The sequence below is a fragment of the Aulonocara sp. 'chitande type north' Nkhata Bay genome, linkage group LG6 (assembly GCF_057382095.1).
Source record: "Aulonocara sp. 'chitande type north' Nkhata Bay isolate Kocher_YH1m ecotype deep benthic linkage group LG6, A_spYH_male_GT1.1, whole genome shotgun sequence".
Lineage (NCBI taxonomy): Eukaryota > Metazoa > Chordata > Actinopteri > Cichliformes > Cichlidae > Aulonocara > Aulonocara sp. 'chitande type north' Nkhata Bay.
The window spans coordinates 11,961,760-12,013,731 of record NC_141349.1 but is presented as its reverse complement, the minus strand read 5'-3'; the positions used below and the strand labels follow the sequence as shown (position 1 = coordinate 12,013,731).

Below are 51,972 nucleotides of genomic sequence, written 5' to 3'. Positions count from 1 at the left end.
ATGATGAACGACTCTCAGTGAGGCGCGACCGCAGTTCTTTCCAGCTAGGAGTTATTTTGCCATCGCGAGCTCAAAAAAACAACAAAAAAAAACCTCTGACTCAAGTTGTCAGTTTTTAAGGAAAGGGTCATGAGTGCCAGAGAAATAGCACAAGATGGTGCGAAAGATGAACACACAGTGTATGAAAAGTGCGCACACAAGATGCAAATAAATATGACACACACCTCGAAGGGAAGCCACTTCCCTGAAAGTTGACATCTGGGGAAGTTCTCGTGGTTTTTCTGTGTAAATTTACACAGTTGTGGCTTTTACAGAGTTGCTAAAAAAAAATCTGAACTGAGATGTGGAGCAGAGGAAATGCGTCAGCACAGGAGAAATGCTAACCTCTCAGTACAAGCTCATCCATTCACGCACTTGCATATGGGGCCTGTGTGTGTAAGGGTGTGTACGACCCTGTATAGTTAGGGTCATTGTCTTAACAGGCTGACTCTCATCTGGTCAAACAAGTGAATGCTATAAAAGCTGTTATGCAACTTTTTTTAGGTTAAGGCTGTGCTAAGCCACTTTTTTGTTCTGTTTATTTAGAGCATTTTTTAAAAAGATTTGTTTGATTTGGTCAAAGTAAAGATCTATGATAGATTTCAGTGTTAAGCCAAGAAGGCAAACACAAGCAGTAACCTGCTGCCCCAGGCATCTGCACCACACTAATTGATTTAAGACACAAAATCAAATAAACTCAGGTTCAGGCAGGTCTTGCATATTGAATTATCAAGACTTGGAAAGGACATAATGTAAGATCTTAAAAACACTGTCATAAAGAAGAAAGTAAATGTAGTTTTAGAGCTGAAGAGCTGCTCCCTGGCTTATTTTAATGCAATTCAAAGATGACCTAAAGGAATTGAGAATGGACTTGGGAGTGTATTTGACTGATTTTGAAAACCCAGTATAGGGTAAGTGCAGTCTCTTTTTCCATGTGCATTGCATGGATTCATTCACTTAACCCCAATTTGATTTATTTTTCCATATATAGGCGTGTATCAGTCATAGCTTGATTTATTTTTCCATATATAGGCGTGTATCAGTCATAGCTTGATTAACATGCCTTGTCCCGTGCAGGACACTTCCAAAATCCAAATGTGCAAAACTGTTTTCAAAGGTAAAAAAGACTATTGTAATCCTCAATAATTCAACAGGTTAACATGGTTTTCGCTTTCATACAGCCTTACAATAGTTAGAAGTCTTATGGTTCCCAGAAGAGAATCAAAAGTTGGAAGTGGAAGCAGGTGATGTGGATGATGAAAGATGCAGAGGTAGGAAGAAACAGAGATAGAGAAACTAAAGGAGAAAATGACTGTGAGATGAAAGTATCTCCGGTATGCATCTTCACCTAAAGTCTAACCAGACAAAACACACACACACACACACACACACACACACACACACACAACCTAGCTTATTTCTGCAGTATATGATAAGGTAATAGGAGCATTACAGTTTTTTACAGCCGCTAGGACACATGTCTCAATACTTAGGCCACTTTTGCAAAACTCTTCACACAATTCTCCTAACTGACCTTCAGGTTGGCAAAGCAGTTCATTTCACATTCAAAATGCACTACAACTACCAAAACACTTTATTCAGGTCTCAAATAAACTCATTCTTCCAGAACACTAGCAAAGGTTGACAGCCGACAAACACACTTTGTCACCCACAAAACAATGACCTAAAAAACACTAACAACATGTAGCATTACAGTGTTTTCTTGTGTAAAACAAGGAAACATCTCTGTTTATAATTTCAATATATGTTACTGGAATGAATCAGACATCATGCAGAATTCGTTAATATTTGTTTATGTATTTTTTATTTTTTTGCATTAAGTAATCCCAAAATACAAGAATTTGTATACACACCATCCACTGATACACATACAATAGTAATGCTAATCTACTCGGTCTCCTCCATTTGGCTACAGGTTCTCATCCACATCACATCTTATGTCATCTAGGGCAATACACCTAGGAAATAATCTTCTGGCATGCCAGAATTGAAGGAGTTGAAAAACTGAAGGAGTAACACCTGTGTAGATGTTCATCTACAATGAGAATCAGCTGTGGCTGGTTAAACTGCATTTTTAGATTTAAAATATGTTTCAATAAAATATTGCCGTTGGATTTTGCTGTCTTTTTAAGTTTTGCATTATGTTATTGTTTTGGCCATAAGTTTAACAGTTTTGAAAACAGTATGTAAGCACATGCAAAATGTCCTGTACGTACAAAGATTTTTGGCAGTTGTTGTGTCTGAGTGAGAAGATAATCCATGAAATTTGAGAGATGTAGTCATTGAATGCATTTTGTGCCAAAACAATGATAACTGATCCTCAGTTTGGCCCACATAGACTTCTGTTGTGCTCACTGTGTGAGGAGTTTTGCAAATGTGACCTAAGTATTGAGAAATGTGTCCTAACGTCTGTAAAAAACTGTAATATTTGTTTATGTATTTTTATTTTTCTGCACTAAGTAATCCCAAAATACAAGAATTTGTATACACACCATCCACTGATACACATACAATAGTAATGCTAATCTACTCGGTCTTCTCCATTTGGCCACAGGTTCTCATCCACATCACATCTTATGTCATCTAGGGCAATACACCTAGGAAATAATCTTCTGGCATGCCAGAATTGAAGGAGTTGAAAAATTGAAGGAGTAACACCTGTGTAGATGTTCATCTACGATGAGAATCAGCTGTGGCTGGTTAAACTGCATTTTTAGATTTAAAATATGTTTCAATAAAATATTGCTGTTGAATTTTGCTGTCTTTTTAAGTTTTGCATTATGTTATTGTTTTGGCCATAAGTTTAACAGTTTTGAAAACAGTATGTAAGCACATGCAAAATGTCCTGTACGTACAAAGATTTTTGGCAGTTGTTGTGTCTGAGTGAGAAGATAATCCATGAAATTTGAGAGATGTAGTCATTGAATGCATTTTGTGCCAAAACAATGATAACTGATCCTCAGTTTGGCCCACATAGACTTCTGTTGTGCTCACTGTGTGAGGAGTTTTGCAAAAGTGACCTAAGTATTGAGAAATGTGTCCTAACGTCTGTAAAAAACTGTAAAGTAATCTAGAGAATTTATTGTGCAAAGTTCTTTAGACACCCCGCATTTCTTTATATTTTCCTAGGAAAATGGCAAATAGGTGCTGCGACTTAATCAAACACAGGGCAAAAACAGAGCCTGTACAATTCAAACAAGCTTGGAAGGAATATTAGTATGACGCTTTATTCTTCAACACACCCTGAAGCTTTGTTGTTAGTTCTTTATCTATCCAGGTATGTTTTTACCGCTCTGCCAGTGTGTTTGTGAGTTTGTCGTAATTATTGTTGTGCTGAAAAATGCAGCCATTGCAAACCGCACACTTTTGGTGGAATCTGATAGAAACATTTCTGGATTCATATTTCCATCAGTCTTGTCACAATCCCCAACACCACCTCCCCACTGGCTGAAATGCAAGCACAAACCATGACATATCCTCTGCCGTGTTTAACACATAGAGTCACACTCATGGTTGTGCGTGCTTCCTGACCACTTTCATACATATATACAACTGGAACCACTAAATCAGACCTGTTGCCACTGATTTTCAGTCCAATCCCTGTCTCTCTTCCTTAAGAATGTGCTCTATACAACTATATACTATTTGTCTATAATGGTGGTGGAATAGCATCATAAGAAATAGTATGTGAAGAGTTCAAATTTCAGTCAGGTTGTATTTTCAGGCTGGATGTAGTTCTGTGTAAGTGTGTGTTTAAAGTTGGATTGACTTCCACTTCCTCTGTTCCTGTCATATCCACTGCCCTCACTCTTTCCTGTTTACATGAGGCGACTTCCGCCTGAACATCGGTAGAACCTCTCTTCTCTCTTTCTCTTTAGATCCAGATAAGTCCCTTAATAATAATGAAGGTTGATTACAGTAAGAAGGCTATTTTCTGGCTCTTTTGTCCCCCTGAGAGAATTGATCAATGAGCAGGAAGTTGAAAGTTAAAGCAGCTCAAATGGCCAAATTTTCTTTCATCTAGCTTCCTTTCATAATGGTTAAGTGCGTAATGCGCATAAACACACACACACGCTATTATGAGAGCCTTCTAATGTCCTGCCATGCAGGTGTGTGTTAATCTTCTAAATCCAATAATAATGGCAGTCCTGATCTTCATATGAGCCGATAGGGATCAGTGGAGCAGCTGTACAGTATGTGTTTACACATTAATAGGCACACAAAGGTATAAAAACACACACATATAAAGTACTGTAATACAGTACTTTATATGTGTGCGCTCCATCTTAGAAAGAGTATGTTAGAAAGAGAGGTGGGGCCTTTTTTGTCTTCATAATCCGTTAATTGTAAGACAATTTAGCTCCTTTTATACTGGAACATATATATATTACAGGCTTTTTAGTGTTTCATTAAACTGTCTCACATTAACAGAAGACTCCTTTTTTAATAATGTGATAGTATTATACTAATAGCAATAATATCATCAGTTAATGTGCAGTTGTTTATTCTGACTGACCAGTAGAATAAACTAAAGTTTTGTAAAGCTTGAATTAAACTAGAATCCCCTCCCAAGACTGAAGGTCATCTTTAGCTGTATTTTTAGATCTAAAACGCTTCCAGCAGATAACCCACGCTGCTTCACAAGAAACTGGATCATTTTTATGTGAATAATTCTCTATGAAGGTGAGATCTGCAAAAAATACGAACAAGGTGAAATAAAAAACAGCCTCTTACGCCATCAGTATCATTGCTGTTCTATAAAGTCGCAAGCAACACAACAAGGACATTTATGCTGTACACCTATTATGCATATTTCAGAAAACACACACACACACACACACACACACACACACACACACACACACACACACACACACACACACACACACAGGTTTCCATCTGGTGAACTTTTTAATCATCACTTTTGAGGACCACCCTTTCTCTAGAAGCCTTTTGTCCCCATAATGTCATGATTACCAGAACACACACACGCACACACAATTGCAATGGCCCACTGTATGGAAAGGACTATTTGTTCATAATAGATGGGGGGGAATTACAGCACTGAGACAATGGAAGAAAAGGTGAGAATCGGAGGCAGTGACATCACTTGCTAAACCTCATAAATATTTCAACGTGTGAAAGAAAGAGGGAAGATGAAACAAAGAAGAATGATATCATACATCTCAAAGGAAAAATATAATAATACATTTATTATAAAGTGAAAATCATGGAAACTGGGAGGACAGTGATAAGAATATGAGCAAAACAACTGAGTGACATCACAATGTACAGAGTGACAAAATAGTGCTGATTAAACCAGGATAGGACAAGAGAATGGTTAAACAGAAGACAGTAGATGTGATGGAGAGATGATAAAAAGATGAAAAAGAAGTCAGTAAAATCAGTTAAATATTATTTAGCACTAAATCACAACAACAGGTGTGTTATATTACTATATTACTACTATGGTCAAGACCCTACAATTAGAAGAAATAAAGGAAGGTGGAAATTACTAAAGGAAAAGAGAGATCAAAGTGATGATGATAAATGATGCATTAAAATGCATAAAAATAGTGTGTATATCCAGTGTATAGTGTGTAGTGGAAGCAGAACAATGTTTAGCAATCCATCTTTTTACATCTGTGAATCAAACATCATCTCAACCTATTCGAGTACAAGAGCAGCTTTTACAATAACGTGCTGGTCTTCGTGATCTGATCAGCGAACCTTACAGCAGTGCAGTGCCTTGTAGATGTTTGCCAGTGTGGTCATCAACTCAAACTACTCCAGTCTGTTTATCGACATCCTGCCTCTAAGTCTGCTTTCATATTGAATTTATGCTTTGAGAACAATTCTTCACAGGAAATCAGAGTCAGAGAAAAGGTCAGCAGAAACATGCGCACATCTCTTTTTGGGGTTAGAGTTTTTGAAGCTTCTCAACTACTTGACAACTTACAAAAAAGGAGCAACTTAGCAAATTAAGTTCAGCAAAGCATGGATAATTTGTTTTATTACAATGCTATCAACGTTTTTTAATGGATTTCTTAACAATACGAGTTGCATATTCTATCATCATCACCATGTCTCTGTCCTGGTAGTCAGCAGCCAAGTTCTTATATGATTGTTCTGTTCTATATGTCCTGTACATATAATCATTAAGAACACTGTTCTAACATCTAACCAGTGCAGTAGGTTATTATTATCCAAGAATATATGATACATGAGACACTAGGGTTGTGGGAATAAGTGGGAGTGAAACTCTAGTAGTAATTGTCAAGGTAAGCTAGCAAATGGAGCCAAAGGTTGAATTCTAATCACAGTTCAGCACAAAGGATGGGTGCTGAAATGTCACAGCTGAGCTTTGGTTTCCAAATGTTTGAACACACCACCCATTTCTTCTGCTCAGCAGCTCTCAGTGGGCAGAATTCAATGAAGAGATTACTTGCTAGTGATAGAAGGAGGAAGCAATGTACTGGTAATATGTACTGATAAAAACTAATAATGGCCACTCCGTGTGCTGATAACACTTGAAACAGGAGGGTCTACACTCTCTTTACTCTCACCCTCATCTGTCTTGTTATTAAAATCCAACTTAACCATCACCAAATAGTGATGCCAGTCCAAAAGGCACAGTCCCAGTCTACCAGACTGTCAGTCCCTCCATAGTTATGTACAATGACTTCTCTGCAACTCTTAGCAGCCTCCTCTGCATAGCTTTGCAGAGATGTCTCAGCAAGCACAGCTGCTTCTCAAAGTTGGAAAAGTTGGTGAAAGGAAAGAAGAGCAAAGAAAAGAGAGGAAAGGAAGCAGGCCATAAAGGATGTAGGGAGGGAAAAAAGAATCCAATTAAATGGAGGGAGCGAAAAAGTGGGAAAAACAAGCTGCTCATTAACCCTCTCAAGGCAGGCGTTGCAGATTTGCAATAGTTAAAAGCTAAATACTTGATTACCCCACATACAGATTTTATGAGGTTTTTTTACTCAGAAGTACCACTGCAGGTATTCTTTTGTGCATTAGCAACAAAAACTTAATTTGAGCCTGAGAGGGTTAAGTGAAGGCAGAGAAAGTAACACCGCACCTCTTTCAGCAGTGCTTTGGTGTGTGCTTCCGTGTGTAAACGTGTGCATATCTCTGTAGCTGCATGCCTGATGTTACGTGTATTTAGTCACAGCCCGAAGGCATGACTGGGAGAGTGACTAATTGTGCCGTCTGCTTAGCATAACACACATACATGCACACACAACGAGATTATGCAATCGCCATCAGGATAATCTCTGTGGCCTGCTATTTTTTCCCCCCAGAGGATGACTATCGACACGTCTAGATTACTCGCTCGTCTGAAAATCCTTCTCTCTTTTTCCCTAATCCCTGACCTGTACTTACATTACACCATCCATCCGCGTATCCATGCCTTCTCAGTCCATTCCCATGCTCATCCAGCTCAGAATAACTAACCTGACACAAACTATTTGTTCAGCAAGGTGTTAACTCACAGCTGTCATCTTGTAGTGCAATATTCAAAAGAACTTTGATGTAGCCTCTTTTCTTTTGTTTTCTTTTGCAACAGCTTAGTTTCATTATGGGGATCATTAAAGTGTTATCTTACCTCTGATGTCACAAATAAAAGCTTTTTGTAGTTTGCTGACTCCTCTGTTTGATGTGGAGTGAAACTCTGTGGGTGATCGTGGCTCAAGAGTTGGCAGTTTGTCTTGTGATCAGAAGGTTGCCGGCTCCGACCGTCTTGGATGTTGTGTCCTTGGGCAAGACACTTCACCTGTTGCCTACTTTTTGTGGTCAGAGGGCCCGGTGTCGCCAGTGTCCGGCAGCCTCGCCTCTGTCAGTGCGCCCCAGGGCAGCTGTGGCTACAATGTAGCTTGCCATCACCAGTGTGTGAATGTGTGGATGACTGAATGCAGTGTAAAGCACTTTGGGCTCCATAGGGACTAAGTAAAAAGCGCTATACAAATACAGGCCATTCTTTTATCATTAGTCACACAACGCCAAGTTTGGAGGGAGCAATATCTGATTACTATCGATTTCAAGGAAGAGCATGAAACGTAGCAGGAGTGCACATGAACTATATTCCTAAAATAACAAAGATTGGGGGGGTTTTAATCAGGTAAGCCCCTGAAAATATTTCTGAAATGTTGAGTTTGATGTTATGATGTCTGTTTTGATCTTGCATTTTTCACATCAAGGCCATTTCCTACAACACCATCGCCTGCATCTCCTGCCTTCACACTGTTACCTTTCTGTTCCACCTATTTTCTAAGGAAAATTAGCAAAACAGTGATGGTCCTGGTTATGTGACATTGCTGGGGTTAGGGGTTGGAATTAGCTACAGCTGATGATCTAGGGGTTAAGATTTAACATCGACTGAGTTGTTATGCTTAAAGTAGTAATATTTGAAGTTTTCCTCTAATCATTCCTCGGGGTTGAGATACACATAAGTGTCAAATTCAATTTATTTTTATTAAAAAAAACACCTTACTTCTAGAGTGAGCTCAGCGAGCTCAAAGTTAGAGAAGGGGTCACTGCAAGTCGATCTGAATGACCACCATTCTCTTCTGATGAAATGTTCCTTCGGGATGGGAGCGGTCTGATCGAGGATGTCCCCATCCGTAGGGCAAAAAGGGGTCACTGGGTAAATATGCTATCATCTTAACAGTCACAAGATCTCAACCCAACGGAAAACACATGAGAGATTTTGTGCCACATATTAGACAGCGCTTTCTACGAACAAAAGGGTTTAACGTTAGGGTAAGGGTTACTGTGTGAGTGTGCATGTGCTGTCCTTGAGGTGTGAGATAAAAGAGTGTCAGCCACAGTTCAGGTAACACTGAAGAAGAGAGCAACAAGGGAAAATCAAAACACTGGCAGGTGGTCCCACACACAGAGCAGGCAGTTTACTGTGGAACAGTTAGCAAGGACAATTGGAAACTGCAAAGCAGTGCAGATAGATTTGTGGAGGTGACACACTGGACAGGAACAAACAGGAAGTACAAAAAGAGTTCAGTTACTAATTGCACCTATTCGTCTCTCTGCTAGTGCTGTGCGATACTGCAAATGTCAGTATCGATCCTATGCCAAGTAAATACAGGGCCAGTACTGATACTTTTGAACTTACAAAGGCAGCTTATGTAGGGCCGGGCAGAGTGGAATCACTTATGAGATGAGTCATCAGCTTATAAAACCTCTCAGATTTTCATGTATTTTGAAAGTTTTGAACTTTTCTCTAAAGCACTTTGGGTCTACTGATGTTTTTTAAATGTGCTATAAAAAGAGCTGACAGTCAACACACAACGATTTAGACATTTTTATACTTCATGTTTATACTTCAGGTAGATTTCTTTCATTCACAGTAAAATAACTTATTTAGCACAATTCAATGGTCTGAATATGTTATTTGAATGAATATAGCCTATAGGTAATACATCTGCCAAAGTAAACTATGATACTTTATCCTTATCAATAATTAATGTTAAAGTGTGACTGCATGAGAGGGGCTGTGTTTCCACACACTTAAGACTAAGATGACAGAAACAAACTAAAGTATCAATCCTATTATGCTCATATCTGATCCCAATACCAGCATTGGGATCAATACAGCTTTTACTGTCTGCAGCTCAGTCTTTCCCACTTAAGACGGGGGGCGTGAAGGAGTCATGGCAACAGACATTTAACAAAATAAGGCTCGTCTTCTTGTGAGCTGTCATTTTAAAGAGGCAAATTCGGGGGTGGGGCACTGCTACATCATTCTGTTCCAGCTGCTACAGCTGTGCTTTGCGATCTTTGTCAGACGAGCAAAAATAACGTTTATGATCACTAATGTGGATGATAGACCAGCTACGCTAATGTGTTCTGCCTCATTGCTCCTCCAACCAACCTTCTCTGTCCTGTGCTCTAGATTTAAAGTGAGACATCCTTCAACATGTCATGCTGAGATGCACTTCTTCAGATCAGACGTATGAGAGGGAAGACAGGATAATAGCTGACATTTATTTTCTTTTATAAGGAAAACATGTAAGCCATGTTCTACATTCAAGTTAGTGCAATGTGCAATGGGCTTCTCACAGAGTGATTCCTGTAATGAGCAACATGAATGCTTCAGAAAATGCTGACAGTCTAAGGTTTGTGATAATGAATCAAAACACTGAGGGCTGTTTCCATGGCTTTGACTGTGTGGTTTTTATGCCATTTAAAGTTGTAATTTAAAGAGACTAAATGAAGGAACTGTTAAAAGTGGTGTCAAGATAATGAAAGTCAGCCAAATATTTTAAGTAGCAGCAAAACATGTGAACAATGTTTGGAGGTCATTTAAAAAATCAAACTCTCTCTGAGGTCGTGACCCAGGCAAACATGAATGTCTGGCCTTTGCTTCGCACTCCACATCTGGTGGATTTGTTCTTGTAAATCTTTCCCCCTCACATACTCAGACACTCGCGTCCTCTCATAGTCTCCCTCCATCAGTCGTGGCCTTTCATGTATCAATGGCTCCATTGATAGGCTTGCATGAGTCTGTCTGGGTGGATCCTGCTTTTGGGATTTTAGTCCTCTGTTAGACATCCTTACCTAATGTTTCCACACACAGACAGACGCTGTCCCTCTGCTCATCTACCAACGATTCTTCTTTGCAGTCACTGGGTTTAATGCAAGTGCACACTTTTTATGTCCAAAAGATAAAACCAAGTCATAGAACCTGCAGTTCCATAAACGGCCACACGAGGTTTGAGTCCCTTTGGACTCCTTTGATAATGACAAACTCTACAGTAGAAATGAACACATTTCCTGACAAATGTAAATATTAATAGTTATACACAAATATAGCATGAATTGCATGAAATCTTTGCTGCAGTTTGGGAAGTGAAATTGTCGTATTTTGCTTTTACATTATTTTGCACTAATTACTAGCTATCTCTATGTAAATCCACACAGTTTATTAATGTGCTTGGCTAACCAAGTTAGCTAGCATTTACTGATAATTTAATACTCCACCTTCATTCATATATGGTCATTTCTGCCTCCAAAAAACTAAAATGTTAATAGACAAAATACTAAACCTCAGTCCACAAAGCAATGGGTAATGACATCATGGTGGTTACTTTCATCCTTTATAAACAGTTAATAACTGAATTTTTTTGATACAGTTGAGCAGTTAGAAAAACTGCAAACATTGTTACAAGAATCGCAAACAATGAATGCATATGTTTATGATTCTTTACGATGAGTCATTCGATTTATTTTTGTTTTTGTTGCAAATGATCCCTCTAAATACAAACAGTGTTGCTGTTCTATCCCTTTATCGGGCAGGCTGTGGCAGAACTCCAGACATGAGCTCATAAGGAGACTCCCTTTGTTGTGGTGGGGAGGTGAGAGGTGAAGATTTGTGATGTCTGCAGCACCCAGGTGGAGATGCACAGTTTAATAACTTGTATACCATCGTGACGCTCAGAAACACACCCACCGGGGTCTATGCGTGCATACACTTGCACATCTGCATTCATCCATAGACTAGTACTTCATGTGTGCAAAGGTAACTCAAACACAGTGGAAAAGTGGAGGAAAGTTTGGTGACCTGAATGCTGACTGTTGTAAAGGAATGTGTGTCGTGAATAGACAATATTTTCCACTTTCCCAAACACACATTCGGCAAAAGCCCCAAAAACCTGCAGCTGCCCAGTTTCCAACAGCAAGCTTGTGGTGTTCGTAGGTAAATTCCAGGTAGAATCCTATTTATACTCCCTCGAGTCAGTATGGTTAAAAAATAATAATAAATTGTCTCCTTTTAGTCACACACTCTCTCATGCAATCATCAGACATATGTCAAATTTTCCCTGGGTATTGTCTCAACACATTTTACAACCCACTCTTCCCCTTGATGTTTCTAAATTGCCGTCTCTGTGTATGTTTACTGATGCGGTTGTGTCTGTCATTAGGGTACATCTTACTCCAGCTATTCATAGATTAGAAGAGGCTTATTGTGATGCACCCCGTGTTTCTTGTTCACACCCCGTCTTTATTTGCAGTGATTCATGGAGTTGTGCAAGTATGAGTCTGAAGATGACTTTTACCTTCTGTATACAGGAGGTGAGTGACAGGCTTATGCAGCGTGCAGTTTTCTTTTTCCTCTTTTATCTAAAAGTCAATCTTGCAGAAGAAGAGCTGTGAAAGAAACTAATGATACCCCACGAAACAAGAGAAGCAATGCAAACCTATTCCAAATAGGCTGAGGCAGTGAGCCAATAATGGCTTTAACATGGTACATTTTCTCAGTTTACAAACTTGATATTGTGAATAAAATACGGGTTTATGAGTTTTACATGTAACTGTCGTTTCCTGTCACCTTTCTCTGTATTTTCCATTTTTCAGCGTCTTTTTTTGTGAGCAAAACATTGAAAAAAATTCATTAGCTCTAAATGATGATTTACTGTGACATTGATGGTGCAATTACTTAAATGTTTAAGCCATTCTTGACGGGGTAGCTTGCAGATACATACGTGTAGCGACCTGTAAAATAAGTCAAACTGAGAGGAAATGCTTACACCTTCTCCCTCAGTTTAAAAAAAAATGAAGCAAATTATTTTCACAGTCAGTGACTTTGAAATAACACTGAGGTGACCTGTACTTTTCTTCCGGTATACTCATCCTGAGGACAATCTGAGGAAGCGGAGATGGTGTTTCTTAATGGGGGTAGGTCCAAACAAATAACAACACTGATCTCCTTTTAAGGATTCTTTCCTCTTATTGCGTGAAACCCTTTGTGCCGCTTTTCTGTCACGGTCTGTCCACTACCTGTGGTGTCGGTGATAAAGAAAATTCCCCACTGGTGAGATAGCAGGGAGGCTCTGGTTAATAAGTGACAGTATGTGGAAAGGACTTACTGGTCTCCTGTAACACAAAAACACACAAACAGACAGTGTCTCGTTTTTCTCATTCGCTGAAGTCTGTCTTACTTAGACACATGAAATCACACACATAACAGTGAGTAATGTCTTTCCTCATTGCTCATTAGACCTTTTTAAAGCAGTAATAATAATGGGTTGCATTTATATAGCGCTTTTCGAGACCCTCAAAGCACTTTACAATTCCACTATTCATTCACTCTCACATTCATACACTGGTGGAGGCAAGCTACCGTTGTAGCCACAGCTGCCCTGGGGCAGACTGACAGAAGCGAGGCTGCCATATCGCGCCATCGGCCCCTCTGGCCAACACCAGTAGGCAAGTAAAGGTAACATTGACACATTCATAAAGACCATCATAAAGTTGTGTGTCATAGAAGTTTCACTCAGCAGACTGGGGTTAGACTCCATTATGGAACCATTGCTTTTTGTTTTACCTCCTGATTTCAAACATTGTATTTTCACTCTGTATTTACTTCATTTGCTGCTTTTTTTAGGAACTAAAATCACTTAGCTGGGTGAACAGGAAGGTCCTAGTTTGGGCTAGCATAGAGCTTTTCACTATGTTAACCACATTAAAAGCCTACCAGAATTATTGAATCCAACACTGTCTACATCAGCGGTCCCAAAACCTTTTTGCACCATGGACCGCTTTAATGTCAGACAATATTTTCACGGACAAGCCTTTAAGGTGTCGCGGTGTAACTTTATTAGCAACATCCTCCTTCCTCCCCTTAATGCTCTCTGGTTGCTTTGGTAAATATTTCTTTCAAAATAAGACACACAACTACAACATGGGAAAAGACCCAGGGAAACCGAGTTAACGATAAAATCCCTGAAAACCATAAACACACCCGAGCCTCAACTCTCGAGGCCTGGTACCAAATGACTCATGGACCTACCGGTCCATGGCCCGGGGGTTGGGAACTGCTGGTCTACATGTACCATGGTCCTAGGGTTTTATGTTGTTTTTTACCTCTTCTAAGGGACCTTTGTTTTTAATAGCGCTTGCATAGCGATAGCTTGAAAAGTTCAAATCTGGTCAAACTTTGTAGGGGTCATGTTAACAATCCACAGAAATTTGATCAATTGATCAAATAGAAACTATGATTCTTACAAGTGCAGTGTCTTGGGAACATTTAGAAAGAACCGTATGATGATTTAAAATAACACATTTGACCTTTGACCTCTCCTTAGAGGCCATTAGATTGATCTATTAAAGCAGCTATTCGCTATCTGTTTCTTTCTGCCACTGATTGCATTGATAGCACAGAGGTATATATGAAAACTCTAAATATCATGTTAATATCATGTTTTTGACCTTTTTCCTCTTCTTCAAGGTCAAATAAGGCCAAACTTTCATAACATGTCTTTTATATTTAAAACTGTGTTTAAAATTCTACTGTTTTTGTCTTGGCAACATTTAGGAAATGATAGTGTTGTACAGGGATTTTATTAATCTTTGAGCTCACTTTACATTTCTCATCTGCCTGTTTTTCAAGTTGACCCCAAAATGCGTTATATCTTTAAAGAAAGTACAGGCGAGAGAAAGAGCTAGTTAGAAAAAATACAGAAGTACCATAATAAGCTCAACTTATTCATCCCCCCTTATTTACCGCTTTTTCTGTGTTTGCTTTTTTAGGCCTCAGTTTGGTTTTTTAACTCATATTAGGCTTTGTTCTACCCATTGTGTGCTTCTTCTTCTTGTTATTCAGTAGAGCTCCTTGACTTCTCATTTTTGGCTACAGAAATGGCCAAAATTGATTTTTAGATTTCGAATAGTCCGCTAAAGAAAAACTATACAAATAAAGTAAAGATGCTCTGTAAAACCAACTCTGAAGACCTTATTTGATCCAATTTTGATACAAAAGCACAGATTATTTCAGGTCAACCAGAAACAAGAGAACTTGTTAATCCTGTATCATCCATCTGTCCCCAGATGGAAAGTAAGTCCTTTACCTTAACACTGCTCCTCCTCCTCCCTGGCCGTCATTACTCTCAGACTTGTCTGACTCACCTTGATGACATCACCGCAGTGAGGTCAGTGTCCTGCTTGGCTGGGAGCGGATTAAATCGGTGGCCTGTGGCGGTTGTTGCACAGGTCTCAGGGTAGCTTAAGTGTGACTACATGCGGTCACTCTGTGAGGCTCAGCAGATTAAAATGTGTGCCACACTGCTGGTGATGTCATGAATTTGAGCCCTGCACCTGACCCACACCACCTAACATCCTTTTTCTTTACTTTTTGCACAGTTTCCAAAGTCATCTGTTTAAAAAAAAAAGCAACAACAAAAAACTGATTTTTAAGAAAACATCTTAGTTAAAGTCTTCCATATGAAAATAGTTGCAATGTTATTTTGCAGTTTTGCATTACTGTGTGTCCCCATTACATAATGTGCTGTCAACACTTTTAATTTGAACAACTTCAAATGAAAACACCCACTATGTGTAAGGCCGCTATGAAAAGAAAATCCATCCTGTTTTTGCACATTCCAAAAATTCCAAAGGTCATACTTGGTCATTAGGCTGACAGAAAAACAGATCGGGAGATGGAAATGCCCCTTGGTTTTCTCAGGAAAGACCATACAAGGGAAAAAAAAGAAGAAAATAGCAGATGCTAACATGGCAACACTAGTAACAATGCATCGGAATTTTCTTTTTATGTTTCATTGTTTGATCCATCAGGGGAAACTCCACCGATGTTTCATGGTCATCATCGCGGACACAGGAGATGAAGCAGTTTCGGCAAGTCATGGGACAGGACAGGAAAAAATATTGCAATCATGTTAATTTATCATTGTGTTTATTTCTGATAGCATTCCATGCAAGTGCAGTAATCAGCTGCTTTTAATTCCTCTGATAATGAAGTAAACATAACTTCAAAGAGAACATCAGTGTTTGGCTGAATTCTGGATAATCTTTCTAAATTGGGCTTTTTTTATATATATGCTACAAAAAAGGAAAAAAAACAGCCAAAAACGAGTCTGTTGGGATGTTTATATTCTCTTAATCATATGTGTGCAGTCAGTGCTGCAAATTCTTACTCCAGCATTGCAAACGCTGCCACACAGGTGGGGTCCAAATCTAACCATCTAAATTTAAGTGTCTCACCAGACTCTGTGCCATGAAATATTTACTGAATGTGACCCAGAATAAATGGAGCAAAGCCAGTGAGCCAGTTCAGGCAGACAGTGAGCTGCAGACACTCACATGACTGTTCCACTGCAACGTACGTCCAAAGCACATTTTCAGCAAAGGTGTCCTCAATCAGCTGTGCTTAGACACTGCTGGGTACAAGCTGCAGTTCCTCTTCAGTTTGCCTTCAGTTTCAAAATGATGCCCCACTCCCTTACTGCGTATAGGCAGGTTTCTAAATCCTCTTGATTTGTAGGTGTGCTGTACTGTGCCAAACTGCAAATAGGCATCAGAGATTGTTCAGGGTGCTAAGATCCTTCCTATAGGTGCCTCAAGTGAGGTGTTTCAGGTGAGTCCAGCTGGGAAGAGGCCTCAGCGCAGACCTAGGACATGCTGGAGAGTTCATGATTATTTTGGTAAATGCCCCTGAAAGACCAGGAGGAAGTGCAAGGAGAGAGGGAGGTCTGGACATCACTGTATAAGTGCCAGAAGAGATGGATATCAAACGCATTGCAGAAATAGATATTTTGCCCTGGATTGAAGGTATAACAAGTCCACAAACGTGTGTAGTAAATTTCATGTTTTGGTAAAAATAGCAGTTTTCACACGCAACATGTAATCAGCATCATGAGAGTACAGTCTGTGCATCCAATGCCCTGTAATGGATTTAATGCCCGGATCTAGATAAGAAGTTGTGGTGATGACTCAGACTGTGTGTGTGTGTGTGTGTGTGTGTGTGTGTGTGTGTGTGTGTGTGTCACCATCTATAGGTGTGCCCCAAGCAGGGCCGGCCCGTGGCATAGGCCGTATAGGCAAATGCTAAGGGCGCCGTCCATCAGGGGGCGCCACGCCAGTGCCACAAATGTTGAAGAAAAAAAAAAAGTTGGTACTATTATTTCTAAATACAAAAAATAATCCCACGTTAATTAAAATGCAAAGTAAAGCTTATTTAATAGAAATATTATTTGTTACAACATTACGCCCCCCCCCCCCCCCCCCCCCCCGCACGGTGCGCCCCCTCCCTTCCCGTATCATGGTTCCTTTTGGACGTCACCACATCAAAAGATCAACACAAGATGTCAAAACGGCCAAAACTGTCAGGTGCCCAGGGAAGAAAAAAGAGAAAAGAAGAGGAGGAGAAACGAGAAAAAGACAGAGGTAGGTAAGGTTAGCCTACATGAAATTATTTGTCTGAATGTGATAGTAACCTAAATTTTTAGCATTAAGCTAATGTTACATGATTCGCTAATTGCTAATCAATAAATAGCTAGTTAACTGTTTTAACGTCAGTTAATATTGTGGAGGGGGCTAAATTGTTATGTAAAATAATAATGTAACGTTAGGTAATTACAGTACTCCCACCTTTCCCACCATTCCTCATTTGTATTCATCTTTTAAGCAGGTGTTTTTTGTTTACATTGTTATTGCCTTCTGGTTAGCTAACGTTTACCCTGCAGGTAATAGTCACTTTTCCACCCCTGTATATATTATAGTTGTAAGCCTAGTTGTTAAAGTGCACATCATTAATGTTAATTAAGCAATATCACATGAGAGGGAATGCTGTTTTTTTAATATGAGCACTGCTGTGATTCGGTCAAAGATAATCATAACATAACATTCTCATATGATATTATACTGTTACTTTGCATTCTGCTATTCAGCATTTCACTGTAATGATGACAATAAATTGAATCTAATCTAATTTGCATATCAGTTAACATCATACATATATCTCTTTGGTTTTTCATTTATATTATATAATTTCATTTTATTCCTGGAATCATATGTTTTTATTATTAGACTTTAATACTCAGTGGTGTCACATACTCCTCTCTTCAGATGCACTGTTGAAGTTTCTAAATCCCACCCCTGGGCCATCTACCACATCTACCGCTGCTGCCTCCACTTCAGCAGCACAACCCAGCCATGATGCAGCAGCATCAAGCGGTGTTCCTGTTGCCTTATTTATATTGTATTTTTAATTTATTTTATCCAACTTGTTGACACGTTTTATTGTGTTTATGTATGTAAAATTTATTGTATTTCATATATTCATTTTTTATTTTTTGTATTCATTTATTTATTCATATATTTTTTTATCTTGTTAACTATTCTGATAGTGAATTTGCTTTCTTTAATAAAAATAAAAAGGTCAAAGACAAAGCTATTCAGTTTCTTGTGAGTACATACACTACACTCCCGATTTAGGGGTGCGCCACCTAAAATCTTGCCTAGGGCGCCAGATTGGTTAGGGCCGGGCCTGGCCCCAAGTCTGTTTAAAGATTTCACTCTCTCTTTCCCTTTTTGGCTCTGCCCATGTGACACCCCCTCCCAGATCTTCCCTCCATCATGTCCCCCTTTTCTCTCATAGGCATCCCTCTATCACTCTCGTGCTCTCAAAAACAAACCCACCCTACACACACACACACACACACACACACACACACTTCTGGCTGAAGTCACTGAGTTGGAATGCAATCAGAAATAGAGTGAGTGAAATGTGTGTGTGTGTGTGTGCGTGTGTGTGTGCGTGCGTGTGTGTGTGTGTGCCAATGACGTCAGCTGTTTGTTTGCGTACTGTGGTTGTGTCTGGGGCACCAGCTTGGTAGATAAGCAGTGTGTGTGTGTGTGTGTGTGTGTGTGTGTGTGGTAGGGTAGGGTATTGAGGGAAAGAGGGAAATGCCAGACATGAACGTGCGCATAAAAAAGGTTTTGTTTAAAGTCAGTGGGGCTGGCCTCAGGAGTGATGGGCTTGTCAACTTTTATGGACTCTTCATTGTTGAGCGACTGATGATTGAGTGTATTCCAATGTCTCTGTCTCTCCTGCTCTCTCACCCCGGCCAAAGGAAACTGCTGCATAATGAGAACACACTCTGAGACAATGGGTTCAACTGGCATAAATACACGCGCGCGTGCGCACCCATGCAAGACGCGTAAACATGCGCCATAACTGCCAGAGCTCAAGGGTCAGGGGTCGGGCCTGTGCTCCTGATAGTCTTCAGACCTTCTGAAATTATTTATCAAATATGGAACAATCCGGACATACCAGTAGCATTTCAGAGGTTGGTTTTTTTTGGTCACTTTTCCTTAGGTGACTGTTGGAATAAAGAATTATCCCTCTCCCACCTTCCCTCCCCTGCCTGGACCTGGTCTGCCCAGTGATAAGGTCAGATTAGATTTATTTTTGGGCTCCTTGCAGTATTGCAAAGAGTACCAGAGCCCTGAGGGTTTCGCTTAAAAGCATTTTGTTGTGTTTTTTGGGACTTTTTGCCTGTCACGTGTGATGAAGACACTCAGAGGGGGAAAAAAGAAAAAGAAAAATCCAAAAAATGGCCTATTTTTTTGAGTAGTTTGACCTTGATCTGGTTGCATTACCTGTTCCTGGAGCTGCAGTTTTTCTCTCATATTGTCTTTTAGTCTTCTGTGTGTACATTTTAAAAGAAATGAACAAAATAGAAGCTGCATCATTAAATCAAGAGCACTAGTACCAATTAGTGTCACATATCCACTAAGCATTTCTAACTATACCAGCAGCCATTCTAACCTGAATTGGTATAAAGCAGAATGTATTATTCTAACTAAGGCAGGGGAAATAGATGCAGTGATACAAGATTACACATAGGATAATAGATAAGTGTTATCAAATGTTTGAATTGCCCTCACACCTAACCAAAACAAATAAATCGACTGTGATAGGCAATCAAAGAGTTTAGTGTGCTTTTAAATAACCTGTAATAAAACATGAAAGAATATTTTGGAGATTAAAGATTTCACAGAGAGTCATGTGTGCTTATGAGTAGTTTGTCTGACGTTCTCATTTAAGTGGAAATCTGGATTCAATGTGTCCTTTTCCTTTAAACTCAGCTTTCAGTCTTCAGTCTGATATTCAATTCAAACGCATAATGCATGATACAGTATAGATTTAAATGCTGTTCTAAACGCTGCAAACTGCAAGATGATGGTGCAACAGAGACATTAACTTGCGGCAGGCCTGCTCAGCACGTAAATTACTCGCGGAGAACTGGCGCCACCGTGTGGCAGCATTTCTGAATAGCAGCTTATGGAAAAATAATCCCGAAGGAGCACACTTGTCGCCGCTAGATGGAGCCATTCGTGTATCTGTTGTTTGCTACCGCTGGAACGAAACCGGAAACGGTTTCAAAGTGTGCCGCATCATAGCTGCGGTCGTGTACAGAAAATAAAATAAATAAATAAACAGCTTTAAAAAGGCACTCTCCGGTCAAAATATCTCTTTAATCTTGCCATTTTTCTTTTTAAAAAATAATTGAAACAACAAAAGGAAGAAACACGAGTTTGGGTTAATTATTATTAATTTTAGAACAAATGATAATCTGGATGCATAGAATAATATGTCTCTCAACTCTGAGAGAACTAGACGGATGTGGTGTCTATTATTCAAAGCACACTTTAAATGGATTTTAATGTTTAGCCCACTGTCAAACTTATATTCTCTTTCGGAAGTTAGATATGCAGAAAAAAAATGAATTTACATTTATTTTCGTTGTTTCGTTGGGCGACCGCTATTTTGCAAACCCTTACCGGAAGTGCTTCTCTTCTTCGCTCTAGCTTGACTCCGCTGCTGTCAACATTTGTTGCGGTGAAACCTCCGAGCTGTCACAGCAAGCGTCTGTTGAGCCCAGTCATGCCATCTAGGTTTAGACTTTACTTGTGGAATTCGTCATGAACCAGGCTGCTATTTTGGGACTAACTGAACAGAGTTGAACAAAACGGGCATGTTTGTTTAAGTTCAGTCTCCGTGCGGATTAATATTTCTGGTTAACCGTCTTTGCTGTTCGTTGGCGTGTTTTTTTTTTTTTTTTGTACTATTATTATTTATCTGCGACGGACTAAACAGTTTAACGAGGTAAGTTACGGGCACGGGGTTAAGGAATCCAAGTGGTAATTCGTGTTTTTTCAGTTTCTTAAGGTTGAATTTTGGACTTTTCGTGTCTCCCTGCATCTCAGCTGCGCTTCAGGATGCTTTTGTCCGTTGGCTGCCCGTTGAGTTTAGCGACTACAGTTTATTGTCAACATTAGCTGCCTGCAGCTCCTGCTCACTCTGAAAGCATGTGGGGTTAGCTGTCTGCTGGAAATGTGTGTTAATTTAGCGATGAATGTAGTTAAACAGCGAAGTTAAATGTCAGCGTGTCATATGTAGGCGGAACTGGTTTGTTGTAATGAGTGATTAACTAACCTGCCATACTTTTCTGCATAGGCTGCTCTGCTAGTCCCCATAAGACCACTACTTAACAACTTTATGTGGGAGTGTTTATGTCTTATTACCATTTTGTTGTTATTATTATTATTATTATTATTATTATTATTATTAGTTGCCATATATTACTTGCGTAGCATTTAGTCTTATTTGTCCACAGCAATACATAACATGAGCTTGGGCATTGAGGGCTACTTTAGCCATACTGAGCTTGGTGCAGGTGCACAAAAGGTTAAATTTCACAAAAAGCAATTATTTTTCTGTACTTCGATCAACGGAGGGCATGCAGGGAATATTTAAGGCCCTCAGAGGGTGTGTCTAAGAAAGGCAAGTGCAAAATTGGCCAAACTGGCGATAACTGTTTTGCTGTAAATAACATGTTTTAACCTTATTGCCATATTAAGTGTGTTGTGTAGGGAAGCATTGTTACATGTACTGGCTAAACAGGTGTTTATCTTTTGTCTCACATCAACCACATCACAACACCAGAAAGAAAAAAAACTACTGGGCTTGTCTGTCGTTACGGTATCATACTATTGTCTTTCAATATGTAACCACAGTTTATTTATTTATTTATTTATTCATTCATTCGTTTATTCATTTTTGTAAAGGTATGTTTAGGTATTGCAAAATCTAATGAAGTGCATAAATCATCCCTGCGGAATTTTCTTTTTGTTTTTGTTTATTTCATGTAAGGATCATAGACTGTATGTAAAAAAGTAGATGTAAACACTATTAAGTTAGACGTGACTAGTGAGGGCTTGATCCGACAGAGCAATCAAGGGACCATTCACTCTGCTAGGGTAGCAACCCCTCAATCTTTAAAGCACACCCTGCTTCATCATCCTCAATCGCTTTTAACTAGAGTGTAGTTTACAAAATGAATATCGTGTTGTATTCAAAAAGCCCCCAAACTGCAGATTGAGATCATTAGTATATGCGTGTAGTGTTTACTGTGGTTGCATCTTTGAGATATGTTTACCATAGACTTTTCCACAGTCTTATTTCTTTTTACTCTCAGAGCTGTTGTCTCCTGCTGGAGTTTAAGAAGAATGCTTCAAAATGAGTTAGCATTTTCTACTTCTGGTTTCCTTAGCCTGAAGTTAACATTTTAATTTTTTTAGAGGCTTTTAACTTTTGTGATCAAAACACACAATATCTTGATCTATAGGATGTATTTCAATAAATACACAATCATGAATATTGAAGCCTTAAGTGTTTTTGTAAAGGCGTTCACTAACAAAGGACCATGGAGACATTGAGCACAGGGTCGTAGTGAAGTCATACAACTGTCATGTAGTAATTTTCTAACCTAACATTGGTCTTTTACTTTAGGGATTGCAATTATGTGTTAAAAATCAGGGTGGGCTAGAAAAACACATCATTCCTGCAGCGGTCTATATTACAGATAAATGCTACTATTAAATGGGGGGAGATTTTGGCAACATTGTATCAATAATTAATACAGGGACACCAGATATTAATATTTTATTAAATAAATTTAAATACTCTGGGAATACTATGAACAACAGGGGTCATCTCACCATCCTGAGATAACAATAATTCGGCTTAACCAAAAAAGTCATCCAGCACTGGACACGAGTAAAAACAGGGCAGCAGGAAAACTCTGTAAACGGCTGCAGCCTAATTTCGACAAATTTGGATCAGCGCAGTTCATGTAATCCAGCTGTTGTTCAGTGTAAGGGAAGTTGGACTTTTTTTACAGTTAAAATTAAAATTGGGATTTTTTTTTTATGCAATCAAGGGCTTGATTTGGAATTATTAGTATGGAAATGGAAGGAGATTAATTCAGAAGATCTTTAAAATAAAGATTGTTTCAACACATTACTTGAAATATATGAGTTTTGTGTGAGGCTGGAAGAAAGCAGATGGGCCTGCCTGAGAGTCTCGGGCAGGGATGGTAAAACAGCTTCGCAGCCCTGACAATAAAGTTTCTTTCATGCAGCAGACTATTTAGAGAGACACTGAGAGAATAAACATTAATTAACTGGGTCACATTGTTGTAAACAGACCTGGTTAGGTAGCAACTTAGCTAAAAAACTGTGCTTAATTATTTTCTCCCCTTAAACTTTACAAAGAGATTGTGGTCCTTTTGTTAGAAGGCAGTGCACACTGATGACTCATCCGCTCTCTGTGAGTGAGTCATATTTCACTGGCACGGTACTAATGTTAGCCACAAACCATGTGCCAGGCTGGTTTGGTTTGATGAAGACTAATTCTCGGCATTCCTTTCTTCCCCCACTCCTTCTTACCGTACCATTTTCCCTTCATTTCTACACTTTCTTCTTCTTCTTCTTCTTCTTCTTCTTTTTTCTGAATTGTTTCAGTCATTCATAAAAGTGTGAAATCATAAAAGTGATTTCACACCTTCTCCATCACCAGCCAAGCTTTCATCTTTGTTGTTCTGCCTGTTCTGTCTCTTCTTTTCTCTCCTGTGTCTCAGTGTCTTTGTCTCAGTCTGCATCAGCTCTTACTCTTCCTTTCACCCTCTACATCTTTGTTGTTACAGGCCGTGTCAGCGTTCCTTCTTTGTCGCTGTCCTGACAGTGAAACAGTGCCCCTCTTTGCCCAGCCCTGAGCAAATAATGCTGCTACATCTCAATCTCCACTCTTTGATTTTGTCCAATAGAGATTCCTGCCGTCAGCTTTACGGGCTCACATGTGTTTTTACATGTGCTTGTGCTTGGGCTGTAATGGTCCTGAACCATTTGGCTTGCACAGTTCAGTTTGGTATGACATTTCCTCGCTTTTATACAGCCTGTGAGTCATACTGTTACTGAAATATAGAAGTCTATTTTTGCCGGCATACTTGGGTTTCTGGAACAGACATTTGAGGCTTTATCTGTAATCATCTGTTATCAGCTGCTGATAGACAGCCTTAGCATGCTAACAGGAGTGGTTGTGAAAGATGGACAGTACTTCCACTTTTACTGAACATTTATCCCTTCATTTACACACAAACAAGTTTGGTGTGTGTGTGTGTGTGTGTGTGTGTGTGTGTGTGTGTGTGTGTGTGTGTGTGTGTGTGTGTGTGTGTGTGTGTGTGTTACTTGGTTCTCAAAATTTTTTGGACCTGCCCCACTTCAGAAGCTGAAAAAAGTTCAAGCAACACACTGATTATTGATTATGAACCACTAACTAGCTTAGAGTTCTCTCTTATAAACAGTAGGCTTGTTATGACAAACTAAATACCTGCACCCAAGACAATACTTGATATTTTAAAAAAGGGTCATTAGTGTCTCCATAGCGTAGTGGTTAAAACATTGGCTTAGTGAAGTGAAAGGTTACTGATATTTTATAAAGGGGTAATTATTTCTCCTAGGTCATGCCAAAAGTATGGCACTGGGTGTGTTAACATTTACAATAACTGTTTAATACTTCTGTGTTGATGTAACAGGAGATTTACTGGCCTCTTCAATTCCTCTTTAAGAGTTGTTTAGTGTTGTGAACGTCAGCTGGTTCAACTGTTAGTGAGGGAGGGGCTGTGTGTCTGCAGTAGTACCGTGTCAAGTCTGCTGCTATCATTGCTGTCGCAAATGGGTGTCTAACCTGATAATAATTCTTAGTTTTGAATAGTATCTGAACCTGTTTTAATGGAAAGTAGCAGCTTTTTTTGGCCTTAATGTTACAGGAAGAACTGGAATAGCCAACTGCAGTGAAAATGCAGTGCCATGATCCCAAAACTGAAGCACATACCAAACGTGTTTTTTTGTTTTTTTGTTTGTTTTTTGCTTGTGTGATTATTACAGCTTAATCAACATACTGGCCTATCACAGATGTAATAGTTTTGCCGTATCCAGGAAACCACATTTTCATCTATTGAACCAGATGTTTGGTGACCCTGGTATATTTTTACAGCCCAGAGCTTAATTCAATTTACTGCTCAGATGTCTCTTTTAGATAAAACTGTGAAAGCAAAAATGCTCATATTGTTGAGCCCTGCTTACTATCATCAAATCCTGTGTTATGTTTTCCACAACACTGTTGACCCGAGGAACACTATAAAAATATAAGTAATTCAGACTTTACTGATATCAAACCCTTCATGCCACCGCCACTGTCTCCACTACATGTAGCACAGCAGGCATCATAGCCGAGCAGGGCGATGTTGTGGCGAGGCGATGTGTGAGCTTTGTTCCAGTAAATTTTCTTCTTCTTCTGCTTCTTTTGACTTGTTTTACACTCTAAGAGACTATACTAATTATATGAGTCAGTATATTTATATGGGAATTTCTTACTCTGACATTCTGACATTTTTGAATTATTTTTGTTGGTGTCGAATCATCCAAAACAAATTCTTTATACAGCTGTTTATAAATGATTCCAGTACAGTACAAATGGATAACTGGTGGATTTCCACACTGTTTGGGAGACTCTGTCATTTCACTTTTTCATCTTTCATTTGGACTAAATGGCTGAATGTGATGCACTTGTCACTGTTGTCCTTCTTCATGATTGAGGCAGATTTATTTCTGTGGGAGCTGTGCAGTTTGTGCTGCCTATTCTTGATGAAAAGCCGCTTTTGTGTCTTTCTGCACCTGATTCCCACAGGACCTGAATCAGGCTTCTCTGTCTCTGACGGGGGGGGGGATGTTGTCATCCTCACATTTGTACATTATTGGCTTTCCATACTGCACATTCTCATGGAGGAATCAGACCTCAATGACAGATCCTGTGAGCAGTGCAAGGGTGACCAAGGCAGAACATGTTTTCTCAGCAGCTCTTTAGAAGTGAGATGCTTAGAAATTAAATGAAAGGCCTCAAATCAGTCACGCGGGCATTCCAGGACAAAAACAGCTCTCTCAGTTTACAGCATGAACAGACTATTGTAAGATGTAATTGGGTTTTAGATCAAGCGGACTGGACGACAAGCCCCAAATAAGGAAAGTAAACCTACACAAGAATGTGGGACGCAGTCAAACACGGCTGCAGTGTTTCAGTGGAATGAGCAAAAGAGGAGGGACATCTTGGTGCAGCAGTGTCCTCTGTGTGGGGTGGGGGTCGGTGATGTTCAGGAGGAGAATTGTGCTGAGCTAGGCTCCACTGAGATGCCACTTAAAGTGTAAGGGAGGTTTTAGGGGAATTAAGTTCAAAATACTCCCCCTCTCTACGCTCTTAGCTTAAGCCTCTTGACGTATTAAGAAGAAAGAAATGTAAATGTGTGTTTCCTCAGCAGCAGGTCCAGGCTGCTTGCACTGTTTAGTCTAAATAAACATGACCCTTGTTTTTCTGTTTTGTTCTTATGATGGGATCTGCAGATTAGATTGTTAGACATGATGGGATTTAAAAAGAGCTCTTACCTGTCACATGCTACAAGAGCCCCTCCATCTAATTTAAATTTAAACAGCCTGGTTGTTTGATAGAGAGAAGAAGGTGCAAGTTACAAAAAATAAACAGATTTAATATGCATCTTCATAGGAAAGATGTATTGGAAACGTAGCTGTCTCTGCAACAGAGCAGTTTCAGTATGATGGTGTGTTTTCCTTATTCACAGTAAACAGAACAGGCTGGCTGTAGCAACCACCACAGGGGCTGCAGGGCGTCGTCAAGTACAGTGTTGCTGTTATTGGCTGTTTACATCAAAACGGTGTGGCTGCTGATATTTACTCTTTTCTCTCTTTCAGTCTTTCACCCCCTCGAGTCTTGAATCAACAGACGAGCAGAGGGTGACAAAACTAGAGAAAAAGTATGTAAAGAGTTTGTGTGGTGTTGTTGAGCATGTTTGCTGGACAAAGTTTGTTTGTAAAGCAAGGTCATGATTTGTAAGTAATTATATTAAACAACAACAACAAGGCAATCGCCCATTTTTTTAAAGTGAGGGTTTCGGCGCGCATGTGTCCTCGTGCATCAGCTTCCTGTCTGTTAGATGCACAGACGCAGCTTCCCTTTTTGTCATCTTCTGCCGCTCATTTCAGTTGCACAAGTCTGCAGTGATCGCATCCCCGGCTAATGACATCAAGGCTTTTATTGGATGTCAGCTCTGATTGCGTTAAAACTTCCGAGACAGGAAGGCTGCTTTCATGAGAACAGTCAGAAGCTAAAAGAAAGGATCGCAGAGAGAATCTAAAGGCTGGTGGATTTCCTGGGGGCCTCTACTTGTCACTGAGCTGAGAAACGCCCCGTGCAGCTAGCATTTCTAACTTTCAGCGTCCTGTTACTGTCGAACGCCTCGTTTTGTCTGATTGTCTGGAACTGTAGCTGCAGGTATGTACTGGTGCTCTTCTTTTGGTCTTATCAGTGATGTGCAGCAGGAAAGAGGGTTAATGTGGAGTTGAATGTTTTGACCCCATCGTCAGAGCACTGCTCGTGTTTTGTGTTTCTGTAATGAATTGAATGTGTAACAATAAACTTGCTGCAGGAGCTGTCAGGCGGTAAAGCTGCTGCTAATTATCCGCACTGTAAGAGCACATCGTGGACCAATGGGATCACTTAGCTTAAGATGCTTGTTACATAATCTTTACGATGCCTGCCGTGCTGAAAGTTAACCTCATAGATGTTTTGTAACAACATAGAGCTGTTCAGATCCTTCTCGCTACCTGTGATAGTCTCTGAAGATTTTCTGAACTTTAAGTATGCGGGGTCTGTTAAGGTATGCATCTGTGTGTGCATGTGTGTCTGTCTATCATGTATTCTATACTGTAAATGTGTCTGCACTGTAGCGTAATGAAAGTGTATGTCCTTGTTTTTTAAGCTTTGCATGTACAAATGCCTTCATGGTGTTTTTGGGGGGTTTATATTTACTCTGTAAATCTTGGTGCTGTTGAGTGTTTGTGCAGCAGGACCGATTAGCTGGATTACAGGCAACCAAGATTAACCAAAAGAGCATCTGTCAGTGACATACTACTAATATTACTTCTACCACAACTACCGCATCACTATTACTGCTACTGTGCGTTTCACTGTGCTGCTGCTTTACTGTTTTATTGTAATAATAATGCCACATTCTTAAAGGTGAACATATGGTCTTATTTATTTAATGTGATTACAGGAAATATCATTACTGAAACATGCAAGTCCTAAAAGATGCATTGAGCTGCCAGTTTGACTTACTGGGGTCACCAGTTCTTGACTCCCCGTAGAGATATTTATGAAATGAACGAGAGAAAAGTTGATGTGAAAATGAAAAAATGTGACCGAAGCAAAAAAAAAGAAAGAAAACATTGCTCAGACACAGCAGATGGAAATAGCCACTGCAGTCATTCACTGGTTTGTGAAGTCCCATTTTGAATTTGAATTGGCATTATAGTATTCAGTAGAGCAGGGCGATATGACCAAAAATATTTATCACGATATACATTTGAAAATTTGCGATAACGATATAACTGACGATAGGGCTGCTCGATTATGGCAAAAATGATAATCACGATTATTTTCACTGAAATTGAGATCACGATTATTTGACGATATTTATTTAACCCTTTAAGACCTACTATAGAACCAAGTCCACCAGAGCTTATATTATTTTTTTTACATGCTGTAGTGCCATTTGTGGGAGCATTTCAAGTTGCTATACAACTGTTATAGCCCATATTTTACTAATATGTATGCATTAAGTCCATAGTAACTACATTAATTGCAAAAAAGTGCAATAAACTACAAAAAAAATTGAAAATCGCTTTTGTTTTGTTTACATATATTTCTACTTGGAGAAATTTAAGAGGTTTATCCCTCAAAACTTTAAATACAATAAAGTTGCAAAAAATAGTTTACAACAACAGGAAATTTATTTTGAGTGTCTTCATAGTTTTATTTTGGAGATACAGCAATTTTTATATATTGCAGGAAAAACAAAAAACAATCCTATGATGCAAATTTGCAAAGAAAACAGCATGTGCATCATTTCACTGTGGGAAGTGTTACGAACAGCTGATAGGAACGGCAAAGCGTGTTTCTGGAATATTATGTTTTTGTTGCTGCAAGCGCTTTTTATGCAATTTTTGCAAAGCTATATGTGGAACGAAACCGTGACCGAGGACAAGCTGATGTCATAAGATGTAAGTACAACTCCTCCGGTTTCATATGCAAAACAAATTATTGCGCTAGCTTACACGGTTCAGGTTCTACAGGGATTTAAAAATAGTTACGCAAAACGGAGCAAAACGGAGCGTGCTGCTCTGACCGGCTTTAAAGGGTTAACAATGACTTTAAAAAAATAATATAAAATAGTGTGCAACACCACTGAAGTTTTTTTTTAAACTCTCTTTTCAACCAACGGCAGTCACTCTCCAAATAACTTCTGCTTAGCTTTCCGAGCTTCCCTCGGGTCCTCTTAATCAGCGGTCTCCAACCTTTTTTGCGCCACGGACCGGTTTATGCCCGACAATATTTTCACGGACCGGCCTTTAAGGTGTCGCGGATAAATGAGGGAGGGGCTAATAATCGGCTCAGTCATTTTTAATGATCGTTGAAAGCCCAGATCGTAATCGTGATTAAAATTCGATTAATTGAGCAGCCCTAACTGACGATATAATTGACACTAGACAAAACACTTTACAACTCCACAACTTTATTAGTGAAAAAAAAAACCATCAATGTATTTTCACTTAAACAAGCAGCTGTTTTTTATGTGCATTAAAGTTATATAAAAATTTAACAGTGCAAATGCAAATGCCTTGCTGACAGTTTAACCAAAAGGCATTTCCAGTGGAAATTGGCCGGCATATCCTCAGCATAACCATGTATAATATCCACAAAACTTAAAAAGAGGTTATACACACACAATATGGTAATATTATGTTGAAGCACAGTACATATCACTCCGCGAGGCTCCTGCCTACGATAGCCGTAATGCTCCAACAATCCATCAAGCGGTGCGGGTTCGTAGCTTAGCAAAGTCGTACTAAAACGTCTGACAGATTTTCGAGCGCCGTGTACCACATAAAATCGTTTCAAGGTCAGTAAACACAACCAGAATTCATACATAAGGCACACGGGATTATAAGGGGCTCTGTCGATTTTCAGAAAAATCAAAGGATTGATTTTAAGTGTGCTGTATTTTCCAAACACCACGGTAATAACGGCGGCCCGCTAGCATGCGCTACCAAAAACAGTGCTCTGTTGTGTATCTGATGGACGAAAGCTAAACCAGTTCCACACCAGTGAAGTTGCAGCATTTTTACAAACCAATTCTGATTCATCCGTTTTATTCAACGATCCGCTTTTGCTCTTCTCATTCTCTGTCACCGGCACGCTTTTTCCGCCATGTGCGTATGAAAACAAAGGCACTGCGCATGCGCGTTTTACCCATATTCTATGGCGATATTTCATTTTCTTATCATTGCCCAACATTATACCGGTATTACTGTGAACGGTATGATATGGCCCAGCCTTACTATTCAGTCTCTGTGTGTTCTGGAGCTAGAATTGGGTGTATTTGAATAAGAGGGTGAGTTTATCAGCAAGCTTCATTAGTAAGCTGTGCCCAGAGGCGTATTGGAGTAAAGATTATTTGATGGTTACCACGCAGCAAGTTGTTTGTCAGAAAGTTGAATTAAAAATGCTCCAAAGGGCAACAACACCACAGACTTCTGTGGGAGGTCCAATTCAGTGGCTCAGAATTGGACCTGACTCCTAGCGGAAAGCTACTAGCCCCCTACTACATCACTGTTCTATATGTCTTTCATATTTAAAACTGTCTTTAATTCTTGAAACTGTTTGATTGTGCTTTACTCTACACCTTCACATATAACACTGAAGTCTTCCACAGTATCTGTACATTGACAGTCACAGTTTATCTTTTCTCATCTTTTTCTTGCAGATGATTTCTAACTTTTAAGCCAAGCATATTAAGTTATATAGAAGAGGCACAATCACTAATTATATTACTAATTATATTGTGGGCAATTTCTTGGTTAGCGATGGTGTATTCACTCTATCTAAATTAAGCTGGCAAATGAGGTTACTGTAGGTGAAAACTGCAGTTTTATGTAGGCCTAAGGATTATGTATTAAGAGTAGCTGAAAGCAATCTAAACACAATGCAGCAGTGTTTGCTGTGGACTTCAAAACACCACACTAAAATCCTATTCCACTGCTCTGACTAGGTCTGCTGATTACAGGGATTATCCAATTTCAGTAACTCTGTTATGTATATTGAGTAAATTGAGACTTACTATCTTTCCCTGTCTGTGTGTTTCAGTCATGTCTCGCAGAAGTTCTCGCCTGGTTTCTGGTGGCTACTATAATTCAGATGAAGAATCTGACTCAAGCAGCGTGACCAACATATCTATATCCTACCGTGAAAACCCTGTTAAGTAAGTTACTGGTTTCTGTGCCCTTGTGCTTGAAGCTTTTTTTCTACATTCTGATTGTCAGTCTGTAATGTAACCCTGCCTTTCTCTCTTACCAACTTTTTCTTCTTCAGGGTTTTCAAGAAGAAGGCCGGGACCCGCAAGCCCGCCTCCCGTACCTCCAGCAGAGCCAACAGCAATACTAGCTCCGCTGCCCCTGACACACCTGTCACTCCAGGTCAGTATGCTGCGACGGTGCATAAGTGGTAATGACATAATATCACAATCTGAAAGTTTTCAGAGTAGGTTAAAGAGAAAGTTTCCAAACTGTTGCCTATAACAAAGCTTTGGATTACTTCTAACCCCTTATCGGTATTTTACTGACTGTCAATTATTTAGTTACTCTTTGTAATAATGGACACAGATGGAGTATTGGTGTAAGGAACCTAATTTATTTATCTCATTTTCTGCTTCTTTCTCTCATCTGGCTCTTAGTCCCATCTCCATTAACCATTGAGAGCCAACCTGTCATGAGGACCGTATCTTTCACCCCATCCACAGCCACCCCGCGGCCTGCCCTGACCCCATCATCATCATCAACCCCGAGGCAGACACCCCCTCATTGCCACCCAGCATCTCCAGGAAACAGCTCTCCTGCAGGGCACTGCAGCTCTAGCAGGCCAGGATTACAGTTTAGACCCAGCCATAAGGAGCTGAGTCAGAGTGGCGTGGACAGCTCAGGGTACTCGTCCTCTGAGGGTACTTACAGGAAGCCCATGGCCGCCCCCTGCAGCACTGGTAGAGTCAGCATTAACACTGGGGATCCCAATACCGGATACAGAAGCAGAATCAAAAGTGCCTTCAACAGCCTTAGCGGTGAGTGTTGAAGTTTGCTTGTGTTTGCGTGTCTTTGCGCTGCCATGTAATAATCTCTTTGTTCGTGTTTGTTCTTTTGGCAGACTCAGCCCTGATGCTCGGTGCGACAGTATGTGCAAAAACACATGACGTGGCAGCGTTAGGTATGGTGTTTGTATATGATCATTGTTACTTCTTGTAGCTGAAGCTCAGTATGGATCTACATGTGCCTGTGCATTATATACAGATCCTACATACTTTTTCTTAGTTGCTGCATGTGATTTGGCTCTAGCTTATCAAAATCCCTGCAAATCAACGTTCCTTCTCTTCCCCGCAGCTAATTCTCTAATCAGCAGTCGCATGAAGAAGGCTTGTGGTGTGGCTCTCCTCCTCCTCCTCATCTTACTTTTATGTAAGTAACATAAACGAAATCGAATATATTCTGTGTTTTCAGAAAGCCGCTGTATTTTCTGCTTGATCTACTTTCCTGAAGACAGTACAGTAATCTTCTATGAGCTTGGGGTTTCCCCTCAAAAGTAGGCGTGGTAGGTTCTGCCGCAGAGGGTTCTTAGACTTGCAAAGCAGCACTGCTTAGTCTGCTCCCTGCATCATGTGGTGGGGTTTTACTCCCTTCTCCACCTCATTGTGACTGTATGAGTCACTGTAAATGTCAGTCACTACAAGAGGCTTTCACTGTTGAATATTAGAGTTGGGTGATCTTGCTTTGTGTGCTTCTGAGTGCTGTTGTTCAGGAACTATCCCTTCTGTTTTCTCCAGGTCTTTGGTTGTTCCTTCCCTTGCTCACCTCTTTCATCACCCGCATGAATGTCACAAAGAGCCCATCACAGACACAGCCTGTTGTGCCTGCTACTCCTCCTCCTGCCCAACCCAACAACATCTATTCCAAACCTGTGGTGGTAGGGCTCTGCAACTGACTGTTTTTCTTGCTGGTTAGATTGATGGGTGATGGATCAATCTAACTGTCTGAGTGACTAAGTAGATTGATTAATTATAAATGACAAACTTTTATAATAGTGCTCAAGCTCAAATCTTCAAGGCCTGCACGAGGGGTTATTTAACAATGCCAAACCACAGCAGCAGTCGTCTCAAGGTGTAAAGTTCAAATCCAATAATACCGAGAGAACTCCAACAGATGGCAGAGGCAGCCATTTGCTCCCAATACAATACATATTTTTAAATGAAATCTTGATATTGTTTAAGTAATGGTAATAATGATATAAATCATTGTGTAGTTGTTTGTTTATATGCAATTGATAGTCCTGTCTCACTATATCCGTGCACTTGTATTTTAAATTTTATTCATTTATCCAAAAAAAAGCAGACAATGAGTTAAAGATGAATTTGACTGTTAGCAATCATTGTTGTTTTCTTCAGTGTAACCTGGTATCATGGCGGCCCAAGCTTGAGATTTGCTAGTGTAGTATTTTCCCAGCACACATTTGTGGATTTTTAAAGGTTCACAGAGTCTGTTTTCTCCACTGTGGGTGGTTTACAAATTGAAAGTGAAAGATCAGCAGTTTGATCCTGAGAGGAGACACAAATCCCTTGGGGGATCATGACGGATCAAAAATCAGCCAGCAAAGCTACCTGCTGTGGTGGTGATGAATTGGAAATAAGAGAGCTGCTGAAAGGTGCTTTTTACTGTATTTTCTTTATAAATCTTTATAAGTGCATCACATTCTCAGTTAAAAGAGTTACAGTTTGAGAACAACGACACTCTCATCAATGTCATTTCTCTCTTACCAAGCTACCTTTGGTTGTTCTCTTATTCACAAGGGGTTGCGACAGCAGGCAGCACCACATGTTTGATTCACAGGATATTTTGCACCAGTTACCCGTCCTGACACAAACCCAAATGCAGCCACCTGCAAATGTGTAAAGCGCTACACTTTGGAGCCCCACTGTTCTCTAACCAGCTAAACAGAGTCAACAAGGGATGGGATTTATGATGTTTATGATCAAAACTTTGAGACTTAGTTGTAAGTCCTTCAAGAAGTTCACCGGTTCAGGGACCTCTCAGTCAATTCTGAAGCATTTTTAAAGGTCAAAAATATATTTAATGTAATAGCTGTTCTGATTAAGCTTGCTGTTATGAGACTCTTAATATGTTTGTATGAAAATTTGGGTTCTTTTTTGTTGCAGTAATAGCTTGTTGTTTTTGTATTTTCAAACAGGATCCTACCATTGTGTCTGCTGTAGTAGATGAAAAGATGCAACGTCTTCTGGTAACAAACCATTTCCTTGCAGTCAGGAGTAAAAAAGTCTGCACCCTCCCTCCACACACGCACATGCACAAACAAAAATTAAGCTGTCTAACCATATCAGAATAAAACAAAGGAAAACTAAAATAAATGCATTGGTGTTACTTTGAGACCTTGCATGTTGATCTATTTTGAGGTGAAAGTGATGTGTTGCATCTGTTACAGGTGGAGCTGCAGATGAAGCAGGAGCTGCTTCTCTCCCAGGTGAGAGAATCTCTTTCTGGTTAACCCTGTGGGTGGTAGAGCTTCTGCCCACGGATGTCAGAAAGGAACACAGGCTAATAGTAACAGGGTCAAAACTCAGGTATGCTAGAGTGACATCTAGTGGTTGACATCTAGAGCAAATGCAGAGGTTTGTTTACTAACCTACAAGCACTCGGGAAGTACAGTTGCTGAATAATTCCCCAAAGGCATAATTTCTGATTTGAAGAGAATTTATTTTAAAGAAATTTTAATTTGATTTAAGGTTTAGAAACAACAAAAAGGCTTTCTGATAAACGGGTAACCATGGTTAGCTTTTAGGATGAACATATATGACTTAAAAACCTGGCTTTAAAACATGAGATCTAAAATTTATGAAAGAGACAGCCTGGTATCTATGAGCTCACTTCACCTATCAGCATGTCATGTTTTCCTTCACTTGTTTTTTCTAACAGATGAAGGAGAGACTCCAGCTGGAAATGCGCGATATGAAGGCCAAGCTTGAGGCCACAGACTCCGACAGTCGGCAGCATCTGGAGCAGCAGGTCACAAGGTTGAGCAGCCGGATGGCAGATTATCAGTCAGACAGCAGCACTGCTGCTGCCAGCCTCACCCTCAGAATCCAAGCTTTAGAGGATCAGAATAATAAGGTAAAAGTCCTGATAGGTTCAACTTATCTATATTTAAAGCAACCGAAGCTTAATGAATGCAGTCTGGAACTTTGCCTGGGTTTTATGCATAGTCTTTTCTCTTGCAGTTGGCCCAGGAGTTGTCATCCATCCAGGTGATGCCTCCTCCAGCCCCCTGCCCTGATCCTACCAACACACCTATACACAATCACCTCACACCTGAGCTCCAACATGCCATGGAGAAGTGGCTCACTGACCGCATCAAGGTAACTAGTAGTAACTGTGTGTGTGTGTGCGCTTATGCTGCTAGATATGAGTTGTTACACCTGTCAATACTTAATAGTATACTCTGTTTGTGAATGTGAATAAGGAGCAGGATGCAATCAGGCTCAGCAGCAGTGGAAGCTGCGCAGACTGTGGACGTCCCATGGCTGATAAAGTGGCTGACTTTGCCCTGGAGACTCAAGGTCAGGAATGTTTGGATAAAGATCAAATTGTTTTTGCTAAAATTCAGTGTGTGCATGTGTGTGTTTGCTGTTTTTGCACCCAAAAAAACACTTTTTAAATATTTAGTTATTGGTTGTTTAATTTATTTGCGTGTTGATTTGTCTTCTGTAATTATTCTAAATGACATTCATGCATCTTGTCATCAGTCATCAGCAAAGATTGTTGTCATTTAATCTTACACTCTATAACATATAGAAGATTAAAAAAAACATTTCAGAACTCTTATTGCCCTGTGTGTGTGTGTGTGTGTGTGTGTGTGTGTGTGTGTGTGTGTGTGTGTGTGTGTGTGTGTGTATAGGTGCCAGTGTGATCAGTACCAGGTGTTCAGAGACGTACCGTATTCGTTCAGCATGTGTGACCCTGTTTGGTTTCCCTCTTTGGTATCCATCTGAAAGCCCGCGCACTGTCATTCAGGTACAATGACCATCAGTTTGCTTATCTGTTCCCTCATTGTCATTTTACCCTCAGGGCTTTTCACTTTAGACTGTTAGCCCTTTCATTTTTACTAACTACATCTCCCGCTGTCTTCCTCCCCAGGGTTACCCAGTGCTGCTTCCAGGGAAATGCTGGGCGTTTCATGGTGTCCAGGGAACACTTGTGATCTCTTTGTCCCACCCCATACGGATAACTCATGTGACACTGGACCACCTACCACGCTACAACTCTCCCACTGGCCGAATTGACTCAGCACCCAAAGACTTTGAAGTCTATGTGAGTGCTTCCAGTGTAGAAACAGTGTGGGGACACATGACTGCCTGCTCTTGCTTAAAAAAAAAGAAAAGAAAAAGCTGCCTGCAAGTCAACATGAAGCAGGAAAATAACCAGTAGCCAGCAGTCAGTTCATCATTAATGAGAGTTTGTGAGCTCGTGGGTCTTAATGACTCAGCTCAAACATAGATACATGGAGGGAGCAGGGAGGGTACTCGTGGTAAGGAAAGAGCGAACCCACCAGGTCTGTTTGTCCTCAGCCAGAGCATCACGTACTTTTTAGGATATACAGATGTACTACAATATCTGTCAGACGTAAAGATGTGAAATTATACCTCAGAGGCAGCATTTGTGGTTGAGACATTTAAAGCTGCTGCTAAGTCATGCTGGTTCTCAAGTACACATGCTTACACAAATTAACCAAAACATCAGATTGAACTGCACACAGTACACATGTGATCACATTTCCAGCAATAACTCAAGTAACAACACACGCTCTGCATTTGTCCACGGTGACAGCACACACTGGATTTTAAAGCTTTAGCATTTTTGCCTCTGCCATGTTCCATTATTGGTGTCAGAACTAAATGTATATGGATGAAAGCTAGCAAGCATGGTTTGCAAGCTGGATCTTAACCTTGTACAGCCTGAACCATGACATGAAAATATTTTTTATTTATGTATTTATCTATTTTTAAATGGATATTAAATCTTCTGAAATATGAATTGAAACAGTAGAGAAATATCAGTTTGCATATACGAGTTTTCATATGTATCAGTTTTGCTTTGTCTGGAAATTTATTCAGGTGTTTGAAGACAAAAATTCCATTGATCATGTAGAGATTAACACTGTTAAGACTGTTTTACTCACCTTAACTGGACCACAGCTGTTTGTAAAAGTAACCGTGCAGCTTAGATAATTCCATGAAAAATCCACCAAAGGCACCAAAAGAGCACACACATCTCTAAGTTTAAGCCTTTACAGTTAAAGGTTAATACACTCCATACACTTGTTGTAAAGGCCGAAAGTAGCTGCAGGGCAAAACTACCTTTGTACCATTGTGCTGTAAATTTGCGCTTTTTAGCACAGGAGCCAGCTTCAAGTGTAACCTTGAGCAGCTGCAGTTTTTTACTGAATTTCCCACAGCAGAGTTTTCTGCTTGACAGACACGCATACCTGCCAGTTATTACATTCATTTTCTTCCACTTCCTATTAAAAAGCCTCGGCACAATGTGATAGCTACAAATTGTAACTTTTCTGATATTTGTAGTTCATGAATTTGACTTGTTTATTATTTCACTTGTCATTTTTTAAATGTGGATGATCTAAATCTGCCATTTATCAACCGTAGGACCTAATATAGGAGTACTGTATGGAATTAAGTCTCAAAGAAAACCTTTGAGAGTGACATAAAGCCAATTTTAATATTGAAATCTGACCCAGGTGCCATTTGTCTCTTTCCAGGGGATGGAAAACGACACAGAAGAAGGAACACTGCTGGGGACGTTCACTTACAATGAGTATGGAGAGCCAACGCAGACGTTTAAGATTCCTGTGAGTTCAAATGAGCCCATCTTAATATTTACCGCTCATTATATTTACAGAGCACGAGCAGACTACTTCTGCTTCTGTATAAAGTGTAGTAATCATAAGTGTTTGTTGCATGCTCTCCCTTACACTTAGATTTTGTTGTTTAACTTTCTTTCCTATCTTTTCTTTTCTTCTCCGCCTCACACAGAATCCGAGCGACATGGTTTACAGAGTCGTGGAGCTGAGAGTTCTCAGTAACTGGGGTCACGTCGAGTATACGTGTCTTTACCGTTTCCGTGTGCACGGAAAGATCGCCACCACGTGAGGCTTCAGACTCACTCGGAGTGACTTGAGTGGCCAAATGCTACTGAAAAGTGTTTTAGTGTTCACACGCACAACTCTTTGTTTCAGCTGTGTTTTACTGGGGTTTTTCTAACCTCTTAATATTAAAGGATAAAAACGTGCACGATCCTTGTTGTGCAGTGCACATTTGCTTTTGCTTTGACAAAAGTCTACATGGAAGTTTAAGGTTCTGGCAACTTGCTTTCAATTATATGACTGTGCCACAAGATCCTTTTAAAGCTTTTCTTATTACAAACTATTATTATTAACAATCTTTTTTTCCTACTTTGCATGTGTACAGCGCTCCATCCCACCTGAGAGTTCTCTGGTAAAATAACATCTCTTTCCGTTTTGTTGCTGGGAAGCCACAGAGGAGTTGAGTGTTCAACACCTTGCTCAGTGGCACAGTGACAAGTCATAGAAACAGTCTCTTATTTTATTTACTTGTCCTGGTTTCTATAGCTGGTTATCAGCTTTATTCATCTTTCCATCTTAGACCAAATGAGTCTCAGTATTTTATGTTTTTACAATTAAAACAGAAAATAATCTAGTTTGTCTAGCGCTCAGTCACATATGTTGCCTGATACCTGAACAGGTTGAAAACACTGTTTTGTTTTGTTTTGTTTTGTTTTGTTTTGTTTTGTTTTGTTTTGTTTTGTTTTGTTTTGTTTTGTTTTGTTTTGTTTTGTTTTGTTTTGTTTTGTTTTGTGCTTCTTCTTTTTGTTATTTGGTGGAAATACACAGAGGGCAGCAGTGAATGTTTTCTAATCAGCAGTGCTTGATGTTCTTAAAGGAAAATGTAATTTCATATCACTATGAAAGGTAAAATATGCAGCTTGGTAACATTTCCTTTCAGCACGTTTTGACACATCAGTGTGGATTTTCCTTCTGGTACTTGAATACTTGAAAAGCTGTTTTTCTAACCTCTTTGACAGACGTCGTGTTGAAGCCATGACAGCTTTGTTTTTTACTCTGTACATAATGCTTACATTTGTATGAAATGTTTAACCAGGATAGAAAAAAGTGCTATTTATGCATAAAACAGAAATTCTTTTACAAATTCTTTTTGCTCCGTCCATTTTGTAGGACCAGCTCGAGAATCATTTTGAATTATTGTCAATTATTATGTCAGATCTTTGGATTGTGTCATTCAAAACCCAGAAAACACAATTTCACACAATGACAGAATTTTTGTTTTTATTTGTTGTACATTTTGACAGAAGATGAGAGAAAGTATCATTTACAGAATGACATGAAATGTTCTTCCTGATTTCAAGCAGTTCAGATTTGGATAACTTAACAAAGGGTCAGGTTTTCAGAAGTATTATTATTGTTTGTGTTTTGTCTATTTAATAGATGCTGATATATACAAGTTGTTAAACAAAGGAGACACAGTGTCATTAACACATGTTTTCAAAAAGTAATGTTAAAGTGAAATGAAGATATATTTTTGCATTGATGGCTGTTTTATAAATGATTGTTTACATTCCTAAAAAGCTTAATAACCACTCTCCTGGTGTACTGCAGGCTATAGATAAACTGAACATTGTAGACAATACAATACACGCAATAATACACGCTAATGTTGTTAAATGTGTTTAACATGTTCACTTACAGTTTTCACTTTAATCCTTAAATAGCTTGATTTTGCATAACTAAACATTCCAACATGTGTCTAATAGACTCACATTTGCTGAAGCATTGTTTAAAAATGTAAGTATTGATGGGAGCCTAGAGCCTACACCTCAGAGTGTATCATTCCTCTTATTTGAACAGTGTTAAGGTTTAGGTAGATCAATCAGGTTCATTTTCTCTATCCTCAAATGTTAAATTGATCGATTGATTGACAATAAAAAACGTTTGTTTTCTATTTGGATTTTAGAAATCTCGTCTCACACGGAGCCCTAAAGTGTTCTGCAGAGTATATGACTACATTTTTGTCTGTAAGCCAAATTTGGATATTTGAGTTCTAAAATAAAACAATGCAATATGTCTTTGTTGTACTTGTTGTACATCCAGTGACGCTCATCGTGGTTATTGACAAATTTACTTCCTGTTCCTGAGTCAAAGACATGAGAGAGAAAAATGTCAGGTTTGCATTCAAGCATTTAAAGGCATAAAGCAGCTACCAGTAGATTTTTATTAAACTGCAGAAAATACCAACAACTTAGTATTATGGTTAAAAATGAATTTTTAGATATTGCTGATCACTGTGCAGGTTGCAGCTCAGCTTTTCCATCACGTTATCAGCCGCTCTGCACTCTTGCATCAGTTTTAGTCTCAGCTGATTTTGGGCAGCTGCTTCGTCCGGATGAGAAAAGTCAGAGGCTGAACAAAGCTGCTCATGGAGAGAATCCAGTAGGCCACACAGGTGACAACTGAATAGGGCTTGAAAGAAGTGGGACCAAGCTGCCTCAGCAGGTATTCTCCAATGGGGGGGAGGTAGTGGACGTTGATTATGACCAGCGCAGACAGCACTATTTTGAATGCTCGCTTTTTAACTGGGTGGACCTCTTTTCTGCTGGGCCCTGACTGGCGGAGAGACTTTAGAATCAGGGTGCTGCAGGTTGTTACGACCACAGTGGAAAAGCTTATGATTGCTAGTATCACATTCCACTTATACCCTGCAGAGACTTTGACCAGAAGGCAGCAAGCAGCAGTGATGGCACTCCCCATCAAGCATAACGACAGCTGCAGTTTGGGATCCTTGAGCCGCAGAAAGAACAGAGGATGGCAGACTGCTACGTAGCTGTCCAAACTCAAAAAGCAAAGAAAAAGCGGTCCCCCTCCCTGGTTTAAACCCCACGCCAGGAAGCTAGTGGCCTCCATTGACTGATTAAACCAAAGATTAATGCATTCACCCACGACTGTGATACAGAACAGCATATCGATTACTGCCAGGTTCAGTGTGAAGATCTCTGAGGTAGAGCAAATACCAGGTTTGCGCAACAGGAGGTAAATGACCCAAGCATTAGTTGGTAGTCCTAGTGGTGGCACAGTCACTACTGTGGGCAAGAAGTACCACAAAAATATTTCAGTCGCTGCCGTGGAGTTTCCCATGTGTCTGCGTTGAGCTCTGTCAAAAACAGAAGATATTTTACAAATTGAAATTTCAACGAAATACTAAAAATAACTAAAACACAACACTGATACATTATTACCTTACAAAGTCTTAACAGCGTGAAATACACTGGGCACTTGCTTCAATTCCAAAAAACAAATCTTTCTACTCTAGACAGATAATTACTTCGACTCATCTAAACAAACACTGCTTCTTTATTTTGCATGTCACATCTTATGCCAGGTGCTGTTTTGCACACTTTGTTTCGTTTAAAGAAATGATGCAAATTCACTCTATCTGTCACGTATTTACCAGCTCTATTGTTATCATAGTTCTGTTTTCAGCTTCTCATTTGTTTAGGTGATGTGGTCTCCTGTGAGCTGAACAACAACACAGTTTGATTTAACCCACCGTTTGCTGAAATCTATTAACAAATAATCCTGATTAATTAGTAGAATCTAGACTTTTAACAGTCTTATACAGAACTGTGCAAAGTGTTGTTTATATTGTGCTATGAAAATGTGATATTGGTGCAGTAATTTATAGATATATGTGCAAAGAACTGCAACAAGCAGTATGTAAGAAAAAAATAGAATTTGTACAATTATAACAACCTTGTCAATATTTGGTATGAATGAACTCACATAAACTAAAACTACTAGTTTTGGACTGTGTGCAAACATTCTTAAAATACCATTTTTCACATGGTGAGGGAAATTTTTCACACTCATAGATAGATCGATCGATCGATCCTTTGTGGCCTCCCAGCCTCCCTATTGGTGTGATCTCTTTTGGTCAATCACTACTGGGAGAGGTAGCAGTGGTCTTGAGTGGATTGTACACTGACTGTCAGACTGTAGATGTTGAGGGCCAGCCTCTTCAGAGACGGTTCTGTTAACCTTATTTTACACTGGCGAGCATCAGTAACTGTCTTTCCGATACTGAACATTCACTTCTATTCACACTAGTGTTTCAACATAACAGTCAGATATGACGTTAGCTTCTCTGTCATTAGGAGTCGAAGGATAATGTGCAAAAAATGTGTCAACTGTACAGTTTGTACAGAGGTTGTCTAATAATTTTATGTTGGTATTACATAAAGGTAAACGATTCGCATATATGTCATATATTAGTCGAATATGTAAACATTAACAAACATATAGGATAATTAGTATAAACGAGTGTTTTTCATGGCTTTGCAGGCTCATATTCCCTAACAGCGTTACCCTTTTTAAACTTCGTACAGGCAGTTCAGTAACACCTTGCATTAGATTTCTCATTGATGCTTACCTTGCATCACCTGTTTACAGTGTACAGTTGCATCAGTGAGATGAATATTTCACTGCAGTTTTACTGTAGGTAAATTACCCATAGGAACAGACCTGGGATCAGCTTGACTTATACACCCTATGAGTCATAAATGAAAACTATGAAAGCACAAACCTAGAGAGGCAGCTTGGTGCAACTATAAGACCAATGCCTTTATAATAATGCAACAGCTGAGAATATGTTATGCAGCTACACAACTTACATATATCATGTTCACAGTACAAAATAAGGTAAGTTGTTCAACAACTACAGACCCCTGATGGCACTGCATCTAGCCTGTATTTCATTTATGTTTTATCTCTGAAGCCCATATAAGTACTTTTTAATGGACACAATAACATTTCAATCTAGCTCAGCCAAAACAGGCTGTATGTACGCTACATATCTGAGTTATCCAATCGCTGAAGCTGTCTCTGCATCACTGGCCAATCACAGCTTGACATGACATGATTTTGAAAAGACGTCGTAGATGTTCGTCCAGATTGGCCAAACACAAAAGTGACGTTAGTCCTTGTAGAGCATGTTTATAAGTGAACTGCTGGTAATTATGGGAACATCCTGCAGTAAGTGGCGAAGACCAGGACCACAAGACAAATCAAAACCTTTTAAGGTAAGATATCTTTGTGTATGTTTCATCTTTAGATTTAGGCCATAAGCAATGACATTGGGCCACTGTGTGGAATCAAATAGCAATAAGTTCCTCCATGGCTCTATTGTTTGGGTGCTAAATGTAAAATTAAAGTGTACAGCAAATGAAAAGTTTCAAGCATCAGAGTTTTTAATCAGGTTATGAAGGGCATTAGAAAGACTAATAGTTCTTGAAACAACACAATTCTCTGGTGCAAAAACATTTTGAAAAAGCAGATCTGTGGAATGGGCATGCCCTTCCATCTATTTTTTTGTTGGCTGCTGGTTTTCAGCCTGTTTTCTTTAAATACTGAACAGTAAAACCTAATTGGTCTTTCTAACAACCTTCCAGCTCCTTTGTTCTGCAATGTCCAACAACACTCTGAACACTGCCTACAATCATTCTGCAAACTCTACCAACCCCAGTGCGGTCCACATTCGTCCGCTATGGTACGAGTTCCCAATATGCGCCGTGGCCCCTTATGGCTACATTTTCTACTATGGAGTCAAGATGTTCAACCTGGCAGTAGGGACTCCGTGTAACATCTTGGTCATCTGGCAGATCATAACCAAGAAAAGCGACGCTTTCACATCTGACACCTTTATCCTCAATCTGGCCATACTGGACGCCTACTTCTGCCTCATGACGCCCGTCGACCTTGTCAATGGGTTATTGCTAAATGACAACGGCATCTGGTACTTTAAGCGATTGGCATATGGAATCAAAGACTTAGCGCCACTCTTTCTGGTGAGTTTTTCATTTGTTGCACTAGTGTATCAGATGTTTTCAAATAGTCTGATGTGCGAAGAAATCAGACCACTGGAGTGTTTTTTGTTTTGTTTTGTTGCTCTCCCAGTTCAATAAAAAGCTAAAGCTATAAAATTATTATTATCAATTTCATTATTTTTCAAAGCACCATGAAACACAGTCTTTCTTCTTGTCTAACAACCCAGGTGTGTATTTGTCTGGACCGCTACATGGCTGTGGTCCAACCCGTGCTCTTCGCTGGCATCCGTGACAACAAAATCCGAATCGGGATTTCTGTGGTGGTGTGGGGCCTCATATTGGCTTACGCCCTGGTGAAGTGCATCCTGGGACGCATGCCTGTCGATGGCGTCTTCAGTGGCATCATCCTTTTTGCGTTTGCATTGATGATCTTTTGTAACATCTCCATCATCTGGGCCCTTCGCCACTCTGTGACGGGAAAAGAGGTGATGCACCCGGTGAAGAAGAGGGCCTTCAAGATGGTGCTGATTAACCTGGCCATCATCGTGGTCAACTACTTGCCACCCGTGGCGCTCATGCCCTTTGCGTCATACTACACGGCTGTGGCGTTTCAATGTCAGATCCGCGTCAGTGTGTACTCCATCATGGATCTGAGCTGCAGCATTGAGCCTCTGCTCTACATCACAAAGATGGAGCGTGTGGAAGGCACATGCTGTGGAAAGAGTGTCTGTGAGAAGCCGCTCGATGTCACCACATAACTGAACCTCTAGTCATAAATCCATCACAAAAGTTTTTCAGAGAAGACCGTGCATGCACTGTTATACTTTTATTTGAAGAATTTTGTCCTGTGTGATTCGGAGAGCCGGTAAGAGAACAACGTCAAAGCTCTTGAGCTGGTGGACAAACCTAGCTTTAGTTGAAATGTAACCTAATTATCTTTTTCACTAGCTGTTATGTGGTTGTAATTCTTACTCCATGCATATGATAATTAGTAAATAGTTGCTAAATAGTTGCAATATCCAGAAGAAATACATAATCGATTTTTAACAAACCACAATTTAGTAATTCCTTGAGTTAAGAGCAACTTTTTGAAAAACTGGAATAAGTTGCCTTATGCAATTAGAGAATGGGCTTTAAAAAATATGAAAAGAAGTGATTTTTAAATTTTAAAGTCACTTAAAAGCCTATTTAGGCAGCTTTTAGCGGTGGTATCATCTGAATTTCAGGAGCGGGACCACTCCTCCTTCACGCCCCCTCTGGCCTGAGGCTATAAACCCCCCCTTCTCCAATACCTGCTGTTCTCATTTTCATATTGTGATATTTATATGCTCATATTTTCACAATTGTAAAACCTTACTGTGGATGTAAGAGCCAAATTATGTAGATATTTTGCATCCACTTTATTGTGTAATGTTTTATTTGATTGTATTTGATGGTTGGACCCCAGGAAGACTAGCAACCACTGTTGTGGAAGCTAATGGGGTTTACTTATAAACAAATAAACAGCATCCACCACAACCAGTTGTTTCTTATTCACACTTGTAGTTTGTGTTCTCATCTACTTATCCTCTGAAGGTTTATCGTAGTTATTGTTTGGAAACGATTGTGTTCTTTCATAAATCCTCATTTGCATTCAGTAGCAGAAGGCTAGTGTTTCAGGGGTTATATCGGCTAATGGGATAACAATTCAGCTATCCCAGGACTAGCTTATGAGCACCAAGGTAAGTGGAATTAAGAGGACCTACAGGTCTTTTATTATCATCACTTAGATTAGGCTTTGCCTCTAATGGAACTGTTGACATTTTAGTTTTATGTAGTTAAGCTGTCTTTGTGTCAGGAATTTAAATTCAGGCTAAATTCTGCTCCTCACATACAAGGACTTGAATCATCAGGCCCCATGTACGTCATAGTACCATATCCCCCCAATAGAGCACTTCACTCTTAGACTTCGTTCCAAAGGCGATAGAGGCTTCATCTAGCAGGCATCTCTCCAGTGGAACCAACTCCTACCCTGGATTCAGGAGACACAGCCTCTCTACATTTAAGATCAGACTTTAAAACATACAGTTAGGGCTGTCTTGTCTCCATCTGCTCTCTACCCTTTCCCCTCACCCCCAGCTGCTCGAAGCTTATGGCTACCCCTCCCTAAACCTGGTTATACTGGAGGTGTCTTTTCTGATAAAAAGGGAGTTTTTCCTTCCTACAGTTGCCAGGTGCACATAGAAGCGATCGTTAAAGAAGTAAAAGAAGCTGTTGGCTAGTGAGCACACCAGACGAGTAAATAAATTACTTTGAACCATGGAGATTACTCCTTGAAGACTTTAGCTAGCTCTCTGCTTTTTCCCCATTGCAACCAGCAGCAGAAACCCTCCTCATTAACTCTTGAACATCTTTTGGACCATTATAATGACAGCCAGGGGCACTGCCTGTATTACAGAGCACCGATTAAGCACTTTATTAATTAATTTATTAATTAAGTCTTACAACAGAATCACACAGAGGGACCAATTAGTAGATGTGTAATGAGCGAGCACACAGATTATGCAAGCAAACGAACTAAACACATAACAATCGAATTATTCAGGAACATAAATAGCACAGTGTAATGATGCTATGACATAACTGAGCTTTTTGCTCTGTATTTCTGAGGTAAACTGTACATGTTTACTGGTTTTTGGCAGAGTACAAGTGTGCAATGACACTGATGTTTTAATCTTAACATTGTTGGATTTTAAAGAACGTATTTAATACGTGATTTAGAGTAATTTGTAAACTTTAATCAGATATTTGATGTCTGAATCAAATGTTTGTCTTGCAAAAAATGAACAGAGTCACTTAGAAGTACTTAGATAACCAGCTCGGGTGTAGTGATTGTGCAAAGAGAATGGTGATTATTTGGTAAAAACAGTATCAGAGTCAGAATCAAAGAGCATTACATTTGACTGATTTTAGTGTGCATTATCTTCAGACTCTCTAAGCTGGCTTCAGGCCCGTCTTCTGATGTCACATATCCCGGGTAAGTGGGGTAAAACTGGGGAGACGGTGGTTTATCTGGTTTATTTTCACCCGCCAACAATGGCAGCAGGAATAGTGGTATCAGCTTGGCATGAGCGTAGTCGATCTCAAAACCCTCAAAAATAAGCCCCACCCCCCAAGCGCCCAACCCATCCTCCAGGAGCCACGACACCTTCTTGGCGGCCAGCACCAGTCTCTCGTAATCTTCTTTTTCCAGTCTGAATATATCAGAGGTCAAAGGTCGGCGTGGGACTAACACAGTGAATCCAGGAGAGTTGGGGAATGGAGTGAGAAAAGCCACATGACCTTTGTCCTCCCACACACGCCACTGCTGCTCCTCACCACGAACAATACGTGAGAACAGCGAAGGGTGAGCCGGATCGTCCCCGAGGAAGGTCAGATCAGGGGGGGCATCAGGCAGCGGCAGTTTGGCTCGAATCCTGGTCTGGATTTCAGTCAGGCTGGAGTCACTCCATCGTGGGGCAGTCCTGGAAGTGCAGTATCCCGGGTCATGGGCGTTGTGCTCTTCTTCCCCAGCCAGATGAGGGCGCCACTCTGCGTCCAGACCACACAGGGGGAGGATACGGATCTGTAGTGAAGACACGTGTGTTTGCTAACTTAAATTTACACAGAGGGAGCTGTCTACATGCGTTTACACGTGCTGTTAAAATGCATCAACAGCCTTTCAGATTGCTACTGGTTACACTTTACAGTGAACAGGTCCACCCAGTGTTCAGGCCCTCACCTGAGCAGGTCTATCTCTGTGGGGTCTGCTGACCAGCGCACACCTCCGAACTCCCAGCCTGTCACAAAGCAGCTCTGCCACAGCTCTCGCCCCAAGCAGCCAGGACAAGTACTCTGGCTCCCCCAGGTGGAAAATGCTGCCTCCTTGGGTCCCGGGGGTGCTGCTCTCCAGGATGACAGAGCCCGGGGTCCAGGGCCGAGGGTGAAGGTAGGCTACCAGCCCATCTGACTCCCAGATGACGTGACGCTGAAGAGCGGACGACATGCTGAGGAAAGGGAAGGAGAGAAATATGAATCAGCTCTTAGCTCTTCCCAATAGTCTAAGATGAATTTAGTGAAAACTGCTGTTTCTGACTACGCTACACATCTGACTCAGGCGCACGTGACCTTTGTGAAATTTAGTCACTAAATTAAAACGCATGATTTTAATGGAGTCATCCTTTTAATAGCTTATGTTTAACTCTGTATCAGACAGCTGCATGCCATTTCTAAAATAAATAAACAAACAAACAAAAACCCGCTAAATTATTTCGTTAATGCAAATAAACGTTGTGCCGATAGAAACCTTTGACTCAATTAAACACGTATGAATGTTGTCACTTGTGCTGAGATAAAAACATGTTCCTGGAATAAAACAACAGCTTTCAGAACAGAGTTTGGATTAACAGTCTGCCATTAACATGAATGTTTGCGTAACTTGAATCAACATACCTTCTAATAATACGCCTTGTGAATAAAGTTGTAGTAAAGAAGGGCATGCGGACAACACCGACCTGCCTTCTTCTTCTTCTCCTCTAAGCTGGTTGTCAAAGTTCATGTAATAAGCACAAACAGCGACGAAAGCAGCGGCAGCACTTAGCCACATCAGTCAGACGTGCCGACGATATGAAACTGGGACACTTGAAACCAACTTTTACACAATAAAGAAAAACACAAGAACTAGAACTCATCCATTTTCAGCTCATGCCTCAAACTTCCGCTCAGCTGACAGGAGCCAGGAGCGGCTTCTTCTTCTTTCACTTCTCTTAGCAGTTTCCAACAAATCGGCACATTACCGCCACCCCCTGGAGACAGTTTGCAACAGCCCGTCTATCTGTGACACCTGCTTCCTGACTCTTTCTGTAGTGCAGAGAGCACTTTTGTATGATGTCATTAAGATCCACATATACATATCTATATTTATCTTTTCTTCTTTGCTTTCTTTCAGCCCCATATTTCTAACAACGTAATATAATCAATGAATAAAGGGGTTAGATTATTATATGAAAAATAAATAAAGCCCTAAAGTGAATAAGCAATGTCCCAGCGCTGAAGTGCTGGACATTCTGTCTGCCATTTGTCCAGTTCAGGGATGATACAGACACTGGCACCTATACTCAATTAGATCAACCAGTTAACCTAAGAGGCATGACTGCAGGAGGAAGCCACACAGACAGCATGCAAACACAGGTGTAAGGACCTTCTTAATATGAGGTGACATCACTAATGACCACACCACTGTGCTATCTGAGAGAAATCAGTATTTCAGTATTATCAGTAATTAATATGTTTATGCGTAATTGAAGTGCATTTTCAGCATTTATTAAATAAAAAGTTGAAAAGTAAAAATGCTTTATCTGAGTTCAGCATCAATGCTAAAAGTGTGACTGAGACAAAAGTGCTTGCAATAGTAAATGTGCAGCTTTGGCGAGAATGCTGCAGATCACACTTTGGGGTTCATTTTTAGCCTGCAGTCCAGCAGTTTCACATCTCTGTCGGCCTCAGAGCTTTAACAGCAGCACTGCGTATTTTAATTAATGTTGGTTAATAATAAAAAAAAAAAGCATGTATATGTTCTGATGCATCTTGTATGTAAAAATGAACAGAAAACTCTTTGCAGTTTGAGATGATTGAAGAATTCCACAAACATAAATTATACAAGGGAGAAAATGTATGTAAATTGATGTAAAACAAATCAACTGTACTTGAGCTGAGAACATTTGAACTAGGGGTGGGTTTTTATAATCGATTTATCGATTAAAATCGATTCTGGCTTGGGTAACGTAAAATCGATTCATTAAAATCCTGAATCGATTTTTTAATATAAATGTATTTTGCCCAAAATGCCAGAATCTCAGGTTAAACCTCACAAAATTTCAACAACCACCAAACAGCTAAGAGAGTAAATGAGAGCAGGAACAAGGATTCTGCACAAAGACAAAACCCGCGGATCAGAATCAGTTAGATGTCGCCTTTCTCACAGTCGGGGCTGAAAGCCGACAGCTCGCTGATTCTGATCTGTTGTCGCTTTGTGTTCCCTTTATGCGCGGATTCTAAAGCTGTTAGTTTGATGTCTCTCCAAACAATATTGACCGAACCAGCAGCAAAAGAAGATCCAAACTACGCTTCACATAAACATCGTCATGTATTCACTCTTACTTTTACTGTTTTGCTTCCACCACGATGCACAGCTCTCTCTCTCTCTCTCAACAGCAGTTTCCCGTCTAAAAATCCGTTTTCTTCATTATTCGCTTGCTTGTTACACACAAGTCTACCGTTGTTTACAGCGTTTTATATACTTCCGAAAAGAAAACCTAATTTCTGCCGTTCAATCGAATTTCCCAGAGGAACCCACCCGAGGGATTAATAAAGTTCTATCTTATCTTATCTTATCTTATCTTATCTTATCTTATCTTATCTTATCTTATCTTATCTTATCTTATCAATACTGAACAAATGTAAACTTTTTAAAATTATGCAAAATGCAAAACGCTTAGCTGTGTCTCTAATAAAACCGCTGTAACTTCAGAGGTAACGTTCATGTGTTGATTAATGGTTTTCTTTCGTTTTTGATGTACTGCAGAATATTTTTATAAAATCCCAGGCCAGGAAAATCGCCTTCATGTTTTTCTGTGTTTTATCTTCAGCTACTTTGACACAAAGGCCTCTGCTGTGATGCTCACACCTTTGATAAAGTCTTGCGTGTGTCAGCTTCCTTTTTATAGATACAAAAATATGTAAATGTACTGATCTGAATTATAATATTTCTGGCTGTCAAAATTTTAATTAATACGTTATGTTTTCCAGGCCCTCCTCTGACTTATCCTTTTATTTTCTCCTAGGAGCTGTTACGTCTCTGACTTAAGGTCCTGTGACCTGTGCTCGCCTGATGATTGTTGGTTTTCAACACAGACAGCAGAGGGCGCCAATGAAGCGCAGACAAATGTGAGTGCCTGATACACAAACACCATCACATTTAAACTGCTTATAAACAGCACAAACTGTCTGCTATGGAAACACCTCTTTATCAGATCACACATCACAAGTGTGTTGACTTTCATTTCTGGCTTACTGCCAGCAGTGTCAACTTGCTTCCTCTTTCCGAGGAATGTCAGCAGACCAAAACCCACAGAGCACTTCTCGAAATACTTTCAGATGACTCATCCCACACTTACTATACACATACATGCCTTTACCAGCAACGAGAGGGCGGGTAGCGCTGTAGTCCGTGGCAACAGTACGAGGCGCAGTCACCAAACTTTAAGTGTGGATTTTAGAATTAAGGTTATGATTACGAACTAATCCTAATTAAGTTCTAAATGAAAATGTTGGCATGGCAGTTGATAGGTGTCACGGGATCCTTATTGAAATATTGGATTCCTAATCCCTAATCCAATCCCTTTTCATATCACCTACCACCTAACCGTAATCCTTACTCTTAGCCTAACCCCCTAATCTTAATTCTGCCTTTAACCTTTAAGGGAAGTTTTAATGTTGAAAGAGTGATTTGAGGAAAGGAGGTGCAGACAAAAATATCATCACTTCCTCAAATGCCCTTTAAACCTTGTAAGG

At 39.9% G+C, this 51,972-nt stretch overlaps 3 protein-coding genes across 7 annotated transcripts; 2 read left to right on the top strand and 1 right to left on the bottom strand.

Moving 5' to 3' along the window:
• Positions 1 to 20,661: 20,661 nt before the first annotated feature.
• Positions 20,662 to 40,630, top strand: sun2 (Sad1 and UNC84 domain containing 2). Of its 4 annotated transcripts, XM_086294954.1 has the most exons (17): positions 20,662 to 20,983; positions 26,980 to 27,041; positions 31,493 to 31,607; positions 31,718 to 31,821; positions 32,079 to 32,459; positions 32,543 to 32,602; positions 32,776 to 32,850; positions 33,216 to 33,355; positions 34,634 to 34,720; positions 34,886 to 34,924; positions 35,377 to 35,571; positions 35,679 to 35,816; positions 35,921 to 36,017; positions 36,356 to 36,471; positions 36,595 to 36,768; positions 38,231 to 38,320; positions 38,505 to 40,630. In XM_086294954.1, exons 3-17 carry the CDS (start codon positions 31,495 to 31,497, stop codon positions 38,619 to 38,621), a joined length of 1,926 nt encoding a protein of 641 aa, XP_086151080.1. In that variant the 5' UTR covers positions 20,662 to 20,983; positions 26,980 to 27,041; positions 31,493 to 31,494; the 3' UTR covers positions 38,622 to 40,630. The 4 variants fall into 4 exon arrangements, with proteins under 4 accessions (XP_086151080.1, XP_086151082.1, XP_086151079.1 ...); XM_086294956.1 differs by lacking the exon at positions 26,980 to 27,041 and having other exon boundaries at positions 20,663 to 20,983; positions 34,634 to 34,684; XM_086294953.1 differs by lacking the exon at positions 26,980 to 27,041 and having other exon boundaries at positions 20,663 to 20,983.
• Positions 40,631 to 43,548: 2,918 nt separating this feature from the next.
• Positions 43,549 to 45,140, top strand: LOC147327333 (G protein-coupled receptor 4). The gene is made up of 3 exons (XM_086297515.1): positions 43,549 to 43,638; positions 44,008 to 44,403; positions 44,610 to 45,140. Exons 1-3 carry the CDS (start codon positions 43,549 to 43,551, stop codon positions 45,138 to 45,140), a joined length of 1,017 nt encoding a protein of 338 aa, XP_086153641.1.
• Positions 45,141 to 46,824: 1,684 nt separating this feature from the next.
• Positions 46,825 to 49,133, bottom strand: LOC147327332 (uncharacterized). Of its 2 annotated transcripts, none has more exons than XM_086297512.1 (3): positions 48,915 to 49,133; positions 48,143 to 48,407; positions 46,825 to 47,986 (listed from the first exon to the last, which is right to left on the bottom strand). In XM_086297512.1, the coding sequence occupies exons 1-3, from the start codon at positions 49,004 to 49,006 to the stop codon at positions 47,315 to 47,317; spliced, it is 1,029 nt and encodes a 342-aa protein (XP_086153638.1). In that variant the 5' UTR covers positions 49,007 to 49,133; the 3' UTR covers positions 46,825 to 47,314. The 2 variants fall into 2 exon arrangements, with proteins under 2 accessions (XP_086153638.1, XP_086153639.1); XM_086297513.1 differs by having other exon boundaries at positions 48,853 to 49,113.
• Positions 49,134 to 51,972: the final 2,839 nt, after the last annotated feature.

Excerpts from the sequence above, each read along its gene's own strand:
- LOC147327333 (XM_086297515.1), top strand. The coding sequence starts at position 43,549 with ATGTTTATAAGTGAACTGCTGGTAATTATGGGAACATCCTGCAGTAAG. Across the intron at positions 43,639-44,007 it reads ACAAATCAAAACCTTTTAAG|CTCCTTTGTTCTGCAATGTC; the intron begins GTAAGATATCTT and ends ACAACCTTCCAG. Across the intron at positions 44,404-44,609 it reads ACTTAGCGCCACTCTTTCTG|GTGTGTATTTGTCTGGACCG; the intron begins GTGAGTTTTTCA and ends CTAACAACCCAG.
- LOC147327332 (XM_086297512.1), bottom strand. The coding sequence starts at position 49,006 with ATGTGGCTAAGTGCTGCCGCTGCTTTCGTCGCTGTTTGTGCTTATTAC. Across the intron at positions 48,408-48,914 it reads GGAGAAGAAGAAGAAGGCAG|CATGTCGTCCGCTCTTCAGC; the intron begins GTCGGTGTTGTC and ends CCCTTTCCTCAG. Across the intron at positions 47,987-48,142 it reads ACAGAGATAGACCTGCTCAG|ATCCGTATCCTCCCCCTGTG; the intron begins GTGAGGGCCTGA and ends TCTTCACTACAG.
- sun2 (XM_086294954.1), top strand. The coding sequence starts at position 31,495 with ATGTCTCGCAGAAGTTCTCGCCTGGTTTCTGGTGGCTACTATAATTCA. Across the intron at positions 36,472-36,594 it reads GCCCGCGCACTGTCATTCAG|GGTTACCCAGTGCTGCTTCC; the intron begins GTACAATGACCA and ends CTTCCTCCCCAG. Across the intron at positions 38,321-38,504 it reads CGCAGACGTTTAAGATTCCT|AATCCGAGCGACATGGTTTA; the intron begins GTGAGTTCAAAT and ends CGCCTCACACAG.